We start from the raw sequence: 72,089 nt of genomic DNA, 5'->3' as shown, positions 1-72,089 counted from the left end.
ATCTTAAGCTGGGTACACACTTGTGGGATTTTGGCCCCGATTTGACCGTCTGAAACAAATTTAGCAAATCCTAAAAGTATCGTAGGCTAAAATCTAAAGTCTTTTATCGTTAGTTTGACATGTTCACCGACAGCAGATTATTAAAGGAATCTTTTTTTGAAAGAAGTCCAGTCTCACTGATACCAATACTGCAACTGATGACTCTATGATGTAGATTTTTTCTCAATTTTAGCCAGTACTTTTAGGCATCAGCATTGCAGTATAATTGAAAGCTATTAGCCATATCACTCTGTAGCCCATAAGACTGATTTCCCACTAAAGCTAAGAGGGGTTGCGCCTGGTTAGGACCTGGATGGGAGACCTCCTGGGAAGAGGTGTTAGTGAGGCCAGCAGGGGGCGCTCACCCTGTGGTCTGTGTGAGTCCTAACGTCCCAGTATATTGATGGGGACACTATACTGTCAAAGAGCACTGTCCTACGGATGAGACGTTAAACCGAGTCCCTAACTCTCTGGTCATTAAAAATCCCAGGATGTTCTTTGAAAGAGTAGGGGTGTAACCCTGACATTCCAATGTATTCTCATCCAAAGGTAGGCCTGTAGTCAACACCACCTTTGTCGAGTCCAAGACAAGTTCAAGACCAGGACTAGTACAGTCCCAGTCAAGACCGAATCCAAAAAGGTTCGCGTCTGAGTCAAGACCGAGTCCAGGACAGGAAAAAAAAAAGTCTATGCATGACATTATCAAGACAGTAATTTTGGGTTATTATTTGTTGATCTGAAAAGCAAAAGTGTCACAACACCCAGGATTTTTAAGTAGTAGCAAGTAAGATAGTACCTAGCAGTGATGCGCGGGTCAATGTATAAACAACCCGCAACCGACCGACGTTTTCAACTACCCGCCCGCAACTCGGACCGCAAAAAAAAACAAAAAACATTGTACTCGACCCGCTTCCTGACCGCATTTTTTTAAAGTAGTAAATGCTCATCGGAGCGTTATTGGGCCATATAGACGTGTAACAACACAGCATCGCAAGAAGACGTAGGCCTACACATAACAAAGGCAAAGCCAGCACTTTGGTCATCATCTTTCATTATTTCAGCAAATGTCTCCCACACTTTTACTCTTTCTATTTGTGTGTTTGCGGAGCTTCCACTCCCCAGTCTTCACCTTTTCTCTTGCCGCCTCCATCTCTCTGCAGACTGTAGTGATCATCGTAGACACGGCCGGTTCGTGAACGAATCGTTCTTTTGAACCGGTTCTTTTTAGTGAACCGGTCGAACCAGTACACTCGAACTGAATCGTTCTGGCGTCTTGCGTCAGTGCTGATCCACAAGTTACTAAAGTTACTCACTTTCAGACATGCCTGACAGTCGCCTCCGAATCGAAATAAATCAATATCCTGAATTATATTTTACTCCAGTAACTCCAACAGTTCACTGAACCGAGACATGTTGCTGCCACTGTTGAGAGAAGTGATCAGCACGAGCAGCTGATACTGCGTATAGACCATTTCACAAGATGTAAACACTGGTCCAGAAGCACTTCCTGTTTCAGTTTTTTAACACTACATAAAAGCTGGGATAAAATACAACCAACATAACATTTAAAACTAAATCAAAAAGTTAAACAAACATCTTTCAGATGTTTTATTTACATGTGAAATAAAGAAAACAGTTACAAACTGAAACAGGAAGTGTTTCTGGACCAGTGTTGTTTACATCTTGTGAAATGGTCTATACCGAACGCACAGGCACAGCGGTTCTCGAATCCCTATAGAACCGAGAACTGTTTAGACTGAGCTTGTGTGTTATCTTCGTGCCAGTTATTCAGCCAATAATGTGTAGGGCTGTATATTTCATCAAAAACTGTGTCTAGTACTATATACAAATGTTTAATTGGCATCTTTTTTTCAAACGACCCGACCGACCGCGACCCGAATATCATTAAAAACATTTTTGGATGACCCGTAACCGCGGGTGACCGCGGGTGACCGCAGGCACCCGCCCATTTCGGATCAACCCGCGCATCACTGGTACCTAGTAACAGCATGAGAAGACGCGCTCCGTTGTAGTGAGCACTCGGTCGGTTAATTTTGGCATTTTCTAAGTTAACGTTACCCTAATAGGCTGTTAATAAATGAACACACATACAAAAATGTCTTTCGTATTGTAGGCGTCATGGAGAATATTTCTGTTCGTCCTAAATACATTTAATATTGTCCATTTAAAACTGAAGAAAATCATCACCGACATTAAAGGAACACTCCGACTTTTTGGGACTTTAGCCTATTCACCTTACCCCCCAGAGTTAGATAAGTCCATACATACCTTTTTCATCTCCGTGCGTGCTATAAGTCTGTTTGACGCACCCACCGCTAGCCTAGCTTAGCACAAAGACTCGATGTGACTGGTTGCAGCTTTCATACTGATCCAAATGAGTGGCAAAATAACGCAAACGTTTTCCTATTTACATGTTGTGATTTGTATAGTCACATAATGTACAAATAACTCAGTCAAATGAGACACAGACATCTTTTAACCGTATAAAACCTGGGAACTATTCTCTGAAGGCGAAGCACTGCTACTTTGACGGCGTAATAACCGCATCACCGGAGACACGCCGTGGTGAGGAGCGGAGAGTTCGCTCGGTGTTTGGGTAACAGAGTCAGCAATTTATAAATAGTAAAAGCGTAGTTTAGAGTCATGGGTTTTCGCTCTATTGTAAATAGCTGCGACAGTAAACAGGGGAGGTAACCATGTTTCACAGAATTCCAACTAAAAACGCTGACTGGATGAAGAAATGGCTAACTTACTCTGGATATTTATCCAAACACACCTAAGATTATCAAGGGACATTATGTTTGCTCGGTACATTTCAATGAGGACGACTATTTTGAAAAAATGGAATTTGCCACACGGACCATAATGTGCTGAAGGATACGGCCATCCCATCGATAGCACAGACAGGACAATTGGATCACCTGCGGCTGAGGTAAGTGTTCCGTTATGTTTTTAGATGACCTACTGTAACAGTGCCATTATTAGCCAGATCTAATGTAACGTTAGTGACACTATATTATATGATTAGGGTATGAATATGTTTTTATCTTGATGCGGTGCGGACGCGCTTGGAGAAAAAAAACGAGCGCGTTTACCGCGTTGAACTTGCACCCTGCGCGCGGCGCGCCTAGTAGCCTAAATTTGAAATAACCATGGAAATAACGCACTTGAGCGTGCAAAAGGGTACGATAGGCTGTGAGTTCATTGTGCAAAAACAATTTGTGCTATTACTTTCCCCTTATTCTATCCTATAGTAATGCAATACTGTATATTATATAGGCTACTGTTGAATACATTTGGTTCATTTGGTTAAATTGCATTTAAAATATATTGATTCCTGTAATAATAATTATTTATTCATGTGATATTTATAAATCTGGGTGCGTTTTTGGTTGGAAATCAATGAAAAATGGTACTGTATTACCTGGTCTCCCCTGTTTATTGTCACAGCTCATACAATAAAGCAAACACCCATGATAAACTATGCTTTTCTATCTAACGTTAGTAATTGCTGACTCTTTATTCCAACGCTGAGCGAAGCGAACTCTCTGCTCCTCGTCACGGTGCGTCTCAGGTGATTGTTATCACTCTGCCCAAGTAGCAGTGCTTCCCCTTCAGAAAATATAGTATTTATACGGTCAAAAGATGTCTGTGTCTCATATGGCCTTGATATTTGCACACTCTGTGACTATACAAACCACAACATGTAAATAGGAAAACGTTTGCGTTATTTTGTCACTCATTTGGATTAGTATGAAAGCTGCAACCATTCACATCCAGTCTTTGTGCTAAGCTAGGCTAGCGGTGGGTGCGTCAAACAGACTTATAGCACGCACGGAGATGAAAAAGGTATGTATGGACTTATCTAACTCTGGGGGGTAAGGTGAATAGGCTAAAGTCCCAAAAAGTCGGAGTGTTCCTTTAACGTTACCCAAATGAACCACACAGCTAGCTACTACCACCATATACGTAATCGTACTTATAACTTTATGACGTTAGGCTGATGCAAAGTTTACAAATGCAAAATTAACGGGCATGCAGACACAAAGCGTGACGTGTGAGGATAATTTATCGTGATTGGTTATTAGGTGGCCAGCGTTTCACTTTTCCTTCAACAATATGAACATAATAGAAAGACACCTGGACTCGGTCGAGACCAAAAGCCATATTTGGCAAGACCAGTTGCCGAGACCGAGACAAGTCCGAGTCCGAATACCAGCGAGTCCGAGACCATAGAAAAACGGTCTCGAGTCCAAGACCGGTACTACAGTACTACAGCCCTGTCCCAAGGTGTACATCCAACGCACATGGCACCCTTTAGCGTCAATATAACACGCTTCGGGTTATGGGTAGGTTTAGGTCTGGGGTAGTGTTAGGGTTACACTAGGAGGCGCATTCTGGCCCATATATATCTGCGCCTCATATTGACGCTAAAGGGTGCCATGTGCGTTGGATGTATACGCATTGGCAAAAGCGTCAGTATATGACGCCTTGGGATGAGAATGGGCTGGACATTCTGGCCAAATTTGCCCATTGTGGCCAAACTAATCAACCGCATATACTCATTGGCTTCATGACCCTTTGTGTATATAGAGTATACTCCCTGTTCTGTACGTTCTTGGTTGATTCTTGTTTGTCTGTGCACTAGAACACGGTCTCGCATGTCGACTGTCTATTTAGATTTAACTATTAAACCTTGTGTTACTCTAACTTCATCTTCATTGGAACTTAACCGTTACAGATGAACCGACCCCTCCAAAAAATTTGGAAAAAAAGAGAAATGGCGGACTAAAGGGTGGTTCTTTACTCCCGCCTTTTTGTTTTTCAAATCTGTAACTGTCAAAGCCACCTGATTATCTCTCAACAGGTAAATTATTTATTTCTTAAAATGTCCATAAACTCTGAAGAACATTCTTGTAGATGCTCAGTAGCCATGTTTCCATCGACACGTTTTTATCCGAATTAAGTGATATCGAATGAACAAAGCCTTGTGGAAACAGTAAAATTCGATGAAATTTCATGAAAATCGACTCAAATGAAATACGTTCGGTCTCATCGAATTTTCTCTTGATCGATATACGGCTAATGCGATAAAAGCTGATGGAAACGTTATTTGCCGAATAAATAATGAATTGCGATTAAGTTTTATGCCCTTTTATGGTTGCAACACGTCAGAAGACGAGTTCATTTCCGGCCAGTCTGTTTGCGCACACATGGTGAATGGCAACAAAGACAGATGTAAGTGGACAAAGCAAAAAGATGCTTCAACCAAAGGGTTTCCGTGAACCACGATCTCCCAGAACTGATGGAGCGCTGTCGTTCCCAAACCACAGTCACCTCCGCTGTCGTCGGGCATACGTGCATCGTCATCATCATAGCAATGTTTAGCGTCGTTGTTTTCTTAGGTTAGTTTTGCTTGTTTTTACGTGGCTTGGTTGAATTCTAATGTAGAATGTGGTCTGTTATTTCTAGTTAACAGTCTGCGGCGCTGCTAGTATAACACACCGTTGCCATGGACGCAGTTCAGAGACGGAACAGACTACTTTCTTTAGCAGAAGCAACACTCGTTAAACTCATTTTTAAGTCAATATTTTGTGTCAAATTATTGATTTATTTATTTATTTGGTTGATTTATATGTAATAAGCAGGATAATATATAGCGAGGCGGTTGTTATAGCGAATACAACAACCGCCTCGCATACATTATCCTATTCATATGTCGCTATCAGCTGGCACATTAGCATTATTAGCCTTCAACTTGTGAAATATTGATTTTTTGGTAGATGGCGCGATCCGTTTTGTCCAACAAAACTTTGTTCGCAAAAGTTTGCTTGAATGTTGTTCGATTCAGTGCGAAAATAAATGGAAACACCTTAAAATGTCTCAAATCAATTCGATATACCAATTTGATCGCAAAACAGCATGTGACGTCATTACGTACAGGTTTGTATTCGCTTTAAAGCCGTTGGATGGAAACACACTTTCACCAGCTTTATCCGCATGAGTTTTTTAACCGAATTTCAGATAATTCGATTGACAAGTGGATGGAAACATGGCTAGTGACTGATATCTTTTCTATATCTGTTTTTCTTTTCTTTATTTTATTATTTATTTTTTGACATGGATATGCCCTAACTATTATTTCTATTTTTGTTATCTTTCCATATGCATATATGTGAACATGAATATCGAAAGATTGTACACTCTCAGAAAAAAAAGGTACAAAAGCTGTCACTGGGGCTGTACCTTTTCAAAAGGTAAACTTTTGTCCATTTTAGGTGCTAATATGTACATTTTAAGTAATATGTACATTTTAGGTGCTAATAACTACATTTTAGGTGTTAATGTGTACATTTAAGGTGCTAATATTTACATTTTAAGTGTTAATGTACATTTTAGGTGCTAATATGTCCATTTCATGAGCTAATATGTCCATTTTAGGTGGTTATATGTACATTTTAGTTGTTAATATGTACATTTTAGGTACTAATATGTACATTTTCGATGTTAATATGTACATTTTAGGTGCTAATATGTACCACTACAGTACCAATATGCAGCCTTTGGGTACAAAAGTGTACCTTTTTAAAAGGTACAGCCCCAGTGACAGCTTTTGTACCTTTTTTTCTGAGAGTGTAAGATGATATTTGGCTGTACGAGCTGTAAAATGTCCATAAATTATAACTTTAAAGATCGGTTTCCTGTATAATGATTTTACTCACAGGTTGTATAGTCTCATTTAAGTTGAAATTATAACTTTAAAGATTGGTTTCCTGTATAATGAGTTTACGCACAGGTTTTATGTTCTCATATTAGTTGAGAAACTACATCAAGTGATTCATGAATCTAAAATATATGTCCAATTTATTTGTCAACTATATACCACAAAACAAACTACTGTGGGAAATGAGAACTATACTTGTTTTACATGTATTTTAATAATGTACATGTGTAATTACATAGTAATGTGTTTTCTTCCAACTCTGAACAGTAAAACGCACAAACAAACAAAAAGCCAATGAAATCTTAACACTTCAGAACTTGGAAGGGCAGGGAGTATAATACAAATTACATTGACAAAGCAAATGAATGAAATGTGAAAAATGTAACAGATTTGAATGGAAGAGTACAACAAGACACAATATGTGTATTTGAAGTCTTTACATTTAAACACTTAACGTTTCAATGTTAAGTGCTGTAAATGTCATTATCAGTGCATATGGGGCCCACTGTTAAGTGATGAAGAGCCTTCTCTTCTATAAAGTCTGAATAGTGACCATCATTATTCTCTCTACAAACCTTGTAAGAGGCAGCATACCTTAGCATTTGCAAATCATCAACCCTGAGATTTCTAACTTTTCTATTGGCTATTGAAATCTCTATGCAAATGTTATAGTGGGGGGAAAAATCAATTGTTCTTAAAAGGACAAGAGAAACCTCTTAGCTGAAGGTCAAATGATTTGAATGTGACCATCCGATCTGCCTCTGAAAAAAAATGAAGCATTTGTGAGGCCAGCTGATCCAAAACATTTCAAAAAGTCACTTTGTTCAACAAAACATTTGTGTCCCGTCGCTATTTTTCAAATGCAAAAATAAGTTGCTAATTTTGTCAGTGCTCTTTCTAGACAGTGCAGGTTTAATTGCTAATTGTTAACTGGGAATGAATGCATTTGCATATTAATTAGGGAGGCCATTTACATTTTTAATTTGCTGCCTTCAAAGGGGGTGAGATAAAAGGTCGCACAATTTTAAATAATTTATGCTCCGCCGCTGAAAAGAATCTGAAAAGAAGTGCTCAGCTGATTTTAACCCCTGAGAGCTTTTACCGAATAAAGCTCTCCAAAAATTGTTTTTACAAATCTAATTAAACGGAAGAAAGCTCTGAGCGGACAGGAACAGAGAGTTGGAGCAGGGCTCTGTGCATTTAAGAACTTTACTATTTTATATGTAGAATCGACTTCTTATTTCGGTTTAAATCTATGTGGTAAATTAATATATCGGGGAGACCATGAGTGACTTGTAAATATTGCTTTTATAACTCACGGATTATTATAAATCCACCTTAATATACTGTAGGAAACATTTTATGTGCCAAACCAATCATTAACAGAAAGATTACATCTTACAACTGAATTAAATACAAGAAATATCAGTTTTACTAACATACCAATCAGCAGATAAGTCAAGACAATTATTTATTGAAGTTGATTTAACGTTTTAAAAATCCATTTTCTCAATTCAGTCACTATTTTTTCATTCATAAAACACATCATGTAAAAAGGTACTATAAATGTTCACTATAAGCAGCCTACAGAAAACACAGATTAATTTGAAATCAAACGCTGTACACAGCAGAATTACATACACCTCACAGCCAATTTTTAGTGAAAATGCATCATGAAGTGAAATAATCACACTTCTTTTTCGCAGCAAGAGAGAGAAGTTTGCATGTGCTGAATACTTGTCATCACTCTTAACTTGTTTGTGATTAAAGAAACTGTTGCAGTTTCCATTTTCTACAATTGTACTTGTTCTTTCATGCGCCCTCAAGTACAATTGAAAATGTTCATGTTAGATGATGAGGTGTGTTTGCTTCTTAATGTCTAACATACACTATATTGTTAAAAGTATTGGTATTCCAGACTAACTTTTCCAGTGGTTGAACTGGTGCTACCAACTTTCTCAGTTGGTCGCACCAGCATTTGATTTGGTCGCACCTTCTTTTTTTTTTTTCATGCCATGGGATTAATCAATGCATGCTGATGAAAGTGGTTTTCATAGACCAAAGCTTCTGGGTTGCAGCATAAATACCTGTAATATATTAATTATCATTGCCAAATTTCAGGATTTTCATGAATTTTGGACAGTAAATTGTCAATAATCTGTAATTTTAAACACGTTTTACGTTTTAATTATATATAATCTATCTATTTACATTTGAATCATAATCTTCTGTGTCTATCTATCTATCTATTATCATTTTTCAGCATCCTCTTTCTATCTTTTAAAAATCATTAAACATTCAAATGTATGCATTACATTTTAAAAGATTGGAGTATTATAATAAGCTAATACAGATTTTTCGTTATCAAAGTTTATAATTGTAACAAAAAAACAGAAATTTCACACTCCTCCTTACCTTCTGCATTTTATTATAATTTCCTTTTCCTCAGTCGAACGATTACTCTCATCTAACCGCTGAAAAGACTTAGGAAGGGGCACGCTGTTTCGTGGACATTTTCATTTATAAATGCCTTAATTCGTGAATTTGTAATTGGTGCGTTTCACCATCAATGTGCAATTCGTGTGACGTCTACGTTCGTCAATAAATAAACTGCACGTGTCTTGTGGAAGAACACTGTAGCCGGAGCCACTTCTCTCCTTTAAAGGATAATTCTGGTATTTAACACCTTGAGTCTATTTTGTAGTTTGTTTTGAATGAAATAGAGTGGTGGACTTAGAAATTTTGACAATGGGTCCTGTCTCGAATTTTTGACTTTTTTAGAATCGCCTGTGACAGCGTTAGACTGGCTGTCTACGGGCATGCACAAACATGTCCTTAAAACAACCCTTAACGTTCATTTTCAAAACTGTGCAACTCACCGAGTGGTTGGTGGTGTTCGTTGATGATTAAAAACAAATATATCGGCGTTATGTATGCTTTCAATCCGTGTTGTTTGCTATTGTGGAACTATTTATTCAGATACCTCACAACCGCGTATAAACTTCCGCTCGATATTTGAGTCTGAAGCGTTAGCACACTCCCGACCACTTGATGGTGACAACCAGGACGCTGTATGGAACACGGTGTCTCACGCGCCGTAAAAAAAAGTCCGGGAGCACAGTTGCTCTGCTCACACTGGCCTTCTGAGAGACGGAGAACCGGAGAACCGAGCGAAAAGACTACAACCAAATGTAAACAGACCCCTTTCCTTTTCTGGTAGCTAGCGCAGTAATATCAACGAGCACTGAGTCCTCCAGCAGACATCAATGCGATTTTAAAAAATGACAAATAAAACACGACAGAAACGGTATTTCGCTAAGCTACTTGTTTCAGAACATCAACGAACACCACCAACCACTCGGTGAGTTGCACAGTTTTGAAAATTAACGATAAGGGTTGTTTTATGGACATGTTTGTGCATGCCCATAGGCAGCCAGTCTAACGCTGTCACAGGCGATTCTAAAGAAGTCAAAAAGTCGAGACAGGACCCAATGTCAAAATTTCCACCACTCTATTTCATTCAAAACAAACTACAAAATAGACTCAAGGTGTTAAATACCGGAATTATCCTTTAATGTCTATGGCGAGTCACGCAGGCACTGGGCAACTCCGCATCTGAGTCGATCCTGGGATAAAACAGTCCGAATATAAACACTTATTATAGGCGAACGGTAGTGATTCAGGATAAGTCAAAAACACGGTTTGGAAAATGGATTCATGATGTAGCCTACTCGTTCATTTTGAACACGGACTGCAGCAGCTGATACAACGGCGTTCTGTTTCGCGAGCGTCCACTCGCACATTAAATTTTAACTCACACATTCTCAAAAAATGGTCGCATATGCGACCAATTTGGTCACAGTCTGGTAACCTGATGCAGACGCTTATACAAACATTGGGTCGCTCTCAGAAGCTCAGTGACTCAAAGCATGGTACCGTGATAGGTTGCCACCTGTGCAATTCCACTGTGCCATTTGTGAAATTTCCTCACTACTATATATTCCACCAGTGGCGTAACTATCGGTAAGCTGGGTACGCAGTTGCTTACAGGGCCTGCACCAATCAGGGGCCTGCGTGCCTGGAAGATATTGATTGACAGCCGCAAAAACTGATTCTCGGCCAGGAAAATTGGTTCCAAAGCAGCACCAACTCTTTGCCAGACTAGAACCGTTCTTTTAACACGTCATGCTTACGTCGGGGGTGGGGGGAAGGGTAATTGAGACCAACAACACGACGGGAATGAGAAAGCTTAGACGTATGGCGATGTACACAGTGATGTAACAACGTCGTTCACTGGGCTCTCGAGTCAGTGCAAAAACAAACAGTTTCTGAGAAGGTTTGCAAGTTGAACCAACTTTAAACCAGCACCAGTTCTGAACCAGTTCCTTTTTGGTGGAAACGAGGTAAGTGAGCAGAAGTCAAGAGTCAACAGCTAGAGACCTCCAAACTTTGTGTGACCTTCAGATTACCTCAAGAACAGTGCATAGAGCTTATGGAATGGGTTTCCGCTGCATCAAAGCCTTACATCACCAAGTGCAATGCAAAGCATCGGATGCAATGGTGTAAAGCCCGCCGCCCCTGGACTATAGAGCAGTGGAGACGTGTTCTCTGGAGTCTGGGTTTAGCGGTTGGCAGGTAAACGGTACTTGCCTGACTGCATTGTGCCAAGTTTAAATTTTGGTGGAGGGGGGGATTATGGTGCAGAGTTGATTTTCAGGGAACTCTTAAAGGACAACTCCGGCGCAAAATGAACCTTTGGTCTAATTACACATTGGTACATAGTCAACCGTTCTCTGCGATTTGTTTTCATGATTATCGAATGTAAAGGGTTTTATCTCTAAAAACTTTTTAAGTTTAGCTTCCAACGTTAGTATATGGGGCAAAGAGTAATGAAAATAAAAATCGCTAGTTAATACCACTAACAAGGCTCAAAATAGCCCCTACACTAACACAGTAACATAATCAGGGTCCCTACATGCAAACTGAAGCATTGAGAATGTTTCAAGTGTTCAGACCATTTAATAAGAAGATACTTTATAAAAACAGTCCACTTAGCGAATACAGGCAGGAGCCATCTTTGTAAAACAGTCTTGAGTAGGCGAACTACGAAGGCCGAGCCAAGTGCGCTGGTGAGATGTGAACGAGCCAAGACTAGGCTCGACATTCGTGGTTCGATTGCCTGTTTTTCGTGATGTGGACTGTTTTTATAAAGTATCTTCTTATTAAAAGGTCTGTACACTTGCAACATTCTCAATGCTTCGGTTTGCATGAAGGGACCCTGATTATGTTACTGTGTTAATGTTGGGGCTATTTTGAGCCTTGTTAGTGGTATTAACTAGCGATTTTTATTTTCATTACTCTATGCCCCATATACTAGCGTTATAAGCTAAACAGTTTTTAGAGATAAAACTCTTTACATTTGATAATCATGAAAACAAATCTCAGAGAACGGTTGACTATGTACCAATGTGTAATTAGACCAAAGGTTCATTTTGCGCCGGAGTTCTCCTTTAACAGCCCCTTTCACACAGTGCGTTGATTGCCAGAATGCCTTCTGTGTGAACGCAAACCTGACCCGGGATTGATACCGGCATCGATGCCGGTTTGGGAACCTAGTAACATTGCCGGAATCAGTCCCAGAACGTGCGCTGTGTGAACAAAAGCCAGGACCAATGCCATAAGGGGTGTGTCATAGTGATGACGCTCGTGCCATCGCGCGACTCTGTTGCTCTTAGAAGAACGTTTGTGTTCGTCAAACAAAGAAAGGACGAACAAATACCTGCAAAATTGAACGAAGCAGAGACCAGGAGCTCCTCACTCTCCCCGCTGAAGCTGAGATCGTTCACCAGTTTTGTGGAACGGTATGTGCGTGTACATGTTTTCGACGCGTACGTTACACGTCTCATCCTGACGTCATGTGTCTTTCCGGGATATTTACGGGTTGTGTGTGAACGCACTCACAGATCCCGGCAAATCACTGGCAGTGTGAATGAACCGAAATCAAACAATCCCGGGACAAATGCCGGGTCACATTATCTGTGTATTTTCCAGAATCTCTGTGTGAAAGGGGCTAATATTTTCAGCATACCAAGACATTTTGGACAATTTCTTGTTCCCAACTTTATGGGAACAGTATGGGGATGGCCCTTTCTGTTCCAACATGACTGCTGACCAGTGCACAAAGCAGGTCATGGATGAATGAGTTTGGTAATGAGTCCTGACCTCAACACAATAGAGCACATTTGGGATGAATAAGAAGAGCAAAGACTGTGAGGCAGGCCTTCTCGTCCAGCATCAGTGCCTGACCTCACAAATGCACTTCTAGAAAAATGGTCAAAAATTCCCATAAACACACTCCTAAACCTTGAGGAAAGCCTACCCCGAAGACTTGAAGCTGTTATAGCTGCAAACGTTGGGCCAACTCCATTAAACCCTACGGATTAAGAATGGGATGTCTTTATTGTTCATGTGCATGTAAAGGCAGGCGTCCCAAAACTTTTGCCAATATAATGTAAATGAGTACCAAAACAAAAGCTGTGAGATCATGGAGATATGCTGTATCCATGAACACCTCGTGTGTAATAATTTCGTTTTTTCAACTATATTCAAATCCACAGGATCAAGTCTCGAACCTTTTGTGGGCCAGCTTTTAACACAACCACTTTAAACGATGCTCTACTACGGTATATTTTCTGCGCCTCTAGCCTTGCGGCCCGCAGCGCGCTCAGATTCTTTCTTTTGCCCTGATCGTTCTTCCTGTGTCTAAAGCACATTGTGATTTTTTGACTCTTTTCTGTAACACTGATCCTAATTACACACCCCAAACGAACCGTGAGCGGCTACATTTAAAGCTGAACGCGTCGTCATTGTCTGTTTGGCATTTGGTCTTTGTGCCTATGCACTTAAATTACATCCTGACAATCCCAGCATGCTTTAGAGGACAGAGAGGGAGAGAATGCGTGCAAGAAAGTGTAACTTGTCTGACATCCCTCTACCACTCGCGCTTTAAAAAAAAAAAAAAGAAAAGAGGAACCCGCTGAATCCCACAGAACTTCCTGTTCACTGATCGCGTGAAGAAAGTTAACATTCCATTGAACGTCTGAAATTAAAGGTCTCTGCTTATTCTTATTCTCTCTGGACCTGAAATCAAGTGAACCGACTCCTTTCAGCCACTGCTGAATAGAGTGAAGGAGGGCTGTCCTTTGATTGAATAATTGATTTTCTGGAGCGCTCTATGTTTAAGAGGGATAAGACGACATCCTTTGGCGGTAATGATTGTAATTACTGCAATAACTGGTCATGTCAAATATGACACTGAAAGGACTGTTATTAACCTTTATTATCCAGCCAAAGAAATTTGAAAAAGGAGACAAGAGACTCGGGTCTTTCTCCCCTCTGCGGCCCACCTCAGATGAACGCGTGGATGAACTGATCCGAGATCAGCTCCCCGGCGCTGATGTTCGGCAGCTGGTTAATTGACTGTGTAGTCTGATTCACTGAGCTGTCCGTCGTATTGATTCTTAATGTTCACTCCATCCTTTAATCAAGCCTAATCGACAATCAGCCGGGGAGAGTTTCAAGAACGAGTTTACAGTGATTCAGACATCAATAGACACCGTATTTATTTGTACAGCGGAGCAAAGCAACTGAAAAAAAGCAATGAGAGTTTTTGGGACCTTTTTAGTCACGAATACTAAGGAATGTGAATTAGGTGAAACTCCAAATGTGGTCCCAACTAGTCAAACACGCTTGTCTGAACAAACAATTTCAAATTTAACATTACTGCTGAAATGTTGAAGTCTCCATGAAATCTAAATTGACAAATATATATATATGTGTGTGTATATATATATATATATATATATATATATATATATATGAAGAGTTCAGATGCAAAAGCCTCTAAATGCCATTTGAAATTTTCTTCTTTAATGATGATTTTTATCAAACTTGTATATTTAAGTTCAGTAATTTCACTTAAATAACAATTAATAGGTAATTATCATTGCCATTTAAGTGAAATCACTGAACTTAAACATACAAGCTTGATAAAAATTATTATTCTAGAAGAAAATTTCAAATGGCACTTAGAGGCTTTTGCATCTGAACTCTTCATATATATATATATATATGTGTGTGTGTGTGTGTGTGTGTGTGTGTGTGTGTGTGTATATATATATATATACTGTATTTAGATTTACATTTATGTTATATATATATATATATATATATATATATATATATTTATTTATAGTTATATCTTTGAAAAACTACTCTTAAAAGTTGTCCTAAGTGATAATTATAATAATAATAAGATGATTTTGTGCTGTTTCACCACTGAACCTAAGCACCATTTGAACTCTTGATGCATTTCAGGAAAAAAGTGCCACACTTTGGCAGCTGTGCTCATTTGCATATTCAGCCACTAATTAGGCCTTTGAGCAGAGAGCAGAGTGGGACCATGGGGGCATTGGGCTGGGCTGGGCCGGGAAGAGGGAGGGGGTCACTCAACCAGAAATGGGCTCTGGATAGGTAGGGCAGTTCAGTTATTTTAAAGGGATAGTTCACCCAAAAATCAAAATTGAAGTTGTTCCAAACCTGTTTGAATTTCTTTCCACTGATGAACACAAAAGAAGATATCCAAACAAGTTTCTGGTCCCCATTGACGCTTTTTTTGGCTCGGCTCGCTTTACTTTGGCTCGAAGTATAAAGTAAATTGCGAACAAATGATAGTGTGGTTGCAGTTGCCGACTATTTAAATCTTGTGGGTTTGGTGTCTTGTGTCGCAGATCCAATGACGCTGTTAGTGACGATTCTCTCTGACCAATGAGTGATCTGCAGTGTTTATACAACACATTTTACACATCGGTATGGCTCACTGGGAACCTCAACAGAGGTGGTACTAAAAAAGTACCAGGTTCTAGGTACTGTAGAGGAGTTTAATTCTGATATTTGTTATATTCTTACTCATTGTAATTTCAGAGAATATGACATAAACAACTAATACACCATCGTCTAGTCCCTTTCTGAATGATTTCTAAAGAGACTTGGAGAAAAAAAAACAAAGAAAGATACCAAATACAGACCATATAAGAAACTGATTACCAATTCTAATATTCCCAAGAAACCGTTTTGTTGGAAGCATTTCAATTAGAAAAAGGAACAAATGAAGAAACACCTGGATTATATATTATAATGGCAACATCTGCTAAAACCAACCAATTAGTCAAATACAGTGATTTTTCTCAAAAATAAATAGTGAGTAATATATTTCTTATAAAATATGGTTTTAATATTTTATCCAGTAGCTATATACTATATATTACCCAACATATATTGAAAGGGCATGAACAGTAATAGGTAAAACCCAAACGGTAGTCATTTTCATGTTGATTTGTCGTATGAATTCAATGCAGCAAGACTTGGCACACATATTTTATAATTGATACCACACTTTGAGAACAGTTTATTCAGCAGCGGCGACAAGGGCCGGTTGGCAAACGGACCAGTGATGTTTCAATAGTGTTTTACAGACCACAATGTGTCCATGCCAAAACTCTGATTATACTTTCTCACAAAGCCCTGCCATGCTCAGAAACACCTGAAGAGCAGACGTCACCGCACTCAGGATATTGTTATTCAAATGTTTCCTCATCAGCGGCTAACAAAGGCCAATTTGCATGCCATTTTTAAATAATATCCAGCACTTAGCAGGTGCTTGCCACTAACAGAAAACCGTTTTCTGGTTAGTAGTGGGAATTATTTAGGTGTTATGAACATTGTATTAGTTTATTAAACGGATTCAAAGTTATAGAAGGTCCTTTTTTTCTTTTGAACTGCATGTGAACATGAAAAGGGTACATCGACTGAAGACATAAAGACAGCACTTTAACTGAACTGACAATGAAAGCAACAGCGACACCTACCGGTTGGTCTGTGATACAGACCACAGATGCAAATAAATGAAAAAATCATTTTATTGATCCATTCAGGATCTTTTTTCTTTTTTTTTTTTTGAGAAACTATTGAAATGGTATAAAAGAAAAATCTCCAAAATCAGTAACTCCACCTCGTTTTGTTCTTTCTTCTGTGGAAGAACAATGGGGCAAGTCTTCAGATTCATTCCTTTTCTATTAACACAACGTGGATGAGTAATGACTCAATGTTCATTTTTGGGTGAACTATTCCTAAAGTCTACAGATACAAACCAATGTACGCACAAGCATGTGAACCAATCGTGTCGCGAATTTTCAGTGAGCCTCAGAAAATCCATGATAACATGCATTTAACAACCAACAAAAGTTCGGGGCGAATGTGAGGAAAATCTCCATCTAGGCCTTTGTTGGAGGAACTTAATGAAACATCCCTTCCTCTACCCATAGTGCTTTGCTCTCATTAAAAGCCTGGGTGTCTCGGTGAAATGGTACAGTGTGTTTTTAACTTCTGATGGTTTTGATCTGAATGAGACAGACAGACAGCCCTTTCATTTCATGAACATGGCATCGCACTTTGAACACAGCAATGTTTTAGAATGAGTACTTCATTAACGTGAAGGTTACGCTTTTATCACCTGCGCCGGAGCCGTCAGCGAAGAAGAGAATGGTAACGTAGATAGACAGCCTTACTGGAATAAAGAGAAAACAAAACTGCAAGCAACAGACAGAAGGAAGCGTTGAGTGTGAGTCTCATAACAGCTCTTCAGAGCTTGAAAAGGAAAAGAAGCTACTTGCACACAGCACATATACAGCACGCGTATGAAACATATGAGCCTATATACCACTTCAAATTGGTCAATCAGTGTAGATCCTATCTGTTTTGTTGAGCACTGGACAGATGTGTGACTGAAAGGGCTAGTAGTCAAGTAAACTAATGCCCTTGACAATGCAAACATGTTGTCCAGCTAACATACCCATAGTTAAAGGGATACTTCACCTCTGGAAAGATGAATGTGTATTTAAAAAGGGTCATTTATGTAGAAGAAATGTAAATTATTTTTGAATTTGGAGCTTTCTAGACTAAGAAAAGCCAGAAAATGCATTTTTGACTTATGTGGATGAAAGACAACAACTCCCAGAATGCACTTGCTTCGCTGCCCTACCGGTAACAGAGCGCAGTCGTTAAACAACAAGTCTAGGCTACTAGTGAGTCTCCGTGATGAGTCTGCCTGAAAATGTGTTTCGAGATCGCCCAAAATGTCCGGGATTCGGCTTTTGCGTTCTACAGTCGCCATTCATCATGTTTACTGTGGCGAGCAGGACGAGCGAGGGCCGCGGGAGAACGGCGCGAGGCCGGTGGCGTGATTACCGATGAGCGACACCTCGTCTCGTATCTCTCACGGAGGAGCGGGAATTTTCTTAGCAATGTAAAAACGCACATCAACCGATCACTTGTTTAGCGTTCATGTAAACACTACATCCAGATTCACCAATCGGAATGAATTCAGTTAGATTGAAACAAAAGCTGTAAACAATGAATGGCGACTGCAGAAAGCAAAAGCTGAATCCCGGACATCGACGGCCGGACATGTCCGGGAAAAAGAGGATGGTAACCCCTACTACTCAGCTTTCTCCACAGAACAAGAGCCTGCTAGCTTAGCTTCCAAAAAAAGATAGCTGACACCATGTGTTCATTCTGTGAGTGAGATCGCCCTCTATGGGCGAGTTGAGAACATGCGGGACAGACCCTACTACTGACTGTAGTCTTTAGCATCTGGCCAAAAAATCCTCCGATGACGCAAAATTACGATTTTTGCGTCATCTGAGGATTGTTTCCAGACAAAAACTGCATAAGTCTCAGGGGGATATGAGGGTGGAAAGCATGGTTATTAGAAAATACTACAGGTTTTCTACAAATACAAAGCTTAATGCTAAATCCTGTAGTATCGCTTTAATAGATCCCAGAAATAATCGTTCCTAAAACGACAATTCAGTGGAAGTTCATGTTGACCGAAACTGGTTACCAACTATCAGTATATCATCTTCTTTTGTCTTCCGCATAAGAAAGTCATTACAGGTTTGGAATGACAAGAGTAAACAATGATAGAATCTTTATTTATAAAAAAAAATATCCCTTTAAAACATGTATAGAACAGCTGTCAAGAATTGCCATTTATTGGTCACTGATCATTTTATAATTAAAACGTCGCTAACAGTCTTGAACTATCTTCTAAACTTTGATTTTGACTTTGATTAAACTTTGAAAATTTGATTGATGAATCCTCATTTTGTAATAACCTTTTGTCTTAAGGGTCTCTAGATGATACATACAAAAATTGGGATTAACTGGACTAATGGTGTAGGAAGAGTTTGAAAAAGTAGGTTTATCAAAAAGTATGGGAATCATTTTGTGGATGGCAAAAAAAAAATGGAGATATGCATTATTAGACTCAGAGAATCAAAGGGGATAAAAATTATTCTAACCAATACGGTTGAGGAAACAAGAGCAAAATCATACAAGTACTAATTATAGAGCCACCTATGGTCCGATTGGTGTGTGTGTGTGTGTGTGTGTGTGTGTGTGTGTGCATGCCTGGGTAGTGGGGACATTTGGGACCATCCTGCCAAATTATTTGTTTCTTGGATTTTAGGATTTCATTTTTGCGTATTTTTTGGAGAATAATCTAGGATTTCTTAGGGTTTCGGCTGGCCAAAAAGCCACTTTTGGGGTTTGAGTTTGATTAAATGAAATATTTCAATGAACAGAACATATTGCAATGGGCACAAAACATGTTTAGCCTTCTTTTAGTTTTTGTCAAGCAGCTCAAGAAAAAACAGGAATGATATCCCTCAAATCGTTAAATCTACGAGTGTTTTCTTTAAAATTGTCATTAATGTTCTGTGATGGTAATTCGGAAGAGTTATATTTGTGATTATATTGCCTTTATGAAATAATATCATAGAAATAGGCTTTAATGTCTTAAAACAAACACCTAAAATGAAAATAAATTAATATAAAACAGTTCAGTTTAACATGTTTATGGGCAACCAACTGTTATTGTAAAATGCAAAGTATATTCAGATTCATACATAATTCGTTTTTACTTTGAAAACACAGACTATCCAGCCCGATCTCATGAAAGTTCGCATCTATGGCACGAATGTCATTTCTCGTGGCATTTATACGGCAAAAACAGTTTTTGCGTGCATATGCCACGCGATTTTCGCGTACATATGATACGCACTTTTTTGCGTATAATACGCACGAACTCCCCACACCCCTCCCCCCTAAACCTAACCCAGGGTTTTTTAGTGCGTACCATATACACGAAAAAAACACTTTTGGCGTATAAATGCCATGAGAAATGACACTCGTGGTATAGATACGCATCTTCATGAGACTGTGTTGGACTATCATGACATTAAACAGTCAAACAATGGCAAATGACCAATTTCCTAAAATATGTCTCTCATGTGATGTTCATAATTCTTCAGCCCATTTTTACTGCATACATAATGCCATAAAAGATGCTTAAAGGGATAGTTTACCCCAAAAAAGGTTATATGTTTACATGACAACGATGTACTAAAAACAGAAGTTTTCGCGTTTTTCAGGATAGACAACAAACTCGTTAAAACGATCCCCGTTCACACCTCACACAGACCAGCGAAAAAGACAAAAAATGCTGCATTATTCATGACAGGCCACTAGTTGGCGATGTAAAGAAACTTAACATGTAATATGCACTACATCACCGTTTTAATACATTCATATTTTGTAGTTAACATGGAGATGATAATAATATTGTTTTCAAAAAATTGCTCATTGAAATTTTGTTTGAGTTTTCAGGCCCTCAAAACGCCACTTTCATGTAAAGGAACGGCCAAGACGCATTAAGTGTGTAAACGGCCCCTTAATCTCATCCTGTTCCAAACCCATGATGATATTTTTAATAGAATCACATCTTTTGGTGTCAAAAACAAAATATTTTGGAGGTATTTTCTCCTCCCTCTTGCCAAGATCACAAAAATGAATACATTCTGAATGGAAAACCAACAACAAACCTCCATTTTTTACATGGACACAAACGTTAGTTATAGAAAAACCTCAAACAAAACTCCTTTCTATTATACTTCGGGGCTGGCTCATTTTATCTGGTTCAAGAACACTGGCACACATGCGCAAATAAACACTGAAAAAGAATTATAAAGCTTTTTTCCTTTTTGTAAAATAGGTAAACGGTCATCATTACGCTTAGCTGACCATAATGATTATTGATCAATTAACAACAACAGCATCTGAACAAATCAAAATGTGGAACTGGGATGTATTTCCAAACAACAAATAAGATGAAAAAAGAAGGCCTGTTACAATGAAGAAAGAAAAAAAACACTGATTCCTGAACAATTGATTAGCAATTTACTAAACTGGCTAGCACAGAATCAATCGAAAAGCAATGAAAGTGAACTAAACCAAAGCAAACGCAGTGAAGAAATTTGATGCCATGGAAGTTACATTTAAAGATTATGTAATTTTCCAACGTTAAAACACTGACCAATTCCAGTTGATTGCAAAGACAATTATAAGCCATTGGTAAACAGGAGCGTTTGGGAAACGTGATTGCTAAGGGAAGCATCGCTGTAATGCTCATACTTTGTAGTCGTAGTAAATGAGCTCATAAATAATCTTCAAAGCGATCACACTTTGGATTCTAAGCTGGTAGACAATGCAATATGGGTAAAAACATCCCATAGACTGAAGGAGTGATCCGAGCCAACAGGGAACATGAACTGAGCATTAGCTTGGTGGCTGCTATGAAACAAGCTAGTAAGCTAAATCAACATTTAGCAACACAAGTCATCCAGCTTTTATAAATTTAGAAATAAAAGCTGGATGACCTGTGTTGCTGAATGGCATGCAGTTCAGTTTAAAACATTGTATGGTGGAGAAAATGTTGTAAAAAGCTCTCCCTGATTATGCTGTTAGCCACTTAGCATTGTCTATGAGGCATGATAAAAGCATGGTGGTAAATCAAGAAAACAAAAGAGATTGAAACAATAGACTAACCGTGTTGAGCTATATAACAATCAAATGTTTTCTGTTGATCACCAACAGTTGCTTACCTGTCAAATAATAACATTAAAGCGTCTTTATGGTTACGTTTTCCACTTCTTTATAGTGGAAAAATATTCATAGATTATTAAAATGTTCTTCACACTAACCAAAAGAAAAATACTTTGGTCATTAGTGATGATATCTTTTACACGAGTAACCCACACTAACTTTTTCTCCAAAAAATGTCAAAACATAGCTTTTTTTTTTAAATTATGCATTTTGATAGTAAGGTACAAAAGCGGTAAAGGGCCAACTTTTAGGAAAATGTGTTTTATTCTGGGGTGACAAGTGACTGAAAAAACAGGATTGATAGAACAAAATCATTGTGAAAATAAAGTTTTTTTAGGTGACCTTACAAAAGTCAAGTGTACACAATGAAATCATGGGTCAAAAATGGAAAGTTTTGCGGTGTTAACAATGTTAACAGGAATAAACAGGCTAGTGTAGAAAACACCATCTCAGACATTTGCTGAGTTTTGATTGGGTGTTTCTTTAGCCCCTTTCACACAGCGAGTATCCCAGGAAATGTGGGAAATTGCCAGAACGCCTTCAGTGTGAACGCAAACACGACCTGGGATTGACCGGGTTGGGGACCTAGTAACATTGCCGTAATCAGTCCCGGAACGCGCGCTGTGTGAACAAAAGCCAGGACCAATGCCGTAAAAGGTGTGTCATAGTGATGACGCTCGTGCCATCGCGCGACTCTGTTGCTCTTAGAAGAAAGTTTGTGTTCGTCATCAACAAAGAAAGGACGAACAAATACCTGTAAACTGGAGCGAAGCAGAGACCAGGAGCTCCTCACTATCCGTACTGAAGCTGAGATCGTTCACCAGCTTTGTGGGACGGTATGCGCGTGTACATGTTTTCGACGCGTCCGTTATACGTCTCATCCTGACGTCATGTGTCTTCCCGGGATTTTTACGGTTTGTGTGTGAACGCACTCACAGATCCCGGCAAATCACTTGCAGTGTGAATGAACCGAAATCAAACAATCCCGGGACAAATGCTGGGTCATATTATCCGTGTATTTTCTGGAATCTCTGTGTGAAAGGGGCTTTAAAGTCAGTCTGTACATCAACACATTTTTTTTTAAACAACAATTTTATTTGTCAAAAATTGTCACACAAGTTTGAACAACATTTCCATTTTCCATTACAACAACAATAAAAAAGGAATAAAAAAAACAAAGAAGAAAATGTACAAAAAACAAACAAACAAAAAACAGCGATAACATAGGCTAATTGTCTAGTATATTGTCTCAATGTCCATCAATTCCACGAAGCAGTCACCATCTAGACTCTCCAAAAAGTTATAAAACACTTTCCAAATGGACCAAAATATATCTGGCTTGTTTTTCAAAAAGTAGGTAATCTTTTCTAAGGCAAGATGTGAGGTCATCCCCTTTATCCATTGAGACACGCCAGGACTTTCTTCTTTTTTCCAAGTATATGCTATTACACGTTTAGCTTCTAACAAACAAAGAATTAACAATAATCTTTCATGTTTGGTGATTTTAAAATTCAGAGGACAAACATGCAATATACACAGCTTTGGATCCAAAAGAATTGCTTTTCTAATGATTTGGCTTATAGTATTAAGTATTTTAACCCAAAAGCAATTAACTTTAGTGCATTCCCACATACAGTGGAATAAAGTTCCCTTTTCTTGTTTACAGTAGCACATATCAGGAAAATTTGGGTTAAAGTGATGTAACTTACTTAACACATTTTCTAAACGCATAACTATTTTAATATGTGACATTGATACATTTTCTATAGCAATAACAGTAAATTATGCATTATTTAATTAGGCTACACAAAACTAATAAACTAGAAGTGCATGTTGCGAATTAATATTGTACAGTATTTATTTGTGTAATCACACTAACAAAAAAAATTACCACATTATTATTGCCCAGAACCAGATATAATTCAACACACCCAGAATCCAAAATCAACACTCAGTGAAAGTGCAAGGCAAGCTCACCAGTCGGCCAAAAACTTTGTGAGAACGATCTAACACTCTGAACGCACCTATAGCAGTTAAGAATACCTTTGTCAGAAATATATAAAGACATGAAGACTACGATTAAAACAGCAATCATTAACAATATATCTATTCTAAAGTATATTAGGGCTACTTCATGCCTTTCAGCTAAATTTAAAGATTAAAAAAAAAAATCATAAAATACTTTTTTTTTTTTTTTAATCAAACCAATGCATTGGTCTATATAGAAAGTCTTAACATGATGTAATGCTCATAAGCAGCAATTTCATAATTGGCCCTCAAACCTTTCATTAATCTTAAATTAGAATGAGCCAACTTTGGGTTTTAATTTGTGCAGTGTGAAGTATGAATGTAAATCCCTACTGTTAAGAGGCGATACAAACAAACACACCACACGGATTTCTTTTTGCAACAACGTAGACTTTTATTTGTGAAAAAGTACAATACCTTGTCCTTACAAATAAGCGTATGAAAGAACTGAAAGAACATTGCAAGGCCATAGGAGGCGTTTCACAGGAGTGAATCTGTGCCGTGACGAGTGTTCCCGGGGCGGCAGCTTTACCGTTACACCAATCCACAGTCAACACAGACCATCAAGACAAAACACGGAGTAAGAAAAGTTCGCACAGGTTTCAAAAATGAACAAAATCACTCTCCAGCCCCAATAAAGCATCATTCGCTTGAAACTTAAATCAATCTTTTATCGTCATTACACATTCACATCCTCAAAGTCAGGTCAACGGAAACGAGTTGACCCGCCGTTTTAATCGCATTCGAAAAGCATCCCAGCATATAACAGGAAAACCAAGCTGTCGTAAGCAAATAAAAGTTTCAATATTGTTGTCTCTATATATATATACACATGGTAAAACAAGCCTAAATGAACGGCCAGCACTGGTCTGTCTCCTCAGAGCACGAATCAAAGCATGCTGGGAATACTAGCTATTCCACTCCTAACAACACCCATAATTAATGCCCGACGGCGGAGCAAAACGATGGTGTTTACACTAATCTCAGCCTGATTTGGTTAAATTACAGCTGCATTAGTGAGCTCGAATCATCCGGATGAGCTAGCCATGCCCTCCGCTGTCAGATTAGTCATTAGTTCACGTCCACTCAATGCATCTCCACCTACATCTACGCCTTCAGCTCTGTACAATATGGTGGATCGGTCTCCAATAGACCAACTGTACCCCTGGAATATAATTACATGCCTCTTTATTGATTTACAAAAGAAAGAAAAAAGAAGGAAAAAAAAGCAAAGCGTCACTGTCTTTCAGGTCAAAACATAAGGATACGGATTTACAAAGCATGTGCACCAAATCACACAAACACATTGAATCACATTGAGGTTTTTGTTTGTGTATGACATCTTTTTTTGCAGTGTACGGAAGGGCAGAGAGAGAGAGAGAGAGAGAGCACAGGGAGTTTGTGGAAGAACAGAGCTGCCCCCTTGTGGAGAGCCGTGTTGCACATGGGCAGGAGCCGAGGGGACGTTCACCTCCTGAGAACGAGACGGGCCGCTTCTACCTGCTGAGTCTCAGCTTGATGGAGTTCTTGACCACTGCGATGGGGTTGGACGGGAGGATCTGGACGTCCGACAGGTCGGTGTGGGAAATCCTCTGTGGAACATTATAAAGGATAGATTGTACGTCAAACTGTGTGAATGGGCCTTTACACTGATTCCAATCCATGAACAAGAACCATAAAGATAACTATATTAGGGTGCTTTCACAACTGTAGTCCGGACCAAGTGCGAAAAATTATACTTTGTAGCATTTTCAGGGTTTTTGGTTCGTTTTCACACCACACGGATTGCTCTGGTCCGAATCAGTTGATGAAACGAACCAAAATATAGTCACGTGACAACATTCACAATACTCGTTGGCCAGATACGTCTTGAACATATTTCCATAACTGCACTTCTATAGGGGGTTATCACGGTTCCGGGTTTCATGGGCGGGATTTGTCAAATTTGTGCATGTCCACTTCCGACGCAGTTCAACAATGGCTGAAACGAAGGCTATATATGTCACTGCTCTGTTCCACTTTGTAAATCTAAACAACAACGCCAACCCTACTTAAGTTTTCATGGATTCCCGACTGTAATGAGTATAAGAAAGAAGTGGATTAAAACTCTAAAATAAAACAAGGTAGCACGTTTGTTTGCTGCCGGCACTTTAGTGAATCAGACTAATTTACGAGGGATCAAGCGTGCCGCACAAGCCCTCAAAAGTGAAGCCAAAACGTCTCGATCGCCCCCCTGTGACCGGTCCAAGTATAGCTCATAACCCCCGCCTCCCCATGTTATTGAATGGGACGCGAGACCAACTAAACAATTACACTTCACGTATCCTTTTTCCAAAGATAGTTTCTGTCATTTACTGTAGTTTATATCACGCTGATGTAATTTCAAGTGTTCGTTTTTAAAATAAGTTTGTTTTTAGTTAGTTATGTGATGCTAAAAATCATGATTGACAGCTGTGAATGACAGGTTCTCTGTGCGAGGTAGTCACTGAAGCACCAGCGGACTTTTTTAAATAATGTTGATTATGTGGTTAGTAGTTGTATTTACCTTATTTTAACGAGGTACTGCAATCAGCAGACATCATTGGAGAGGAACGAGCACAGACAGAGGTCACATAATGTGCTCGCGTTTGATTCAGCGGAAATGAGGGCGCGGCCTTGATTTCGCGGCTTCGCGGCACACACAAGTGCGCAGACTCAAGTTCCAAGATGTCAGCGTCATATCGAGACACTGGCGGCTTCAGTTCACTCTGATGGAAAAGAGTGAAGGGGAGTCGTCCATCTTTTTTTACAAGTCTATGCCAGGGATGCCTTATAAATAAACTTAGTGTAGTCCGTCATCAGTTCGCCAGCAAGATTGGTGATTCAACGGAAGTGGCAGTGCACAAAGATCACTGAATCCGGAAGTCCTACATATCAGCGTGATAATCCCCTATTGGTCAGAATTAACGTGCAGGAAAATTCCAACAGAACCCCTGGTAGTTAACACAGAGGAGCAAAATCCGGCTGACATGCGGAGAATTTACTCAATGTATTTTCAGAATCAGCACGAGCTTTATCCTTTCGCAAATCATAAACAACAAAGTATAGACGCGATGTAATAAGAGATTCACTGTGCAGCGCGGACAACTTCAGTGTTTATGATGAGAGTTTTAGTGAGAGTGCAGAATGAGGTAAGTCAGTCATGACTTAAAGGGAGCACTATAGACACTTTTACAGCCCACGTGATCAAATAGTTGCACGCGCATTTTGGCAACGGAAGTGGTGTTGTTTCCCACTGGCTCTTATCGTGTTAGCAACTCTGAAAGTTTATCAAAACGGTTTCCTAGCGTCAAAATGTCTGGTTGTTGCGTTTACGGTTCCACTAATCGATATTTCACCAAGGTTTTATAGGATTCCGACAGGATCACGGCAGTTTCAGAAGAACAGCCGGCGCCTGTGGCTGCAGGCGATTAAATATCACTATTTAACCCTTGTGCTGCATTAGATTTAACACCGTTGAGTGCATTAAGGACCAAAAATGGCCACATATTAAACATTGCCTAAAATATTATATATTATTATTATTTTCCACTTTTACCAAGTTAAATCTTTTAACCAGCATCAGTCCTCATCATAACTACCAAAAATGTATTCAATTTCAGGATTTTAACCCTTTAATTACCAGTTTTGTTTGCGAAACCATCGATTTGTATAAGAGGAAAAAACACAAAAATTCAATTATTTTCAATAAACTAAATGCAAAGAGAAAACTTTAGATTTGGATTATCACAGTCCCACTTTGCAAAAAATCCCACTTAGCGCGTTAGAGACCAAAAATGGCCACCTATTAAACATTGCCTATTGCCTAAAATAAGGTGCATTTCCACCCATAGGGAATAAATATGTAGTGACGTCATCTGGTGGAATACACTATATAATGCAAATATAATGCTTTTGCTTCTAAATGAAAGGATGTTTGTGCAAAAATCATGTTTCATGTATTACTGACAGCCTCAGATTTAAACAACGTTTTAATGGGTTTCAATGGGCCATTTTTGGTCTTTATGGTGCTGAGTGTTACTATTTGATCTACACAGTGTGTGTTATACATATTTTGCAAAATGGGATCACATTTTTTACATGTATCCAAAAAGTCACAATTTTGCCAAATTTCATACCATTTGCATTAAAACAGCCAAAATGGTCAAAGAAATTAAACTGCAAAAGACCAAAAATGTCCCTAATGCAGCATAAGGGTTAATCATAACAACTTCAATAACAACAATAACAACTTAAAATGTAAGGACAAGGATAACTGTAGGTCTGGGTGAAGAATAAGACTAATGGGCTGTTTACACCTGGCCACTTCATACGTTTTCTCAGATCGGATAGCTATCTTATTTTTTAAAACGATTCCATTTACACTTGGTCACATAAATGTGTTTTTGCGAAACGGATAGAAATCTGATCTTCAATTCACGCGCTATATGCAGGTTTAATGAAGTGCACGTCAGCGAAAGCAACAGATATGAGCCGAATTTTATTGATCATCGGCTAATTTCAAAATCAGCAAAGATAGAAATAATAGAGAGCGGCAACAGCCCTGGTAAGATCATTTTGTTTCTTTACTTTTAATGAAGATGGTAGTGTTAAGCGTCTGCGACTTACTTTCACTTTGATTTGCGATAGATTGCGCGCGTTGACTTGAATAGGCACTCAGCTGCTCATCTGAGGTGATGCATGTCGCAGTAGTGTCATATCTGACTAAAATAACATAGCCTATTTATAACACGCTCACACATTTGTTTATCATTTTTGGGAGTAGTAAAATCTAAATACGTGGTTTCAACAACCAGATGCATTTGCACACGTCCAGTTTCGTCTGGAATGCGGCCCAGACCACCTCCTGAAGTGGTTTGAGCGATCAGATTCAAATCCGTCTCAAATGCGTTTCGGGGGGGTATTTACACCTGGTCTTTTCGCGATCAGATAGCTATCCGATCACAGAAAACGCATGAAGTGGCCAGGTGTAAACGGCCCCTAAATGAGGGAAGAATGATGGAAAAGAATAAATGTAGGGAAAAATGAAGGAAAACCAATGTAGGTCTGGGTAATATGGTTGATTATAAGCCTCATACATTGTTGTCTTGTGTCCTCGTCTTTGACTAAACGCTGGTGTACACGCTCGGTTTCTCAACTAAATGCGCTTTTATATCTCGCCACTGTATATTTGGCCATCTGCTAACGTCTTCGATCCACTCCACTATAGTACACGGATCTGGTAGCCGGATAACATTTGATAAAGTTAACTTTTTTTAGTCTGTGTTCCTTAATCCGCTCGCGTAGATTTACACACTGCTGATTCTCGCCATACTTCCATTGCCAATATGCTCACGCATACGGAGCCACGTCATCATTGTGTACAAACAGTAAAAGGGTCTATTGAAAATCTAAATAATAGTTTTGTTTTACTACGGCAGCTGGTTTAGTCCAAAAACACAGGACTTTGGCAGTTGGGGTCTGTCCGAGGTCTGATCACGTTCTCACCACAAACGAACCGCTCCAGCGTTTGTTTGAAAGCGCACCATTTAGTCCGCTTTTGGTGCGATTGCTACCCTTCACACGTGCCTAAACGAAACCTCACCAAGGGGGGAAAACGAACCCTAGTACGATTCAACCGAACTAAATGAGGCAGGTGTGAAAGCTCCCTTAGTGTCCACACCAATGCACAATATCAATGTTTATTCGAAGCACACACTGCAGTTTTGTCGTTTGTCGCTTTAAACGCTCGAGCTCTTTAAAGTGGGATGGATTCTAATGTTTTTATTGTTCATCAGCTGGAAAAAAATTGTTCTGAAAGTGATTCCGTCGATATTGTTTCTCTGTCATCATCATAGTTGTGGTGTAGACTCTGCTGTTCGTTTATATTTAGATCGATCTTTAGAACTATAGCTTTATGGTCATCAAGTAATCTCATCTCTTAAATGTTTCTGTTTGAACTAGCCGTGGCTTCAACAAGATGACTAGTTTTACGTTGCATTGTCCTGGAAAATCGAAATGAAATCTCATCGCTCCAAAATAGTTTGTCAACCTTAACAAGAATATGACTTAACTGCCTAAATAACAGATAAAAGAGTCCCTTAGTATTTTGTAGATTGCCTTCCATAACTGAACATACATTAATCCACTATAGTGGATACAATTCATTTGTTCATTGAGCATTTTGAAATACCCTTAGTCTCTCTTAGTTACCCTTTATTTTAAGGTGACAACTACGTTGTACTTGTTTAAATAAGTACCGAGTAAAATAAAATACATGTACTCAGGGCTCCAGACTGCGACCAAATGGTCGCATTTTGCGACCAAAAATTGAGAGTGTGCGACTGAATTTTACATCCAGTCGCACATGTGCGACCAGTAAATTTGCCACACGTTAAACGCATGGTAAAGCGTGGAAGAGGCGCGTCAATGAATCTGTGACAAGAATAGCGCGCGTAAACGTTTGTGGGAAGGAGACGGAAAAAAAATATCACAAACTGATGTGCGTCTGAGCAATCAGCGATCTATCGACTCTTTAGTCGTTACCTAGCAACGAATGCAAACAAAATGAAAGTGGAACGAAAATACGCCACTCAGCTGCAGCAGCGATCTTAACCATTGACAAAATAAAGCCCCGAACTTGCCAGTCGCGGGCCGATCTCGCTCACGCAACACTGTTACTAGGAGAGCCAGTGAAGAAATCCATTGAATTCGCCTCAGAATTAATAACATCAACACCACGAGATCCAGTGAGAAACACTCCGATTCGGCGCAGAGTTCTGTTATAAACCATATCAGATCAAACAGCGCTGACGTGGAAACCAGGAAAAACACTTATAGAAGGCTTTCAGTCCACAAATCAGCCTAACAGAACCATGAATTTAGGCAAGTTAACTCTTACCATAAATATGATAATGTGTAAGTAGCCTAGTACACATCCTTTCCCAGCACTTCAATAATATCATATATAAATGTTTTATTTTTTTTGTATTTTTATGTGATTGCTACCATACCAACACATTTTTTGTTCATCCTTTAAAGATTGTCCTTAAACGAACAATTTTAAGATGTTGGAAAACTCTTATTTAAACACTTAAAATAATAAAAATAATAATACCATTGTAAACAGTAGGATGTTTATTAGCTATTTTCACTCCATATACATATTTTCACTACTTTTATTAATTAATATTAAGACATTATAAATGATAAAAACTAAAGTTAATTTCATCTACACCCTAAATTAAGCTTAGTGATTTATTGTCAGCCCCAGTGCTACCAGATTTTTTTTTTTTTTTTTTTTTTTTTTTTATAGAACTGTGAGTTCTCATTTGAGGTGATGCTGCCCTCAACTTTGGGTCTGGAGCCCTGTGAAGTTAAAATAAAACAGCATATCATAATGTTAAGTCTATTTATTATTAAATAATTTGTCAGTATTACAGTTATTTTGTGGAAAATTTGAATAATTGCATTGCAAGCTTATTTAAGGTGTGCCCCTAAATTTTTTGCTTGCGCTCCTAAAATTTTCAGTCAGGGGCAACAGTGCTCCTAGTAAAAAAAGTTAGTCTGGAGCCCTGTGTACTTACTACATGTAGTTATGGTTAGGTTTAATTTTGCACAATTTACTGTTATTACTATAGAAAGTACTATTACTGCAGTAACGTGTAACTACGTCACTTTAAAATAAAGTGTTCTATTCAGCAAAATTATTTGGAATGAACTTCATACTCAATTACATACCAAAGCCTATGTTAAGTTCTTCAAACATCTCAAATACTGATGTAATCATTTTTCAGAGAACTTATTATTGTAGTATGTGACTTTAAAATCTCTTAAAATTGACCTGTCTTTTGCTTGCCTACAAATCACAATTAGCTAACTAGCGTTAAATTAAAAATAATTAAAGTCTCTTAAGCTCACCTAGGCTGCATTTATTTATTTATTTAAAAATACAGTAAAACAGTAATTTATTACAATGTAAAATAACTATTTTCTATTTTAGCATTTTAAAATGTAATTTAAAGCTGAGTTTTCAGCATCATTACTCCAGTCTTCTGTCACATGATCCTTCAGATATCCATCTAATTTGCTTCAAGAAACATTTATGATTATCAATGTTGAACAGTTGTGCTGCTTATTTTTTTTTTGATGAATAGAAAGTTTCTGTCACTTCTTATAAATTTAATACATCCTTGCAGAATAAGTTTTTTTTTGTTTGTTTGTTTTTTTGTCGTAATGACCCCAAACTTATAAATGTTAGAGTACATCATGGATATTAATGCCTAAACTTTTTTGCATGTTTTGTTATTAAAACTGTTTTGTTTTTGATTGGCTGGTGCTTTGTGGAGAATTAAGTTTTCAGTGAGAACAAATAAATGACTCAATTCGTGGACATGGTGGAAGGATTATTATTTATGTAATAAATCAACTGAACACATTCTAACCTGGGAAAGCGGTATCTTCTCTGCAGTTTCCACCACCTGAAAATGACAGGAAATAACATCAGCATTTAAGTTCTCATGTATTCGCTCCATTTATGATTATAACTAGCATCCCCTGTTTTTATGATTAGTTTACCGTTAATTCTGTCTCCGTTTTCAATTCACCATCTGAAGGAACCACTTCAACGCTCTGCATAAGAAAGAAAATCAAATATAACACCCTGAGCAACAAACACCAAAGATTAGATAAGCTGCCTCTTCATTGGAGATATAAGCAAACCGCCTTTCGTTTTAGCCTTTTAGTATGAGCAAACCGCCTTTACCGCTGTATCCGCAGCCACATGGTCACCAGCTTCACCTGACTTTGCTTCTGGGGTTGAGAACTGGAAGAGTAGGAGTTAATTAGGCTTTTCAGATCACTTTACATATAACGTTTATGGATGATTCTTGAATGGGGGCATTTGTGACAACACTATCGACAAAAACAGATAAATCGTACACATTAATTTACCGTTATTTTGTTCTTATTTTGAAGCATTTAAGACATGTGAAAGAGCATTGGATAATGTGTAGAATATAAAACGATTAACTTAACGCTGAAAATGAAACAGTGTAAAGTTCTTAAAATAACATGTAAAAAGGGCTCAATAAGCATTGACTTACATCCTCTACTTTGGCTTTCTTGGCCGTCTCATTCTCGAGGGGAGAGGCAGGTCTCTTGCTGGCAGGGCTAGCAGATAAACATGGACTAGGATGAGGGTCCTGTTGGACACTGTCCACTTTGGCTTTCTTCTCCAAATCTTGCTGAAGGGGTGAGGCAGGCCTCTTCAGTGCAGCTGCCCCCTTACGCGGGGCGTTGCTGCTGGAGGTCCCAACATTATCAGGTTTAGATCCATCCCCTGCTATGATCAATATAAAAACAAATCAGTAGCAATATTAAAAACTTTATCCAAAAAGTGTAAAGTCTGTCATCATTTACTCTCCCTCATGTTGTTCCAAACCCACATGAATTTTTTTTTTTCAGAGGAGTGCAAAAGCAAAAATTTTGAAGAATGTTCAAGCTGCTCTTTTCTATAGTTATATTTAAGTCATTTTCCATTTGGTATGTCACACAGGTTTGATTTCTGTCCTATGAAAATATAGGTGAAGTAAACTTAATCATGGATTACTTTTATGGAGCTTCAAAAAAAAAAGGAGAAGGCAGCAGGAACATTCTTCAAAACATATCCTTTTGTGTTCTATGGAATAAAGCAAGTCATACGGGTTTGGAACGATGATGAAGAAAATGGGCCTGAGCATGCGTACGCACAATTTACAAAGAAATAGAGGAACAACAAATAAGCAAAAAATAACTAATATGGTTTAAATTCTTCTTAAATACATTACATCATATAGAGTTAAAGAGTAAGAAAAGCTGCATTTTAGCTTCAGCTGTGAGATTTCTCTGAATAAACGAGAAAAAAGAGGTCTGAATAAAAGGTGTTTATAAAGGGGGAGAATGGATCAAGGATCGGGCGAGAGTGCGTCTGCAAACAGCAGCCCTTATATGTAAGGAAAGCCCTTATATGGAGATGGTTTGGGCATGTCTTATGCAAATGACTAACTCATGGGCCGCTCATTTAGATATGTAAACTGTCATATGTAAACTGTATGATATAGTGTACCAAAATTAGTTCTGTTTGGTGGCTTATTGCACTTAAACAGCCAAATAAAAACAAAGTCAGTTTTGGAATGCAGTTAAGAAAGAATAATGCAGTTAAGATAAAAAAAATACATTTATGAAAAAAAATGCATGTCTAATAGTAAATTGAATGCTGAATAACTTTTGTAACTTGAGTAGGGCTGCAACTAACGATTATTTTGATAATCGATTAATCGGACGATTATTTTTTCGATTAATCGATTAATCGGATAAAAAAATTTATTTCATTTTTTGTTTATTACAACTAAATAAAACCCTAAAACCCTAAAAACCACACTCTTTTGTGTGTTAAACAATCTACTTAATACAGACAACTTTATTATAAAGAAAAACAACAAATAAAAAAAAATATATATGACCATAACCTATGACAAAAATGCTATTGTAAACTAGATGTTTACTAGAAAAACTTAGCCTAAAAATATCACAAGTGCACAATAATTTTATAAAATCTGAACATTTAGTGAAAAAAAAACATTCCTTAGTGGGGAACAAATAAGAGACAATAAGTGTAGCACTAACTCTGGTGAAACGTTGCACATTGCTCTTTGTATTGTTATACATTCATGAAAAACATCGTAAAAATCAGATGCACAGCTGTTTTAAATGTAAAGCACAGCTGTTTAGTGAGGAAGCAAAATATAATAGATAGGACAGAACAAGAAAGGCTATTAATAAGCTTTTATTGCGCAAAAGTATTATGACATGATCATGAAAGAGCTGCACAAAGTATCGCGAGCGCTGAATGATGCCCTTGACGCAACACGGAGTCACAGGGCGGCGCGCAGCTCTTCAGTGTCCGCCGCATTAAAGTTAAAAGCACCAAGGAAAGAGAAAGACATATTGACTGTGAATTATACAGTATCTTTGCAATAGTTTATTAAGCCTTTTCTTTTAACAGTTTTAAATTTCAGTTAGGCTACTGTGCACGTGAAGAACAATTATAGTGCGCCGACTCTACTATAGTGTTGTGATCTAACAGACACTCAGTAGAAAGTGATTAAGTTACAGCAATAAAAGTCTAGCAAGATAGTCATTATATTACGAAACCATAGACCTTTATCTACGGATCAATTATAATAATAACATTGAATCATCTTGGAAAGAGTTTCATCATTCATCACTGTTGTAACCGAACGTGACGCGCTGTTTGAACACCGAATAGAGAATGACTGACAGCCGCAGTGGAGGGAAAAGCTTAGGTTAACTTTAATTTAATTACTTAAATATACATTTCTATCTCACATTATACTATAGTATGGCTTCATAAAGTATACACGATTAACGTAGGTCACCTATTTTGGTTTCAAAACGGCGAATTTGCCGAAAGGTGAATGATTTTCGTGTATGCTGCATATTGATAGCGATTTCCTGATGCCCGCAAATTAGTTCAAACTCACGGAATCAAGAGCGCGCATGCGAGACAGAAGATAATGTGCTCCAAACCGTCCGTGTTGCGGCGCGAGAGAGAAGATAATGTGCTCCGTTCAAACAGTCGGTGTTGCGCGTGCGAGACAGGGTAGAGCGGCGAGGGAGAGAGACTGCGTGTGTGCCTCATGAAGCGCATGTAAGAAGTGCATGTAGCATGTAAACAGTCCCCGTGACGTAATCAGACCAACTAATCGATAATGACATTCGTTGACAACGATTTTCATAATCGATTATAATCGATTTTATCGATTAGTTGTTGCAGCCCTAAACTTGAGTAATTGATTTTTAAAAAGATGACAAACCAGTGTTATTTTTACATTTGATTATTTAATTTATGTTGTAGTGACGTTCGTGAACAATCCGTTCATTGCACGAGTCATGACAAATGAACCAAAGACTCGGAAGGTAAATTAAATATTTCTGTTCCCTGTAAATGATCTTTGGCTGCATTATAATTATTTATTAATTAAAAACATGATCAAGATTGCATAGGTGGATGCTTTCGGGGAATTTGGCTGTTAAAAGTAAAACATTTAAAGCCACTTAAATGAACAAAATGACTCGAATAAAGATCCGTTCATTTTGATGAACGAGAGAGAATGATCCGAACTTCCCATCACTATATGTAGTATTTCTTATCCGAATACTACAGTTAGGCTCGCCAGAAAAACTTAAAACTTTGTCTTTTTTGGTGAACTCTCTTTTTATTTACTTCTACTAAACATTAAAGACAATATTTTGAACAACTGACCATTTAAATTCTTGAGCGAACTATCCCTTTAAAGCAGTGTTCATTTCATTGGTCTCTCAGTATTCAATTGCATTTATTTGTGCTATGGTTTGCAATTTGCTTATTAGTTCTAATTTTATTACGGTCTTTTTTTCTTATAAATTTAGTTAAAAATACAAAATTAATATAAAACCTCCCTATGCTGTGACCACTATTACAACAAAATTCCCCAAAATGATAAAAAAATACAAATATCCATCCAAAAAATTATCGAATATCAATATTTTTCAAGTTATTGTATCAAAGTTAGAAATTCCAGTTTCGTAACACTAACCTTACCAGTCTCATTACAGTATAACAGCCTATTTTTTAAAAAATGCGTGTAAATATACACTATACAGACATACCACCAGCCAGGAGCGGGCTCCCACTTGAAGTGTCCGTTTTTCCCTGCAAATCTGAGTTGTTTGTGGCCGTCCCAGTGGAACTATGGTCAGGGAGAGATGAGGAGAAATTAGAAAAAACAAAGAAAAAAGCATGTGTATGGGTATTCCCAAAAGACAAGAGTTGTGAAATTATTTCGATGCGTTACCCCTGAGGGCTGGAGGCACGGGCGCTCTTGGCAGCTGAAGGGCCTGTGGGGGAGGGCACTGACATGCTGTTGTCACTGTCAACCGAGAGGTCGAGACTGCCGTCATTCATCGTACGAATGCCATCAGACGAATGCTTTAGGAAAAAGGAAATGAGAAGACAGTTAACAAAAAAATAAATAAATAGTACATCACTGTTGAGTGAGAAACATAATACTGTATTTTTGTAATTCTATTAGGTGCCACAAAAAACTACATACTGTACCTTTAAAATGAATTAATACAAATGTTTCCCTCAGTAACCGTTACATACATAACAGTCTAATCAAATAACTAAGGGTTGTTAAATATATTAACAGTCCCCGAATATAGTGAAGTGTAATTTGTTCCTGTGATCAAAGCTGAATTTACAGCATCATTACTCCAGTCTTCAGTTTCACATGATCCTACAGAAAGTATTATAATATAATGCTCAAGAAACATTTATGATTATTATCCATGTTGAAAACAGTTTTTTACATTTTTATTTCAGGATTCTTTGATGAATAGAAAGTTCAAAAGAACAGAATTGATCTGAAATGGAAAGCTTTTGTAACATTAATCACTACCATTCACAAGTTTGGGGTCAGTAAGAATTTATTTTTATTTTTGGGGGAAAGAAATTTGAAAATACTTTTATTCATCAAGGATGAGTTAAATTGATCAAAAGTTACAGTAAAGACATTTATAATGTTAGAAAAGATTACATTTTAAATAAATGCTGTTCTTTTGAACTTTCTATTCATCATAGAATTTTGGGGGGAAAATGGTGCACGACTGTTTTCAACATTGAAAATAACAATTTATGTGTTTTGAGCATAAAATCAGCATATTAGAAAGATTTCTGAAGGATCATGTGACACTGAAAACTGATGTGTAATCAGCAACAGTAATGATGTTGAAAATTCAGCTTTCGAATGACATTTTAAAATATATTAAATAGAAAACAGTCATTTTAAATTGTCATAATATTTCACAATATTACTGTTTCTCATTTTTTTTTTCATCTAATAAAGCAGCCTTGGTTAGCAGAAGAAACTTAATTTAAAAACATAAAACAATCTTACTGATCTAAAACTTGTGACCGGTAGTGTGTGTTTGTGTGTATATGTGTGTATATATATTTATATATATATATATATGAGCGCAATTTTTTAGTATGTTAAAAATAGGCAGTGAGGCTTTGATCCAAAAATCCAAGTCACTGTGGTGTAACAAAACGTGTAAGAAGCCATCTTAAACTATAAAGCGTGAAATACCATAAGAGTGACCCCTGTAGACCCTCACATGATTGTGTGTCAAGGTCATGAATTTAGGAATGTCAAATAACAAAACCTCAAGAAAAACGGTGTGATTTGAGGGGAAAAAAAAAAATCTCTTTAACCTTGTTCAAAAAATATTACAGAAATAACCATTAAACATGCATTTCATTCCATTGAGATGACTGGGGAAAAGTGTCCCTATCAACCTGACTTCACCTGTCATTACTTGGATACACTAGACTCGACATTCAAAAACATATGAAAACAACAGAAATTGCTAAAGTGTAGCACATGCATTTATTAAACTAGATTCGAAGCGACTGTCTATCATGTTTTGCACAGACACACGTGAACACTTGCCTTTCTCTTGCCCCTTTGAATGGCGACTTTAGGAAGTAGTTGATGCAGTTGTTTCCTCTTCACATGCATGGCTGTGATTTTCATATCTTGCTCAAACATTTTACTAGTGATCGCCTGCCGGTAAACTACAGCCATTCAAAGAACACATGTTCATTACTAGAAAACATCAGCAAATGTCGACTCTTCCGAGTGTGTTCTTTAAAACTGCCAGCAGACAGGAAGTCTTACCTGTGTCAGTGAAGGACTGGATATCAGACGTCAGGTCCACGTTGAGATTTTCGGATTTTTTTTCAGATCCCTCCATTTTTTTGAACACAATACCAATTACCCACATTGTGCTGAACTCCTCCCTGTCACGTACACAAAAGGAAAGAGCGGGTAAAGACCGTGAATGGGACCGTTGACTATTCTTAGTTCGCTTTTAAGCCTATAAAAGCATCTTAACCCCTTAGCTGTCACCCCCCTTTTTGAGAATGGGGGTTAAAATGCACTATTCAAACTTAAATGGTTGTAATTTAAGAATGCTTTGGAATATATACCCAAGTTTGGTCTTGTTTTAAAGAAAACACTCAGCAGAATATTGCTGAAGTGAAAACACTTAAACAAAATTAAAGTATGAAAAAGTTATGGAAGTTTAAATTTACAGTAAATTAAATATACTGTACTATATATTTTTTTATTTTATATAATATATTTTATAAAATATTTTTACTCTAAAATTTCTATAAAATCAAAGCCATACATCTTATCAAGTTATGTTCCAAATTTGAAGTTGATATCACAAAAATTGAAGTTCCCATGAGATTGTGTTTAGGCGTAGTACCAAAAATAGCCACCGGGTGCCATTGAATTCCATTGAATTTAGTTGTATACATTCTGCCTTAACAAATTAATACATTTCTGTCCAAATATCAATTCTGTCACAAAATTTGGAACCTTGAGACTCTGACCTTTCTGACAATATCAGTTTTGTCAAGATTAGAAAAGGTTTTGATCATAAATTATGAAATATAATGATGCCCAAAAGGGGAGGAGCCTAATAAAATAAGTTTCGTTTCTATGGTAACCCAACTTTCAATTATAAAACAGTTTTCACATGATGAATTCTGAGTTTACAAGCTTTCAAATGATACCTAATTTATGATAACTACTAAAATATGTGATATAATAAAAAAAGGCGATAAAAAACAATATTATATTTTAGAGGATAATAAATATGAATATTATCATTTTTAGAGGATAATATTGTACTATAATTTTTTATTTTTTATTGAAAAATACTAGATTATATGTTTATTATGAACTTTTAGCATAAAAACAGAAGTTTCAATGATTAAAAGTGGGTTTTGGAAAAAAATGGACTTTTTGTGACAAAGGTCAAAACTCCTGTTATGATGTAAATTTTTTGAGGTGCACTCTTGTCATAAATTTATCAATTACTCTTCCTACATAATTTTTAACACAAAACAGGGGTAGAATATCTATTTTAGAAGTCTTAGACCTTTCCAACAATATATAATTTGTCATAATTAGATTAGGATTTAATAGAAATATAGTGGAGTAAAGTTAGGCGTCCCGGTACCGGGACGGTGACAGTTAAGGGGTTAAACTCACTTGTCAGCTCCCTCTTTTAGTCCCGGGAATGACTGTGGATTCACATGGGCGAGTGTGATAAACTCATTCTTCTCCAGGTTTCCCACCAGGATTCGGATCTTTGATTCCACGAGGCCCACCCTGTCAGGCACACAGTACATTTAGTCCTATTCCACCACATTTCTTTAAACAGATGCAGGGGATTTGAGCAGAACATCGGTCCGATTAAGCATGTGACAGTGCTGGAAGGAGACGGTAAGCTGTACTCACCACTCTAAGTGCTGCTTCTCTGTCTGTGCGCTTGCTAGCAACACTATATAATGCCTTGGGACATAAAAGACAGAACAATGCCATTACATCCTTTAGACTAGAGCTGTTCAACCAAACCCGGCAAAACTTACAGGGCCGGCCCGCCCCCATCTCACTGAAAATGTAGCGTTACACCTCTCTTCAAAGACAAACATATCTTTATGAACTTCATTCAAGACGGCAGGGATCATACCCAGCCATGATCACTTCATTTCACACACTAAAACAATCTTTAACTGCAGATTCACTGCACTTTTAACAGTTATTTAGCAACATCAAAAGATCTAGTCCTCTTATGCTAATTTTCAAACATACTTTAACATTCTTGATATTTTTCCTATTTCCAAATTCATGCATTCACAAGATACATTTATTTGAAGCAAACCTGCATTTTGTTTAACCAAAGTGACTCGATATGGTTTACTTGCCATTTGAATAGATGGTCTAATAGAATAGAAGTGTACAAACTCTTTCAGTATTATATGGTAATAAAAAAAAGAATGGCTCCCTGTATCTTATAGATTAATCAAAGCAAGTTAACCTATATTTTGATCTCAACTTAAGTTTATAGCAGCTTATAACGTTCGCAATTCATCCTGTGTTTATGTATTTATCTGTATTTTTCTGCTGAGCAGCACACTTTGTTTTAGGGGCTTGTCTGGACCGAAAAGAATGAGATGCTGTAAATCAAACATTTTTAATTCATTCTTTGAAACCAGTACTAAATAATGGTGATTATGAATTGAGCACCACAATGAACTGCATGCAGTCGCTGCATCCTCATGTGGGGTGGGAAGACTTGTGTCGGAAAGTGAAGGAGCTTCCAAAACATTTTAAATGAGCTTAAATTAGCTAGAAAATAAAAATAAAATCTACCCACTAAAATAAACCCCCCCAGAATTGAGCTTCATCAGCTTTCAAGCACAATGGATCTTCAGTTAACAAGCAATGAGCTGTATTAAACCTACTTTTCTGATGGAAAATATCAGTTTTATTTCTTCAGTCAGAATTCTGTATCCTTTGACTGAAACATTAGGCGTGTTTGACACTGTGTGGACCGATCGGTGAATGACATCAGAGTACCATGAAAGCAATTAGAGCGAACACTGCTTTCGAAACGCTCTTGCGGTGCTCTGATGTCATACACTGATCGGTCCGAGTCAAAAACACCTACTGATTTATTCGTAACAATGAATTTAATCTAAAAATTAACAAAAACAGACTAAATGCTAAACATTGACAAAAACTGAAGAAAAAAGTTAAAATAGAAAATTAGGAACACTATGAAAACACAGACTAACAAGAAATACATTGTACGAATTGTGAACTAAAACATTTTATTTTTGAATTGTACACAAATTAATATAGCACAAGAAAAACCACATTAAACTGAAATACCTACCTTTGAAAAATAGAAATTTTAACCATCTCAAAATTGTTACTGACATTTCAGGCATGCTCTACAGTAGTAATTTGTTAAGCAGGACTAGTACACATTTTATTTGTTTTTAAAAAAACGTTGACGTGTAAAAAGCCATTGTGTTGTACTCCATATAAATAAACTGATAGTATGCAAAAACTCTGCTTTTATTTCAAATCGTTGACACCGATTACATAAGGTAGTACTTGTGAAAGGGCTATGAATGTGTGGGAGTGCGGTTGAGAGAAATAAATCTTTATTGAAATGATTAAATCTCACCATGAGTGTCCAACAGGATATGCAGCTTAATACATACTTGTATTTCTGAAAGAAGTTTGGTGCTTCAAATAGTTTGGACCAATCTGCTTTATTCTGCAATATTTCATCCGTGATAGCAAGACCTGTGAGGAGTTAAACAGTCGGAGTGTGAATCAAATAATGGCACAACAGCCTTGCACGGTATCTTCATCTTAATAGGAATCGCTCACCCAAACAAAACAACAAAAATAAATCTGCTATTCTAAATCTGCATGACTTTCTTTTCGGCAGAAAGGGGGTCGCTGTTGTTAAAGGACAAACAAAAACAAGTTATATTCTATATTCATTTTTTGACATAACCCGAATCCATATTTTAATGTACTTAAAGGAGTAGTTCACTTTAAAATAAAACTTTTGCTGATAATTTACTCACCCCCATGTCATCAAGATGTCCAAGTCTTTCTTTCTTCAGTCGAAAAGAAATTAAGGTTTTTGATGAAAACATTCCAGGATTTTTCTCCATATAATGGACTTTACTGGGAACCAAACGGTTCAAGGTCCAAGAAACTCGTTTACCAAAATGAACAAATCTTTTTTCGTGTCATTTGGTTCACTCAACGAACGAGTTGACTCGGGAAAAGATTTGTTCATTTTGATGAACGAGTTTGAACAGGAGAGTCATGAACGTGCGTCACAGAACAGAGCAAGGCGAGCATTTGAGCTTATAAAACTTAAACTTTGTTCATTATTTATTAAATGAGCGTCCGTTTCGCTTGATAAGACACTTATTCATCGTCTGGAATCATTTAAAACCCTTTAAACAGTTTGCACTGAAACTCTCATTTGGACCTTGAACCATTTGGTTCCCATTGAAGTCCATTATATGGAGAAAAATCCTGGAATGTTGTCATCAAAAACCTTCATTTCTTTTGGACTGAAGAAAGAAACACATGGACATTTTGGATGACATGGAGGTGAGTACATTATCAGCAAAAGTTTTTACTTAAAAGTGAACTACTCCTTTAAACACAAATGAGATTTAAGGGCTGCTGCAGAAGGGAAGCTTTTCTGTGAATTTAAACTTGAATTTTGGTCTGTTCCTCAAAGAAAGCTTCAGCTTAAACTTAAACTTGAATATAGCACACAGGTTGTATGTAATACTCTTGGTGCTTTTTAAAGGTTGCTTTTTGGCACTTGGGTGAACACTAACATTAGAACGCAAAATCATACAGATTTAGAATGACATGATGGCCAGAAAATGTTGACATTTTCATTTTTCAAAGCACACTTCTTTATTCTAGCAGAATGTGTTTGTAGGGATCTTCAGAAATGAGACTGACCCCGCTTGAACTCTTCCACCATGATGGCCCGAGTCGACGCAGAGACATTGTAAGTGGAATTTTGTTGAGGGTAAGCTGGCGTGATGATTGGCATGAGGTGGTACCGGTCACTCGGAGTTACCTGAGGGGGAAAAGAAATTATTCTGAAGTGAAGAATTTGAGACGGTACAGAAAAATCATTGTAGCTTTTAGGAAATATACACATTTTTTTTTTTTTTGGGGGGGGGGGGGGTAATTATGTGGGTTAAAAAAGGATTTAATGCATGCAATGAGAGAGCAATATTCTCAAATACAAACATCAAATTAACCATCACCAAGAAAAATGTGCTGATTTCAAATGTGCTTTTTATTACACTCCATGACTGTGTGATTTTCATACTCACTACATTTATCATGAAGCAGGCAAGTAATCAAGGCACTTTAATAGTCTCTTGATCCTCAAAACATTGCTTGCTTTATGTGTACTGAGCCACCTGACACATTAACAACCTTTTTATTATGGTTGGGAATCTTTTGGTCCCTCACGATTCAATTAAAATTGATTCTTGGTCACTATTCGATTCAAAATCACTTTCACAATTCCACAAATGTTTGTTTACATCCTTTAACAGTTTAGTAAAGTTGTAACTAGGGGAATACTGTTGTTTATTAATATGCATCATAATATGTTGGTGCAAATAAAGAAAAAGATCCTTCAGATCATTAACTATATTTGAATTTCTTACAATAAACACTGAATTTACTAACAGGAGAATTCCAGCACAAAATGAATCTTTGGTCTAATAACACATTGGTTCCTAGTCAACGTTCTCTGAGATTTGTTTTCATGATAATCGAATGTGAAGATTTTTATCTCTAAAAACTGCTTAGCGTATAACGCCGTCTCGATAAATCGAACCACGAACGCCTTTCACAGAGTTCATATAGTTCAGCTCACTTGGCACGTCGTTCGTGGTTCTGTTATCCAAAGATGGCTCCTGCCTGTATACACAAAGTGAACTGTCTTTATAAAGTATCTTCATATTAAACGGTCTGTACACTTACAAAGTTCTCAATGCTTCGTTTTGCATGTATGGACCCTCATTATGTTACTGTGTTAGTGTGGGGCTATTTTGAGCCTTGTTAGTGGCATCAACTAGCGATTTCTTTTTACTTATTATATGCCCCCATATACTAGCATTATAATCTAAACAGTTTTTAGAGATTAAACTCTTTACATTCAATTATCATGAAAACAAATCTCAGAGAACGGTCGACTAGATACCAATGTGTTATTAGGGCCAGAGGTTCATTTTGCGCCAGAGTTCTCCATTAATGGATTTTTGGTTTAACGACTTGTTGGGTGCAATCACCTTTTTAAGCCAAATCGGACCAAAAATACATTCATAAAAATATTGAATACAGTCAAAATATATAACGTTTCTGTAGATAGATTGCCTTGGAATTCAAATAAATTAATAAATAAAGACAGTACTCTGGGATCCCAGACTGGGAGGTTGAGATTACAGTCTTCAGGCTGCTTCAGAAGGACAGGGTTTGGCCATTCCCTGAAAACACCACCCAGGAAGAAAAAGAAGGAATTAATGAAATTGAAGAGAACAGCTCTCTGAAAACAAAGACCAAAAGTTCAGATTCTGTGTCATGTCATCGTCTGTTGTAGCAACTTACCACTTTGAGAAAACCAAGAAGAACTTGTGGACCAGGGTGGAAGCCACAGCGTTGGGGTAGAGTTGGCAGGTTCTTGCCACCAGCATGGCCCACGATACGCCCCCGAGAAAACCAAGGATATTCGAGTAGATATTATGGCCTGTAGGAGATTCCAATAATGTCATTTATTTCTCAATTTCGAAATCAACGTCATTAATGAACTGGCCTGACATTTTTCACAATGAAGCATTTCTAAAGACCCCAAACAAGAACCTGTCATTTGTTCACTAGGTTAAGCATGAGTTCACTGGGTTCTAGGCAGCAAATGCAAGCCATACAAATTTCCTGAGGCACAATGCTGCAGTGCTGGGGTTTTTTTTTTTTGACTGCACTAATACACACAAACACAGCAGGTCATTGTAGGGTTTGTTTTTTGTGGCATGTTACACAAAGCGAATGCAATTCCAGGCTGACAGACAAGTTTTTACTCACGCTTGGCCCACATTTTGATGGCTCTAAGAGTCAGTCTGAAATTCTCAATGTTGGGCACCAGGTGAAGAATCTCATCAGTCACTCTGCAACCTGTGTCAGGACATTGAAAAATAAAAAAATAAAAAAAAATAAAAAAATCAGACATTTAAAGTACATTTATTGAGATTACCAGGGGAAAACTACATTAAACAAGCATACAAGATTTAGGACTGGGTTGACAATATCAATTAATGGATTGTAAATCAATCTACATTGTGATGAACCGATTTATTGATTCTTAAATTCCAAGATTAATCTTTTACTTCACACTTGTAGTTTGGTTTGTTTGGTCCAGAACAAAAAATAAATAAAAACTAGTGGTGCAACGGATCATCACTGATCCGTGATCCGTTCGGATCAATGTCTTCGGTTCGGCACACACGTGATCCGCGGATTGATTATGAAAAAAAAAAAATAATAAAAAAACGTGCGCATGTTGTTCAGTCGACGCACCCCGCGTCATTTCAGGGCTCCAGACCAGACTGCGACCAAAATTTGAGAGTGTGCGACTGAATTTTACATCCAGTCGCACATGTGCGACCAGTAAATTTGCCACACGTTAAACGCACGGTAAAGCGGCGCGTCAATGAATCCGTGACAAGAATAGCGCGCGTAAACATCTGTGGGAGGGAGACGGAGACAAATATATCACAACCTGATGTGCGTCTGAGCAATCAGCGATCTATCGACTCGTTAGTCGTTACCTAGCAGCGAATGCAAACAAAATGAAAGTGGAACGAAAATACGCTACTCATTTATGATTAGGACCGTGGTCGGAGCAGCAGCAGCGATCCATTGACAAAATAAAGCCCCGAACTTGACAGTCGCGGGCCGATCTCGCTCACGCAACACTGTTACTAGATCCAGTGAAGAAATCCATTGAATTCGCCTCAGAATTAATAACATCAACACCACGAGATCCAGTGAGAAACACTCCGATTCGGCGCAGAGTTCTGTTATAAACCATATCAGATCAAACAGCGCTGACGTGGAAACCAGGAGAAACACTTATAGAAGGCTTTCAGTCCACAAATCAGCCTATATGATAATGTGTAAGAAATAGTCAAATGCTTACAAGTAGCCTACTACACATCTTTTCCCAGCACTTCAATAATATCATAAATAAATGTTTTATTTTTTTGAATTTTTTATGTGATTACCAACACATTTTTTGTTTATCCTTTAAAGATTGTCCTAAAATGAAAAAAGTACGATGATATTTTCACTACTTTTATTAATTGATACTAAGACATTATAAATGATAATAACTAAGTTAATTTCATCTACACCCTAAATTAAGCTTAGTGATTTATAATGTCAGCCCCAGTGCTACCAGAATTTTTTTTTTTTTTTTTTTTTTTTTGTAGAACTCGCTGTGAGTTCTCATTTGAGGTGATGCTGCCCTCAACTTTCAGTTTGGAACCCTGTGAAGTTAAAATAAAACAGAATATCATAATGTTAAGTCTATTTATTATTAAAGAATTTGTCAGTAGGCTATTACAGTTATTTTGGGGGAAATTTTTTATTTTTTATTTTTTTTTTGCTGATCCGAAAAACGATCCGATCCGTGACCCTGATCCGAGAAACGATCCGATCCGTGAGTTTTTTGATCCGTTGCACCCCTAATAAAAACTATTCAGTCCTGGTCCGCTTAGCATTCAGATTGGCATTTTTTAAATCACCAAACCTAAAGGCAAAGGGATACATTCACAACCCGATTGGTAGGCTTTTATAATGAAACTTACTGAACTTCCGAAACAATGGTGTGGGCAACAAATGATGGTAATTATACCAGACATGTAAACAAACCAAAAACAGGACGATTAGATCCTAAAAAGAACAATTTTCACTGCAAGAATTAAACTTGCTTTGATTCTTATTGAAGCTACAAAAGTTATTGAGTTAAGAGTGATTTTCTCTATCTTTTGTTGTTTTATTGACACTAGACCACAGCAGGAATATTAGGCTGCTTTCTCTTTAACACTGAATGCAGATCAAATATACTGATACACACTCTATTTTCTCCCAACTGTTTACATTCACTTAAGACATAATTTACTGGATTTGAGTGAACACTCGCCAAGCTGGTAATTGTAACATTTTTTGCGTGTATTAGACCGTTTACATGCGCAGCCAAAACTCACGCTTGTCCATGTTCTGCGCGCACGCACAAAAAGCCGCATGAGGAAAAGCGCAAGTTCTCTTTTGTGCTTTTAATACCTCTTTAGTATCAAGCACATCCCACTTTACATTATTTTATTGATTTGCACGTTACGTTCGGGATTAGGAGAATTAAAAGTGCACCACGTTAATTGGTCAATTCGTGAAATCAGTGACAACACCCAGCCCTAACAATGCGCATCAATTATAACCAATTACCATTCAAACTCCGAATGCAGCGAATGTCAAGGTTTCTTAACAAGCCGTCATCTCGCAAATCCAGATTCTCTGGAATGGTTTGTAGTGCCAGTCGGGCAAACAGTATGTCAATCTGCCAAAAACATATCAACTTATTTCAAAACATACACAATGACATGAGAGACAAAAAATCATGATAATTTCAATTTTGGCGTGAACTATTGTTTGAAGGATGTAAAAATACCTCAATGCCATCAAAAGACAGCTTTATCACAGGTACAAATGCTTCCTCCACCGCCTAGAAGGCAAAAGCAAATATCAATTATTCTGCCTCACAGATATTGATGTACAGGATATGTACACATTCCCAAAAGGCTCCATACCCTCAGGTCTTTGACTTCCTCCTGCTCCTTTAGTTTCTCATAAAACGAGGAGAAAAAGTCTGTTCTCTCCACATGTCGGGGTGCAACGCAGAGAGCATCAATATCAGCACCTAAACAATTCGGTTAGTGAATGAGAAATTACAGACACTATTTGAAGTACATGTATGGATCTAGTTCTGGTCTATGAAAACGTACCCTTGGTATGAACTCCAAGCCTGTAGGATCCAAACGTGAAGATTTTTCCACCAACACTATCAATCACTGATGCTGGAATATTCTGTAAATATATGAAAATATATAACATTTAGAATCTGCAAACTGTTATTCAGAAATCTATGCAATTATTATAGTTAAAAGGCAATAAGTTACCTTCGTCTCACTGACTTCACGGATCCACAACTTAACCAACATATTTAACTTCCCAAGCACAAGGATTCTGTGGGCAAAATAACCATGTTTAAACAGCAATTTGATGAAGCCAAAAGATGGGTCAAGACTATGCTGTGCATTTTCATACTTATGGATATGGAGAAATGTATACTGGATAGAATAATAAACAATAAAAAGACAGAACTTATGAAGTGAACAAAAAAGTTTGGCCGTAAGATTTACTGTTTTAGAAAGAAGTCTCTTATGCTTTTAGGCTGCATTTTTTTGATGAAAAATAAACTAATATTGTGAAATCGTCTTCTATTTTAAATACTGTATAATATAAACTGATAAAAATAGGAAATACCTAGTTGTGTCTTCATTTTGTCCTTTTTGTATTGTAACAAAACAACAATATATATAATTTTACTGTGCCTTCAACATCGTTTTAAAATTATTTTAATATTTTGTAGAAATCTTTACAAGCCAGTTGCTAAGTGGGACATCATCCTCCAGGAAGAAAAGTCCCCGATATTACAGCAAAAATTGAAAGAACGAACTGGTGTGGCGTTATTTAGAACAAAATCGATTCAAAATGAAGCTCATTTAGGGAGTTTGAAACAGCTTGCCAAAGCGAACTTTCCAGAAAAGTTTAATCCATCAAAAACCTTCGAACTACCGTTGGTCCGGTGCGAATACGTAACAATTCATTTCTGTTCAGTTCGTCGAATTCAGACATCCGCGAGTAAAAACATGAACACACTGGAGAGCTGCTTATAATAGAAATTGAACTTTTGAATATGGAACACGTTTTTTCCATGTTTAATACTGTACCTGCTTGCGTTTAAACAATCTGTTGTATTAAGTCTGTGTCTCTAACATATCCATACATACAATAAAATACAGTGGTGAGTTTTGTTAGTAAGAGGACAGCATATATTTACACATTCATCTAAACGGCGCTCTCAGCAGTGTGGGTGGCGTCTGGATTTTTTGATGACAGTATCCCGCTCTTTTTACTAGAGGTCGACCGATCAATCGGTTTGGCCGATAACTGATTGCTGGAAAATATAATAAGTTTTTCTGTGTTGAGTCTGTTGCTGAGAAGTGTACATTACTTATTCAGAACAAGAGCGGCCTATAGACCCTTTTACAGTTGGTAAACATGGTGACGTTTTTTGTGGGTGGAGCTTAGGTGGAGGCAGAAAGATCCATCTAGCCGCAAGTATTGTTAGCTTGTTTTTTAACAATCACTGGAGAAAATCCGATATTATCTAAATGTGTAAGGTCACTCAGTGTCCACGACCGCGACTGTTATTTCCAAAAGTTATTTTTAACGGACAGAACCAGATTGGCCGACCCGTAGCCGCCTACACGCTCACTCAATGCATGGACGATCTGACAGGATTAACGTACGTTACCTCAGTTGAGTGGCCTGACTTCTACACCTACCTTATAGAGAAACCGATCGTAAAGAGAAACTGAGGGCATATAAATCTTTAGATGCCTATATGGTCCTGTACAAGACTTGTGTGTACGATCCGCAGTTCTGCCGAGCCAGCGCCGAGACCACGACAATGTAAAGAGTGACATTACAGTGCGATTTTAATCATGTGAATATTTTCTAGAAATAAAAGTTCCAGATACAGCATATTCATTTTTCATCAAATTCTTGCACCAAACAACACAACAAGATTACATTTAATAATAGTAACAATTATTTCACTTTGTTTTGCCTCCAGCTAGCGCCGTGACGTAACTGTGACGTCGGCGCAAAAGGGGTCTAGAGGCGATAATAAAAACCATCACTGACGCCTCATGGAGTTGGTTTTGACACGTGTCGGGGCATGCGTTTGAAACGGTATGTTTTACAGTACACTACCATAGATATTTTCATATCATTATTAAGTAATTCATTTGTTGACTATATGTTGCATTAATAGAGAGAGAACAGCAGTATGTTTGCAATCAAGGCTGAGGACGCTAACATTTACATGCATTCATTTGCAAGCAAAGTTGCATTTTCAAAGCTAGTGATGTGAGAAAGCAAACTGATATGTTCATAGGTAACAAAATGTTCGATACCGGTTCCTGAACGATACCTTTTTCGCTACCAATTTTATGTTACCAGTTTTATCTATATAATATTACCTACATTTTTATTTTATTTTTCTTATTTTTCTAAAAATAAATATGGACAAACCCAGCCACTAGGTTAAATTTTTAATTTTTAACCCAATGGCTGGGTTTGTCCATATTTTACCCAAAATTAGGTTAAAACAAGCCAGCATTTTTTGGAGTGTTTGTTGAGTTTTTCACACTCATTTTTTGAGTATGTAAAAAGCACAAATGCTAAAGTTTTCTATGTTTCCTAATCATTTAACAACATGTTTTCTTTACATCAATGAGCTCATTGTTTCTGCCTTATCTTAATGCATTGTTTAAAAATGAAATTACCTGGGTAGGAGATTTAAAAATGAAACTGAATGAAAATTAATTGAAATGCATTACACTGTCACCTCTGATAACAACAGATCATCACTCTAAATTGGAATTTAGAAACATGCATTTTCTCGAACTCGGTACCCAGCCCTATATGTTCATGGAGCTGACAGAAACAAACAAATCAGAAGCACATTTGACTTCAGACATTTATAGTATTGTAACATAAGATAGTTAGATAATCATTTATTTTAAAGTAGAAGGAAATAAAGCAGGGATGCACGATATATCGGCCACCACATCGATATCGGCCGATATAAGTTTGCACATTTTTAATGTTAGCGTTATCCTCCCAATAAAAAAATGTTCCTTCAGCTGAGACACTAGTGTGCACTGTTCGCCATGACGGTTGAATTGATTGGAATTCCTTCAAAAAAGGAAAGTGCAACGTGTCTGTCATAAAGGCTACATAAAATTATAATGAGAACATTATAATTGTGGGTTTGGTACATGGATTTTAATGGTGAGAATTTTGTTTTTGTAATCAGGCTCTCAAAAATTACATAAAAAACTTTATTGGCCAATATATTGATTATCGGCTTTCAATTAAAAAAGAATTATCGGTTTAGGCGCATCCCTAAAATAAAGTCTATAAAAGTAAATAAAAGTAATGTACTGTTGTGAATTTACTTTTAAGAAGTCAACTTAAAAAGTTAAAGGTGTAACTGTTAAAGAGCTAGTTGCAGATCTAACTGTCATGATGCATATCCACATACATGTTTGACTCAGTGATGCATGCCTCATTTACCTCCGCTGCAGCTCCATCTCCTCCTCAAAGACGCCGAAGGGTCGGAGTGTCTCCATCAGCTTCCGCGCAAAGACCAGATCGGCCTCTTTAGGCGGTGCCAAGCTGATAGGAGACGTGATCCCATAATGCTTTGGGGTCTGCTGTACTGTCTGCACCTGATTGGTAATTGGACTATGAAAAAAAAAAAAAAAATCAAACATTAATTGTCAGATTTAACAGAAACATAGTGGTAAGCATAGAACATGGTCACAGAAGCCGTTCGCATCTTTGTTGAACTCGTTACCAGTTGTTGGAAATTCTGCATGTTATGAAATTTCAGCCTTCAATCACCTGACCTGACCACTGTTGTGTCAAAATTGTCTAAAGATTAATGGTACATTCCAGTCCTCTGGGGAAGTTTGTATAAAAATTATAAGTCATAATTATGACATCACATGCGTTCAAGTCATACTAGGTCAGAGGAAGATACGATGTACCTTTTCTACAAAACATTCACCTTTTTTTTTAACTGTACTTCTACAAAATGGTAAAAAATGCACATCACGCGCGTTCTGTTTTTATTCGATTTATGAAAGTGCTGTAAATTAAATCGATAAATACGACAGAGGTCAACTAATTGATCAGTTTAGCCGATAAATCTGCACCAATAACCGATTGCTGGCACAATCAGTTATCAACAAAAATCCATACCGATACCTTTTTCGGGTTGCGTCCGTTACGGAGAAGGGGCTGCCGTCACTATACAGTACGCGAGCGGCCTCTAGAGGCGAAACAAAAACTATCACTGACTCCTCATGGAGTTTGTTTTGACATGTGAGGCTGTGCGACACTTCAGATACTGGTTTAAAACAAAGACATTCAAATGGTATGTATACAGTACCCTAGAGTACATGTTTTCATATAATTATAATGTAATTAATTAGTTGATTAGATGATGCATACGTGGAGAAGAACAGTATGTTTGCCATCGCGGCTGATAAGACGCTAACAACATTTGGAGCCTACAAACACATGCAAGCCTAAAGCCCAATTTAAACTTCTGCGTCGAACTCACGCCGTAGCTACGTTGTAGGCTGTGTGTAAGTCCAGTCCTGGGTGAACTACAACGGCACCCAAGTTTTTATTTATTTATTTATTTTTATCCAGCGTTATCGTGTGGTGTGATGCGAAGCACAAGAGAACAACAGAGTTTGAAGCTGCTCGTTGCTCACCTCTCAATCGTCCAATTTCAAAACGGTTTTCACAGGTTGATTTTTGAGTTTGTAAGCTTTCGAATGATCCCTAATCTATGATGATTACTAAAATATGTGATATGAAAAAAGGCAATAAAAAAGGGAACGCTAGTAGCAGGATGTGACAGTTCATTTAAACCTGTTTTTCTCAAAATTCTGTTTCTGAAAATCATAGCGATCAGCCGACTTCAGATAACCATGACTTTTGTTACGGATAACCGATAAAATAAATAAAAACAGATTTGGAAAGGGCTTGAACCCAGCTTTAATATGGTCTCAAACCCTGTAATACGTCAAATTTCACCATGTGGTGGGTTTTCCCAGATCGCATCACAAATGTTTAATGTCAAAGTTGTTCCCATCTAATATATTATATGGTAATTGTACAATACTGACAGTTTTTGTACATGTAACTTAGCATGTACACAATGTAGTACGAGTATGAATAAAAGTTTATTCTTTTATCTCACCAAATTTACTGTCAATACATAGGCTGCATCTATAATTGGAGTCGAATATTTTCTCACCGACACTCCCCCAACTCGTAAAGCCGGGGGTTATGAGACATTCCGAGTTTCCCACTCCAAACTACAACATTTTGTTTGCGTTCATTCTTGTTCAACTTTACATAATATAAATTAAAGGCAGTAAGGAAGCTACCTTTACACACATAATTTAATATGTCAAGTCAATTGTTGCCAGTACTAGTTTGTGAACATCTTATTTCATCAATTCTTTGCAAAAGAATACATAAAGGAAATATTACAGATTATGTTTTTTCCTATGACCAAAAATAACAGAACACATTCAGTGCAGACGTTCCAGTATAAACAAACACTTTCTGAGTCCAAAGTAGAGAACAGCTCGTAGTAGAGCAAATATTTTGACGAACAAATATCGTATTTATCGCGCACCTTGATGTTGTTTATTCGCTTTTCACACGTGGTGCGTTTAAGTTTAATTAAATTATGCGCGTACGTGTCTCTGACCATTGCGTCACGGCTCGCCGTTTGTTCCCAGGGTCTCGCGCATTCAGCGTCCACGGACACCATGTGTCACGATAAAAATAGTTCAAAATTTAAAATGGTCCATGCATTGTGTTCTGTTCCGCTTAGCCCGTTTTTATTCGTAAGCTTGAACGCGACTGTGCGAACTCCCCCTTTAAGGGTAGCGATTAGTAAAACCACTGACCAACACCAATACGTGCACTACTGATCTAATATCAGAAAGTTCAACAACTATTGTATGCAATAGATTTAATAACGTTAGCTACCTATAACTTTCACTCAAACCGGCGTGATTAATAGCATGAGCGCAACCTCTAACGTTATATCTGACGGGGTGGTGATCATTTTATCTCATTAACAACTGCATGCTGACAACATTATTGCTGTCAATATTAATACACTGTGGACTAATTCAACAACTAAACAGCACCATTACACGCTTATATCAGCTTGTCGAGTTTTCAACCGATTCGTGACATAAGGCCCAAAAGACCTTGCGTTTGCTTCGACCACGTTTGTCCTTTACCTCCGTCGAGATACTTACAAAGGCATTGTGAAAATCTCCGGTTTATGAGAAGCTGAGAAGCAGGTTATATTCCGCCATTGTGTTTCAGCCTGTCATGAACTGTTAAGAAGGCAGTGGAGTTGTTTCTTTTGTTTGAAATAACATGGCGCTCCAACAACAGCAACTGCCAGTTGGTACGGGAAGTGACGCCATGACGCACGGCCTCGCTGACGCTGGCTGACACACGTCTTGTTTTTGTAACCTATTACTATTTTAAAGGGACAGCAACTAGCATTCTAGCAAAACCATAGTGTATATTTTGTCATAACATTGTCACGAACACAAAACTTGTTTTATTTTAAGACAGAAATGGGGACGAATTGCAAACTATCGTTAAACTGATTTTATATTCTCAATAGGTCTCGATCGAGTAGCTAAGGGGAAAAAGCCCCGAAGAATCCCACTGGGGGAAAGTTTCGAAAAAATACCCAAATATAGCCTATTCATACGCCGACATGTTCATTCTTTTTCTCACATAAAATGTCAAACTTTGGATATCATCATGACAATTTCTGAGTTAATTAACTTACATCAAGACAAACAAAAATGTATTACAAGTTTTTTTTAATTGTTTGTTAACATGAGCAAATATGCATTATCTTACGTATGCGCTGATTTGCATAAATAACACAACATATCTAAACATTGGGTATAGCCAGGTGAAAATGTCTTGTAGAATCTTGTTAAAATCTTATAACTTGAAAAATAAAACAAATAGCTAAGAGTAAACTGATATTAATAAAAAAAAAAATATTAATTGAATGAGTACTGCTGCTTGAAAACCTTTTTTCGGTCTCAGAACATCTGAAATGGGCAAAAAATTATAATCCTTGTAAAAAATTCAGAATGAATCCAATTGAAATATTTAACCCACACTTAAACTGTAGCCTATGTCATTTCACTGGATAAAGTAATCAACCAAGTGGCATCTGCAAACAAACGCTAGAGAGCTCTTTCAGAACCACTAAATCCCCGAGCAACACTGACACCCACCGACCACAAGGCGGAGCTCCATCCTCGGCCTGACGACGAGACGCCGGTGGGCATCGGTGAGGGAGGCGGGCAGGAGAGAAAGCAGAGAGGGACAGAGAAAACAAAGAATAAGAGGCAGAAAAAGAGGAAGTTTCGGAGGTTTTCCTCTTTTTTCTTTGGTTCGTCTCGCCCCAAATCCACCAAAGCTCAGGTGGATGAGCAGGTGGAGCAGTGTGAGGTGGACCAGCACACTGATGAAGCCCCATCCAGGAGGTGTACTGATGGTAGATGATGAGCTCTGGACAACACAAACTCTCTTAATCATTTATACAATATAACAAAACCCACATCACACATTATGAAAAGTCAGATAAATGACTTTATTCCACGATGTGATGAATGTTTGAATATAGGTGAAATAAGATGTGACGGATGATATGATTTAAAACAAGCTTGTGGTTGATATTCCTCTCTTTAGATCAGACTTCTTTACAGGACATCATCTGTACTGTAGAGGATTATGATCATCAGGAACCTCCTTCCAGTAGTCCTGTCCCCTCCACCACTGCCGGAAACCAGCAAATGGAGGACGCCAAGCCTCAAGATGAGGACAGTCCGCCCAGGCCATCATCAGGTGACACGGGATCAAAATATATGGAATATTTTTAAGAGAATGCATGTGTTTTAAATAATTCAGCTATTTCTGCTTTTAGGGTTTTTTTTTCCTCCATAATTTTAAATGACCATTTGTCTTTTTTTGCAGTTCATTTAAATAGTCTTGTACTTTTAAAAGTACAAATAACATTTCATCATCCATCACTGTGGGACACTGCTTTATTAAACGGTAAACAAATAAATATAATTCTGTTTTAATAATTACATTTGCTGGTTATATGACATTGGCAAGGAATTGGGGAAAGAAGGATTTGGCACAGTCTATGAAGGGACCCGTATTCAGAGTAGCTGTGAAATTCACAGTGAAGAGAGAGAACGAGCCATACATCCGCCTTGTACGTAGACTGTGCTCTTTATCTTTGCAATGTAATTTAATGTAAATCATATATATTTCAATAGACAGACATGGGATAAATCCTTATTTGAGAAACCAATCCTTTATTTAAAAATAATAAAAACTGTCATTCTTCTAGCCTGACCATACCAAACCGGTTCCACTTGAGGTGGCCCTGACAGCAATGGCCAATCAAGTGCCACGCTGTCGCCACATTATAAAGCTGCTGGAGTGGCAGGACCTCAGCGAGCAGTACATCATGGTCCTAGAGCGGCCCTCACCCTGCATGGACATGCACAGCTTTTGGCTGCAATCTGGGGGCCGCTTCAGCGAGAAGTTGGCCTGTCACTTCATGCGGCAGGTGATCGAGGCTGCTGTCCTGTGTTGTTCTAGGGGTGTCCTGCATCGAGACATCAAAATGCCCAACCTCCTAGTCAACACAGAGACCCTGGAGGTCAAATTGATCGATTTCGGCTGCGGGGACCTCATGCAAAGCTCATTCTACACTGTTACGTCCCCAGAGAACTGGGTTCGTATTATAGTGATTTTCTTTTCTGGCATTGCTTGTGGGTCTTGTGTTTTTCTTCTTACAGGTAAGATGGCTTCTGTAACCATTCCAGCAGCTGATTGGTGGTTCAATGGCAGATTGGATCTTGGAACTCCTCCTACTCGTCAGTGGCTGCAGCTGGCTGGGCTCTTTAAAAAGCCTTGTTTTGGATCTGTTCTCTCTCTGCTCTGGGCTTTGCGTTCGGTTCCTGCTGTTGGTGTGGTTGGTAGCCCTTTTGGGGAAACCTTGTGATTTGTAGATAACTTTATTGTTGTCTATTTTGAGATTAGGATTGAAACATTTGACAATGCTTTTGATAATGTTGTAATCTGATTTGTTAGCTAGTAACACTAGCTTTGTGTTCCACTTTTGGAACTTGAGCAGCAGGACTGAGTTTGTGAATTATTATTATTATTATTTGTGTTAACTTCTCTTTTCTTGTTCTTTGTTTTATAGGGAGTTGGGGGAGTAGATTTAGAGCTACCCCGGGGTATACATCACCCGTAGGCATACTTCTCTGTCTATAAACACCAGTTAGACCTGGGCGGACCACCATCTGTAATTTTGGTTAGGGCGCCTTGATCGTGTGCCAGATAGGTGATGTGTATAATTAGTGTAGGTTAGGGGTGGGGTATTTTTGTTTATTTCATTTTTTTGGTTCGTCCAGCTCTCCCCTTTCTCCCTTAAATTTGTTTATCATTTACATTATTACCGTGACAAATAAAAACACAGTTTGTACGGTATTTGGAATTTGTCTCCTTTTCTCGCACCACGACTCCATTCCTCTTTTGCTGGCATTTGTGGGTCTGAGCAGAGGGTTATCAGGATCCCCTCCCTTTTTGGGGGCTGGAACGTAACACACACAAACTACAGTGGTACGTGTTATCTTTAAAACATGTTTTTAGGATTTAAACTCTAGTGACCAGTTACGCCAAGTCTTAATCAGACATCACACAGTGAGATTTTAACAACACACTAACAAAACTCTCAAAGAATAGTCAATACTGGCTAGTCAATAAGGCTAGCTTACACATGTGACAAACTCCTATCTCCAGGCACAGCAAGGTACTGCCCTCCTGAGTACTTTGAGAAGGGCAAGTACCATGGGAAGCAGGCAACGGTGTGGTCGCTGGGGGTGCTGCTGTTTGCAATGACCGGCCGCCGATTCCCAGACAGCAGAGATACTGCTTTGATGGACCCTGATGTCTGGTTCCAGCCGAACCTCTCAGATGGTTAGAACAAAAAAGATGTTCTTATGGATAATGCAGGAATCTTGCCCATTTTTACAGCATAGAAAGCAAGTGTAAAGTTGAAGGAAATAATTAGACAACTCTCTATCTTTTTGCACAGAATGCTGCCGCTTTATTCGAGGTTGCCTGAAGAGCGACCCAAAGAGGAGACTCCATCTGGAGTCCATCTGATGCTCTCCCATGACTGGTTCAAGGTACTGAGTCTAAGACAGGCCAGGCATATTTATATTGGCCTATTTTGGGGATTTTTGTTAATTTGGCTTGATTATCTGAATATGGACATCAGCTTCTTTACATTACCTTTCATTACCTGCTGTAACTGTCAGATACTCAATCCTTATATATGTCACAGAAGTATTTTTAATACCTTATGAAAAATGCTTTCTAATTGTGTTTCAGGTCATAGAGAGAGTTTAGGCTTGCGTCTGGCGGGCTGACACAGACGATCCCTCCATCTCTCCAGCCTCAGCGTCTTGCGGGGCTGGCAGGCCTTGGTTGCGTCTGGCGCCTTGGCTTGAGGCGGTAGTTCTAGCGTCTTGCAGAACTACTTGCCTAGGGATATGTCCATATTGTAAATAGTTAATTTAGTTTAGTTTTATTTAGTTAGTTAGCACCCCCCATCTCTCCAGCCTCAGCGTCTTGCGGGGCTGACAGGCCTCGGTTGCGTCTGGCGCCTTGGTTTGAGGCGGTATTTTTTGCGTCTTGCAGAACTACCTGCCTAGGGATGTATATTGTAAATAGTTCATTTAGTTTTAGTTAGGTACTGCACCAATCATATTTTTAAGAATGGAGTCACCCAGAGCTCTCTGTTCGGCCCGTCCCACAAGTTTCTCGCACTGACGCCTTAGAAGTTTCTGCCGCTGGTATCCGGGTCCCAGAGAGGGGGTTTCACATAGCCCTCTTTCTCAGCTGCCTTGGGCCCAGAGATCCTGTCAGGGCTGCTCCAGAATTCCCAGTGAAGACAGCCATAAAGTTTCCTGTCACTGCTGCTCCAAAACCAGTGCTGCTCCACAGAATCACTGTGAAGGTTCATTCTCCTGCATCTCCAGTCCCTGCTACGGATCTAGAGCTCCGTGTCAAAGAAGCTTCCCAGGTTCCTGACATGACTACAAAGTTTCCTCCTTATGGTGCACGAACCTCTTGAACCTCTTGTTCCACAGTTGGCAAAGAAGTTCCAGCCAATTTATATACACACCTTGGTGCAACATTAAAAACAAAATGTTTCTGAAAATAAACACAATGTGTTGTTTTATCAGGGAAGCGTGGTAATTTAGAAACAACAATCATTCCTATTATGTTTTAGTTCTAGAGACATTAAGCCTCTTGTTTTACCAGTTTCACCAGGTATGTAATACCAGGTAAGTCACACAAGTCGAGTTACACTATAAGGCCCTCCATTTAACATTTGAAACCCAAAGTATCAGCATGAAGCCTAGAAATCTAGACACACCCTAGCGGCAGCAAAAATGATTTTGCAGCCAGTGTGGTCTAGCAACTCGCCGTTGGCTTTCGAAGTAGAAAAAACATAATCTGGTCAAGCGAATAACATCGTGTATAGAGTTGGTGGGCGGGCTTAAAGGGTTAGTTCACCCAAAAATGAAAGTTAAGTCATTAATTACTCACCCCCATCCTGTACCAACCCCGTAAGACCTTCGATCATCTTCGGAACACAAATGAAGATATTTTTGATTGAATCTGAGAGCTGGATCAGTCCTACATTGAATGCCTAAGGGATTGGCTCTTGGCGGCCCATAAAGTCATTAAAGAAAAGGTTTAAATATTCAATGAGCCTTCAGCGGCTCAATTATAAGTTTATCAAGCGACGAGAATACTTTTTGTGCGAAAAAAACATAAATAACGGCTTTATTCGACTATTCCATTACTTCCTTATGGGCGCATGCGCGAGAACTGAGACGAGGACGTTCTCCTTCGACTACTTTTTGTTACCGGCTGCTCACCGCTTAGGAGTTTTACCGCCCCCTACCGTATAAGATGATGTGCTGATATAGCTGGAAGCGCAAAACTTTCTGTTTACAAGCAGAGGAAGATGCGTGCTGTACATACGCTTTTTTTTAATTTGCGTATTTTCTGCACTATAAGGTGCACTTAAAAGCCTTTAATTTTCTCAAAAAACGACAGTGTTCCTTATAATCCGGAGCGCCTTATATATGGATCATCATCTTATACGGTAGGTGGCGGTAAAACTCCTAAGCGGTGAGCTGCCGGTAACAAGAAGTAGTCGAAGGAGAACGTCCTCGTCTCAGTTCTCGCGCATGCGCCCATAAGGAAGTAATAGAATAGTCGAATAAAGTCGTTATTTATGTTTTTTCGCACAAAAAGTATTCTCGTCGCTTGATAAACTTATAATTGAGCCACTGTAGGCACATGGAATATTTAATAGGAATATCTATCTGGCCCTTCACCCTAGTCCTCCCCCTCCAACCAAAAGAGAATTGGGACAGCCCTACCCCTTCACGTGGACGCGCAAAACGGAGGGGAAGGGGAAAGTGAAGGGGTAAGGGGTAGAATTGGGATTGGCCCCTAGTATAGCTCATAAACCCCGCCTCCCCATGTTATTCAATGGGACTCGAGACCAACTAAACAATTAAATTACACTTCACATTTCCTTTTTCCAAAGATAGTTTCTGTCATTTACTGTAGTTTATATCACGTTGATGTAATTTCAAGTGTTCGTTTTTAAAATAAGTTTGTTTTTAGTTAGTTATGTGATGATAAAATAACGGTGCTCTGACATCATGATTGACAGCTGTGATTGACAGGTTCTCTGTGCGAGATAGTCACTGAAGCACCAGCGGACTTTTTTTTAATAATGTTGACTATGTGGTTAGTAGTTGTATTTACCTTATTTTAACAAGGTTCTGCAATCAGCAGACATCATTGGAGAAGAACGAAGCAGACAGAGGACACTTAATAAAAGTGCGGGGCATGTGCTTGCGTTTGATTCAGCGAGAATGAGGGCGCGACCTTGATTTCGTGGCTTTACTTCCTGCTCACGACTGCGCATGACTGGTCCCGAAACACTCAAGTGCGCAGACTCAAGTCCAAGATGTCAGCGTCATGTCGAGACACTGGCGGCTTCAGTTCACTCTGATGGAAAAGAGCGAAGGGGCGTCGTCCATCTTTTTTTACAGTCTATGCTTGAAAACAAACTAGATGCTGCGGGCGAACAGCGGTCTTTCGATTCGGCTTTGGCCGCGACTCTGGAGGACTTGGAGTTGAGAGAACATCATATGTCATTCTTAAGTCATTCCAGTTTTACACAACTCATTTGGGTTAATATTTTGGTGTAATTTCAAATAAACTTTATTTTTACATGATCTGAGTCTGAATTTATTGCACATACAATAGAAAAATCTTGAAATGACAGAAATAAGCCTGTCTCCAATCTTCAAGCTACTATCTTTACACAATTTAAGATTACGTAATGCACATTACTTGTAATACATTGCTTGTTAAAAAAAAAAACATAAAAAATATATATTTTTTAAACTCTTCTTATGTAATCCACGTACTTGTTACACATTACTTTACTCTTAACATGAAAAAAAGTATCCTAATTGTTTTATGCATGCGTTACCCCTCTAACACTGCTCTTTTCAGATGATCGCTAGGTTTTCTCAGCTATGTTCGAAATGTGTCCTTGAACATAATCAGAATTATCAGCTAGTAAGGGTAAAATCACATACTCTGATACACTGGAGGGAGCATCCGAGTGCTTTCCACAGTTGTACCTTGACAGGCTGTAGAGATTTCTGATGGAATCACGTCCTCATGTTCTGACATCGAAGATACGCGAAGTTCAACTTGTATGAAGTTTCACATTTATGTTTTTTATATTTTACATTTTCCACATTATTTCATATAATTTTATTGATTGGTTTGTTAAATACACACAATACTGTATTATGTTATCTAACACCTGTTTATAGAGATTAAACAAAAAAAAAAAAAACACTTTTAATGACACTTTCTTGTTATAGCAGAATGAGCTAATCATCTGAGTCGTTCCTGAAGAGGTATTCAGCCTGAAATGGAGAATATGACACCAATTTAGTTAAATAAATAGTGTGTTGTTAAATACAAAAAAACAGGTTATGAATATCTTTATACAAGTGTTACCAAAAAGTCCACAGGGTCATCAGGCTTGACCTTACAGCAGTCCACCAGTCCTTGTATGACAGTGGGCATGACGTATTTCATCAAGTAGTGTCTCACGGGGACAGATCGTGTCTCTAAGAGCTCCTGCTCCTGCTTCTTTACCTCGGCCACGTTCCTGTTCTGCAAACACACATCCACAAGCTGAACAACGTGGTCGTTTCAAAGGGGAAAGAGAAAGATTTGGCTGCTCACATACACTACTATCTCTCATTTGGACTTTTATGTTTACAGTAGTTTTATTTCACAAATCACTAGAAAACTGCCAACAGGACTGCAAAACTAGAAACAGGAAATTTCAAGAATAAAAGTCCAAGTGAGAAACACGACTGTTCTGTGGATTCTGCCACTGAATAAAAAGTTGACATCTCGCAATTGTGAAATTATATCTCACAATTCTGACATCTTTTCTCAGAATTGTGAGATATAAACTCGCAATTGCGTGTTATAAAGTCTTAATTTTAAGGAAAAGACTGACTTTTTCTTTTTCTTTTTTTCAGAATTGTGAGTTATATCTTTATAACATGCAATTGTGACTTTATATCATGCAATTCTGAGATAAAAAGTCAGAATTACTTTTTTTATTATTATTCTGTGGCGGAAACAAGCTTCCAAAACTTGTTACGACAATCATAGTTCAAATAAAGTTCTTTTGAACTTTATAATCATCATAGAATCTCGAAGAAAAATGTATTAGGGTTTCCAGGGTTTGCAAAATCAATGTTTTTACTGTATTCCTATTACTTAAATAGTCATTGGCCAAATATTATTTATTTAAAAAAAAACAAATGTACCCATTTGTCCAAAAGCGCAGCCATTTTATCATTCTCCACGAGTTCTTTCTCAACTTCCTCCTTTTTCAGCTGCTGGTGCCTTTCATCCTCTTTCCTCTTCTCCTGCATTTCCTCAGGACTCAGGCCATAGTTCATGGGCCGCCCCACAGTTTTAATTATTTTCTCCACCGCGGCCACGCTCTCGACGTCTAAGAATGATATCATGAAAACAATATTCTTAATAACAGCACCACCCTGCTTCATGGCTATCAGCTTACCAGTCAGTTCAATTTTCTTATGTATGCACAAAAATAAGAGTGAAAGTTTGGGTTTTAACCGATGTGTTCGGGGTGGATTTCCAGTTCATCGAAATAGTCAAGCACGGACTCGTCTTCTGGCGAAGTCTCCCTGAATTTTGCAAGACTCTCTGTAAACTCTTCTTGAGTGAAGTGCATTTCCTCTGCCACATGCTGCGGGAGACTCCGGACGCGCTCTTTAAGAAATTCATCAGTGGCTTCCAATGAGAAGATGAACTCTGGAGGAAAAAAAGACAATGTTTGTTATTGTTAACATGAAACACAGCATTTGCCAGCCCAGTTTTACTTCTGTTGATGTGTAATACACGACTGTTCAACAGTTTAGGGTCGTTTTTTCAAAGAAGTCGCCTACGCTCACCAAATCTGAATTTATTTGATTTATTTGTACCAAGAGTATAAGTGTGAAGCTTTAGCACAAAATACCTCACAGATATTTTTATATAGCATGTTAAAGTTGTCACATTTTTTTAGGATTTGCAAAAATGCACCGTTTTGTGTCTGGCCCTTTAAATGCAAATGAGCAGCTGCAGAGGGCGGGGTTTCAAGAGCCTGTGTGTTTTAGCAGCTGCGATTACCTCACACTGCGATACACTAAAATTAAAGAAACTGTTCTGCCTTTAATGTTAAAACAGAGTCAGTCAAAGATGGAGTACGGAAGCCCTGAACCGCAACCTAAAAAAAAAAAAAAGACAGTAAAAAAAAAAATCTAGCATTTCGAGATTAAAGTCGAAATGTTTCGGGATAAAAGTCGAAATGTTTCGAGATTAAAGTCGGAATTTTTCGAGATTAAAGTCGAAATGTTTCGAGATAAAAGTCGAAATGTTTCGAGATTAAAGTCGGAATTTTTCGAGATTAAAGTCGAAATGTTTCGAGATTAAAGTCGAAACATTGTGCATTCATAACAGTGCGCGTCCACTGGCTCAGCGCGCGTGTGTGTGTGAAGTCGAACTGCCATGGATAAACACAAAATAGTAGCTTTTTACTTTTATCTGGGCTTTCAACAAAATTCTACACACGTCACACGTGCTAGTGGCAGTGTTTCTGAGGTGTTTTCGTGATCGTCTAAACAACACTATCTGGGTCGAGAACACAACAGTAACTGTTCGGTCTCCCTCTTCACCGTAAATACGCTCTGGATACATTTTAAGTGCATCATTCTGTATCCAATCATTTGGCCGGATCCTGTGATTTCCTAAGATTTAATAACCACTTATGGTTGAGGAGAGATTCTCTGACATGATTGTAAAGCACTTTGAGTGTAGGCATATATGAAAGCGCTATATAAATGCCCTATTCATTCATTCATTCATTCATTCATTCATTCATAAAGCTGGATTTCTCCATCCAGCACGTAAACACCTCAGAAACACTGCCACTACCACGTGTGACGTGTGTAGAATTTTGTTGAAAGCCCAGATAAAAGTAAAAAGCTACTATTTTGTGTTTATCCATGGCAGTTCAACTTCACACACACGCGCACGCGCGCTCTGAGCCAGTGGACGCGCACTGTTATGAATGCACAATGTTTCGACTTTAATCTCGAAACATTTCGACTTTAATCTCAAAATGCTAGATTTTTTTATTTTTTTTAAAGATTTGGTGTTTTTTTTAAGTTTTTTTTTTTTTTTTTTTACTGACTTTTTTTTTTTTTTTTTTGGTTGCGGTTCAGGGCTTCCGTAATGGAGAGACTCAAAAAGAAGTGACAATATGTAGAATACAACAAGACATCTCTGAATGGTCAGTTGATGAATTTATGTTAATGATGTGGAGTTAACTATCTTCAATTAGCATATTCTGTCATGATAATCTATAAATCGCTCGAATAGGAACTGTTGAGAGATGCACACTGAGTGACTTTCTATTGTATGTGAAGAGACAGATGCTAAAGTTTGAGCTGACTCTTATATAACAGCTCTTCCTCTTCTCAACATGGACTGCGTGATCCCGGGGGCGGGGTGTATGTAAATTTTAGGGTTACTGATGTCACTAACCCGGGAGGAAGCTTGTGTAGTCACTACCAGCTTTTTGTTGTAGTCCTTAAAAAACGCTTTATTTAAAAGCAGATATGTCCTTTTTCTTTGAACTTTGAGCGTTGTAACTTTGATAATGTCGTTTATGCCCAAACAGCAACATTACACACTAACTAAAGTTAGAAAAGAGAAATCATACTTTACCACTTTAATAATAAGCCTAAATTCAATCTCTTCATCATATAAAGCGATCGAGTCTCTTCAGAAAATTTGTTCTAAACCGCTCAATTCATATGGGTTAGTTTTACAATCTCTTTATGAACTTTTTGAAGCATCAAAGTGATAATTAAAGTAATTAATTACAGAATTTTCAATTTTGGGGTGAACTAACTCTTTAAACAGTACAAACCGTAATATTTCGAAATATTACTACTTTTAAAATTTAAAACAGCTGATTTTAATATTATTTTAAAATGTAATTTATTCCGGTGATTTTTAGTGTCACATGATCCTCCAGAAATCATAATAATATGCTGATTTGCTGCTCAAGTAACATTTCTAATTATTAATCACATTGAAAACAGTATTAATATTTGCTGTTTGATATTTTTGTGGAACCTGTAATAATAAAAAAAAAGTCAGGGTTCTTTGCTCAACAGAAAGTGCAGTATTTCTGGCCGAAACGGGATAGTGAAAAATAGCTGAAGAGTCTTCTCAATGTTAATAATTATTTTCCAACGTATTATTATTATTATTATTATTGCCATAGCTCTTTTATTACAAAAACAATGAAAAGCATTTCATTATTGTGATATTACTAAGATGTTTAAAAGCTGAATCATGCATTTAAACGTTTACAACATTACAACAGAAGTGAAATATATCACTATCTTCTGTAATGACTAACCTGGAATCAACACTTTGCTATACTGAGATATTGAAGATCTGGTATCTTCTACTTCCATGTTTGCATCTGGAAAACATTTCACAAGTTAAAGGTGAAGACTTTATAATTCCATGTTGGGTTTTGTTTGTTTAAAAGGAAGAAAGCTGACCATGGAAAAGCTCTTTAGCCTGTGTATAGGTCTTTGGGTATCCATCCAGAACGAATCCTTGATTTCTGCAAGGCATTGAGTTTAGCTTCTCCCTTATGATGTCCATCACATGCTGCTCATCCAACTGGCCTGTGAGAAAACATCATCAAGTAACACTTACTATATCAGATCTGTTACAATCATATTTACATACATAAATCGGATCATGTCGAAGCTTCATTCACTGCATACCATCGTTCTGAAGCATGTTGTTCTTTATAGTGTTAAGCTTCTCTTCGGCACCAGTGAGCATTTCCTCATTCTCCTGTGTCTTCACACTGCTCGCAAGCAGTTCCTCCTGAAGAACACACACTGAACATTCAAAACAGCTTCACATCAAGCGGGGCCAAAAAAAGTTTGAGATTTAGTGAAAATACTTATTACTCGTTATTCTATTATCGAATCAATATTTTTAAAAAAGTTTTACATTGTTCAAAATCCTAAAATTGTCTGTTTATTTCCATTATTTTAAAGGCGTGATGAACTGAGAAATCACATTTTGAGTTTTTGACGTCTAAGAGGTCATTATATTATAAGAATATTCTGTAAGTTTCAGAACTGAAAACGTCCTTGTTAGTCCAATAAAAGCTTTTATTGTTTTTCAAAGTGGGGAACTATGACATCAAAGAGGATAAAACACCACCCCCGCAGAAGAAGATCAACGCCTACTTCAACACGGTTCGCCGCGGTTCAACGCGGTTCCCCGCCCTACGATTCGCGCATTCATGCATAGCTAAATAACATAGGCCTACCTCATAGGGCTGGACGATTAACCGAAAAATAATCGAAACCGAAATTCAGAGCCTATAACTGACGTGATTTTACCATGTCGGTTATTCCGGTTTTTGAATACTATTAATATATCCGCCCACTGTGCGTTAACGTACTTTCCCCTTAAAACATCGTAGTGATGTCACTCCACCCCGTCCAGTCTGCGACATTGAAACAACATGAGCCCCTTTCACACAGCGTGTTGATCCCGGGAAATTGCCAGAACAAACACCTCCTGTGTGAACGCAAACACGGCCCAGGATTGGTGCCGCCAGGTTGGGGACAGAGTAACAGTTGCTGTGTTCAGTCCATGGTTCAGTCACGCGCGCGCACTGTGTGAACAAAAGCCGTAATCAATGTCGCGTTGCAGCCTAATGATGCCGTTTAAGCCATTTAAGCGTGAAACGGTACGCAATGCGCTAGTTTATTATCGAAACAGAGAAAAACAAATGCACAAGCGTGGTTTTTCGGAAAAAAAATCGCAACTCATAAGCAAACTATAGATGCTGCTGAGATGTCACGTGTCTTTGCGGGTTGTGTGTGAACGCACTCTCTGATTCCTCAAACACTGAGTCAACTCAGCAACAGGAGCTGCTTGTACCAAAGAAACACGCGAAAAAGAGAGAGACTGACAAACGCCCAGCAACAAGTGCCTCCACTCCACAAAGCAGCTTTCGATAACATAACATAGCATTTACGAATGCTATGTTACGAATGCTATTAGTTTTTTAGTTTTATACAAGTTATATTTTACTTTTTAGATGGCAATATTTACAATAATTTATTTTATTTAGAAAAATAACTATTTTCTACATTTTTTATATTTTTAAATATTTAATAAGCATTAAAAGCTATCTGTGTGTTTCCTTAGTTTAGAATCTCAAAGATTATGCAAAACATTGTCCGTCTGTTCGCTTCATTTCACTGAGGATTGTTTTGTAAACAAGACTGGATTTGCAGACGATTAAGAGTAAAGAACGGTGCTGTGCCGTCTATATTGGATCCGACAGGAATTGTGCAACACACACTCGAATCACACTGGGTCGAACATGTATGGGAGAATCATTGTCATTTTTCAACATTGGACGTTTTCAAAACAATTTCCCCCAAGTGCATCGACGGGTGAGTTGAAACTTATTATAATATGCAAAACTGTTATCCACTCACAGCAGTGGGCGTTTACTTCCAAGTCTTCAGTGCGAGACGCCCATAAAAACCCAGCGTTTTTCAGCTAGGCTCAAAACTAGGGTACAAAATAGCCAAGCGAACGTCATAAGTTGACCTCAGACAACAATATAATAAAATGAAAGTCAGATCATGAGCCCTTTAAGTACAATTTAAGTCCTAGTATCATTCTAATATTTGGTGCTCAAGAAATATGTCTTATTATTATCAGAAATCAGTCATTATCAATTGAAAACAGTTATGCTGCCTAAAATTTTTGACGGAACAATTATATATACAGTGCTGCTTTAAAGCAGGACTATGCAGTTTTCATACCTTAACTGAATAGCTTCGGAGTAATTGCAATGGTTATATGACTATTTTCGGGTTGATTGTTGGGCGTCTTGCCGAGGATGAACAGGATGAACTTTTGAACAGGATGAAGATGTCCAAATTTTCCATATTTTGTTGAAATATCAAGGTTTTTTTTCATTTAGTACCCAACCCCCTTTTTTAATCGTTGTTTGAGTCCCTCAAATCAATTGCTCTCAGTGTGAAAAGATGGATCTCACGACAATTGTTCTTAATTACTGTAGACATCGTTAAAATACCAATTAAAAAAGAAGCTGTGGTGTTCTCACTCACCAGTTGTCTGACTTTCTCATCGATGGCTTCGCTGACATTAATATGATGAAGTTTGTAATATCTGCACAACTTTGCAGCAACTGAGCTTTTGCCAACAGCAGGGGGCCCAAGAAGACAGATTTTTATTGGCTGAAGGAAATGAAAAGCAAAATGGGAGAATGTAAGCAGGTAAACACATTTTCTAAAGCTATATTGCTTAGAAAGGTCTTCAAAATATTAAAAAGCGGCAAAAAAATTTTTTTTTTACCAATTTCTTTTTTAATTTCTGATATAAATTCTAATTCTTACACTAGACATGACTCTATCAGCAAGTGTTATCAGAGCTTACCAACAGTTGCCGTGTCTGTTTGTATTCCTCCACCACACGAAATATGTTATCAACAATCCCAGAGTCATAATCCCAGCGGAAGTTTAATTTATCCTTTAAGAAAAGCGACTCAGTCTGAAGGTTGACACTGAGGTAAAGCAGGTCGGTTTTCTGTTAAAATACACAACAATGATATATATTACCTTCACATATTATTTTATGACATGGCAAAAATGTGTGTTCAGCAAAAACAGCCTACCGTAATTGCCTTTGTGCCACAGGCATCCTCCTTTGGGACTTTTTCTATTTGTCCAGAACCCAGGGCAGAGGCAATGGCCTGAGGAAATAGACAGCCGCGTGTTTACTAATGATTTCTATTGGTGTTTTCTCAGAGAATGTTGTAGGGATGACATCAGAACCTGGAAGACTAATTCGCTGCTGATTCCGATTCTCCTATGGGATTTGAAGGGATTTTAAATTTATGTGAGAAAATAAACCCTCTATGGTAAACATAACTTTGCGATACTTTGACGTTTTGTTATTCAACGTACACATACTCAACACTCAACCTGTCTTTAGTTACTTATTAAAAACATACATTTAAAAAAATGCTGCAAAATACGTGTTTTTGCTATGGGTGTGTGTAATTTACGTTGTATAACAAAACATCAAAGTATCGTCAAGTTATGTTTTACCACAGAGGGTTTATTTTCTCACATAAATTTAAAATCCCTTCAAATCCTTCAAATCACAGGCTTTATTTTGCACATTAATCTAAAAGCCCCATAATAAAATCCCATAGGAAAATCCAACACTATCTCACGACCAAATCGTACGAATTCGACGCATGATTAAAAAGTGTCTAATTCGTACTAATTCGTACGACCTCACTCGTACTAATTCGTACGATTTGTCTAAACCCACGTGATGGTTAAGTTTAGGGGCGGGGTAAGGGGTAGGTCATTCGTATGAATTCATACGAATTGGCCAATTCGTAAAATATGTACGATTTAGCAAAATCGTATTAATTCGTACGAGTGAGGTCGTATGAATTGTTACGAATTAGCCACTTTTTAATCATTCGTCGAATTCGTACGACTTGGTCGTGAGATCGGGTTGGAAAATCTCAAAGGAACCAGCGACGAATTAGTCTTCTGGGTTCTGACATCATTAATATCATACCTGCCGCACTTTATTGCAAAACTAAAGTGTGAGTATTACATTCAGTACATCATATAATATAACAAAGTGTGTGATGATATAATACTTTCACAATGTCTTCAAAAGTGTTCTTGGAATCGTCCACAGCGAGGAAGTAGTGTGCTTTTGGTTTGTGATCGATGATGTTTTGCACCACTCTGAAATGACAAATGATGACAAAAATATCAGATGAGAATCAAATTGAAAAGTTAAACAAAACACAAATCAACATCCCAGGAAAATGACAGAACTGCAGTTTCTCAAACCTTGCAAGGTCGTGGATGTGAATGGCAGGAATGATGTTTGTCCCAGAGCCAAAAACAGGCACGCTGCTAAGCTCTCCGAGCCAAGCTGTCTGGGAGAAAGTGAACAAGTTAGGCAACAAAATGTGATTATGAATTCATATTGAAAAATAATGTTGCTCTTATACTTGAGTCATTTCAGTACTTTAAAGAAGAAGTGAAACATGCTCTCGCCCATTCCATATTGCAGCCCCGATGTTACAACATAAGTAGACAGCTTTGACTTTTTCTGAAAGAAAAATACAGGAAGTTTGTTTCATATGTTATGGTATTAAGGTTGTTTCATATCATAAATGATTTGAAATGTATTAGGCTGGATTCTGGATGGATCAATTACAGTCTTCCCCAGTTTAAGCACAAGTTTCTCTGTGCTTGTGTGTTCTTTAAAGTTTGGATGTGGTCTTCGTCTCCTGTAGTCGTCTTCAGTCAAGGGAATGTCAGGATCATCCTTAAGATACAATCAGATAAAGTAGCAAAAGTAATGTCTGGTCTGTTCATGGTCACTGGTACATTCTAACTAATAATATAAGCATAATGAAAAACAGTGTGAAAAGTGAAATGTGTCATTTGTAAAAAAAGTCACCAAAAAAGAGGGATTTTCAATATGGAGTCAATATGCAAGGTTTCGGCCACAGAATAAAAATAATAATAATTGTGACTGGAATTCTGGCTTTTTCCTCACAATTGTTTTTATATCACACAAATTATTACTTTTTTTCTCAGAATTGAAAGTTTATATCTCGCAATTCTGTCTTTATAATTCACAATTGTGAGTTTATGTCTCATCATTTTTAGAAAAACACGTTTTAATTGCAAAACATAAACTCACAATTCATTTATAACCCCCAATTGACCTTTCGCTAAGCCCCGCCCTCCCTAGTAACT

The 72,089-nt window shown here is 37.9% G+C and overlaps 2 protein-coding genes and 1 pseudogene across 4 annotated transcripts in view; 1 reads left to right on the top strand and 2 right to left on the bottom strand.

Annotated features, from left to right (window-relative positions):
• Positions 1–24,241: 24,241 nt before the first annotated feature.
• On the bottom strand, positions 24,242–54,867 carry papola (poly(A) polymerase alpha). Of its 2 annotated transcripts, none has more exons than XM_039692053.2 (23): positions 54,687–54,867; positions 51,904–52,074; positions 48,654–48,720; positions 48,480–48,561; positions 48,285–48,394; positions 48,146–48,199; positions 47,923–48,034; positions 45,505–45,594; positions 45,034–45,172; positions 44,840–44,912; positions 43,366–43,486; positions 42,084–42,168; positions 40,309–40,362; positions 40,060–40,179; positions 38,674–38,795; positions 38,446–38,570; positions 36,787–36,920; positions 36,602–36,681; positions 32,995–33,233; positions 32,655–32,714; positions 32,468–32,521; positions 32,335–32,370; positions 24,242–25,464 (listed from the first exon to the last, which is right to left on the bottom strand). In XM_039692053.2, the coding sequence occupies exons 1-23, from the start codon at positions 54,692–54,694 to the stop codon at positions 25,369–25,371; spliced, it is 2,232 nt and encodes a 743-aa protein (XP_039547987.1). In that variant the 5' UTR covers positions 54,695–54,867; the 3' UTR covers positions 24,242–25,368. The 2 variants fall into 2 exon arrangements, with proteins under 2 accessions (XP_039547987.1, XP_039547988.1); XM_039692054.2 differs by having other exon boundaries at positions 32,995–33,230.
• Positions 54,811–59,473, top strand: LOC120493664 (serine/threonine-protein kinase pim-2-like; annotated as a pseudogene). Its single transcript, XR_016145937.1, has 7 exons — positions 54,811–54,837; positions 55,654–55,963; positions 56,158–56,331; positions 56,561–56,689; positions 56,828–57,203; positions 58,288–58,467; positions 58,586–59,473. The product of XR_016145937.1 is annotated as a serine/threonine-protein kinase pim-2-like (transcript).
• A 2,887-nt stretch (positions 59,474–62,360) lies between these two features.
• ak7a (adenylate kinase 7a) overlaps positions 62,361–72,089 on the bottom strand; it is a 15,010-nt gene continuing 5,281 nt past the window's right edge. Inside the window, exons 5-18 of the mRNA XM_039691838.2 lie at positions 71,542–71,652; positions 71,350–71,433; positions 71,169–71,257; positions 70,970–71,060; positions 69,962–70,039; positions 69,724–69,873; positions 69,396–69,524; positions 67,008–67,113; positions 66,777–66,905; positions 66,629–66,694; positions 63,772–63,969; positions 63,456–63,643; positions 62,626–62,784; positions 62,361–62,531 (exon numbers count right to left, since the gene is read on the bottom strand). Coding sequence (XP_039547772.2) covers positions 62,496–62,531; positions 62,626–62,784; positions 63,456–63,643; positions 63,772–63,969; positions 66,629–66,694; positions 66,777–66,905; positions 67,008–67,113; positions 69,396–69,524; positions 69,724–69,873; positions 69,962–70,039; positions 70,970–71,060; positions 71,169–71,257; positions 71,350–71,433; positions 71,542–71,652 — 1,614 coding nt within the window. The 3' untranslated portion in view covers positions 62,361–62,495. The remainder of the gene's footprint in view (positions 62,532–62,625; positions 62,785–63,455; positions 63,644–63,771; positions 63,970–66,628; positions 66,695–66,776; positions 66,906–67,007; positions 67,114–69,395; positions 69,525–69,723; positions 69,874–69,961; positions 70,040–70,969; positions 71,061–71,168; positions 71,258–71,349; positions 71,434–71,541; positions 71,653–72,089) is intronic.

Source organism: Pimephales promelas, chromosome 13 (genome assembly GCF_988280905.1).
Source record: "Pimephales promelas chromosome 13, fPimPro1.hap1.1, whole genome shotgun sequence".
NCBI lineage: Eukaryota > Metazoa > Chordata > Actinopteri > Cypriniformes > Leuciscidae > Pimephales > Pimephales promelas.
This window is presented reverse-complemented; position numbering and strand designations above follow the sequence as displayed.

Bases quoted from the DNA above. Each gene is read 5' to 3' on its own strand.
- papola (XM_039692053.2), bottom strand. The intron at 40,180-40,308 runs GTGAGTACAGCT...TGTGCCTGACAG, and splicing joins GAGAAGCAGCACTTAGAGTG to GGTGGGCCTCGTGGAATCAA. The intron at 32,371-32,467 runs GTAAACTAATCA...TGTCATTTTCAG, and splicing joins AAACGGAGACAGAATTAACG to GTGGTGGAAACTGCAGAGAA.